General features: G+C 47.3%; 5 protein-coding genes across 7 annotated transcripts; 4 read left to right on the plus strand and 1 right to left on the minus strand.

Moving 5' to 3' along the window:
• Nucleotides 1-11,659: 11,659 nt before the first annotated feature.
• Nucleotides 11,660-17,522, plus strand: LOC308590523 (uncharacterized protein). Its single transcript, XM_081200649.1, has 3 exons — nt 11,660-11,808; nt 14,560-14,707; nt 16,625-17,522. The coding sequence occupies exons 1-3, from the start codon at nt 11,766-11,768 to the stop codon at nt 17,190-17,192; spliced, it is 759 nt and encodes a 252-aa protein (XP_081056775.1). The 5' UTR covers nt 11,660-11,765; the 3' UTR covers nt 17,193-17,522.
• Nucleotides 17,523-20,711: 3,189 nt separating this feature from the next.
• On the plus strand, nt 20,712-26,563 carry LOC308590527 (uncharacterized protein). The gene is made up of 3 exons (XM_081200653.1): nt 20,712-20,842; nt 24,784-24,931; nt 25,964-26,563. Exons 1-3 carry the CDS (start codon nt 20,800-20,802, stop codon nt 26,520-26,522), a joined length of 750 nt encoding a protein of 249 aa, XP_081056779.1. The 5' UTR covers nt 20,712-20,799; the 3' UTR covers nt 26,523-26,563.
• Nucleotides 26,564-31,655: 5,092 nt separating this feature from the next.
• On the plus strand, nt 31,656-39,592 carry LOC308590530 (uncharacterized protein). Its single transcript, XM_081200665.1, has 3 exons — nt 31,656-31,769; nt 37,109-37,256; nt 38,879-39,592. The coding sequence occupies exons 1-3, from the start codon at nt 31,727-31,729 to the stop codon at nt 39,423-39,425; spliced, it is 738 nt and encodes a 245-aa protein (XP_081056791.1). The 5' UTR covers nt 31,656-31,726; the 3' UTR covers nt 39,426-39,592.
• A 4,276-nt stretch (nt 39,593-43,868) lies between these two features.
• On the plus strand, nt 43,869-50,995 carry LOC308590538 (uncharacterized protein). Its single transcript, XM_081200675.1, has 3 exons — nt 43,869-44,022; nt 47,800-47,947; nt 50,082-50,995. Exons 1-3 carry the CDS (start codon nt 43,980-43,982, stop codon nt 50,584-50,586), a joined length of 696 nt encoding a protein of 231 aa, XP_081056801.1. The 5' UTR covers nt 43,869-43,979; the 3' UTR covers nt 50,587-50,995.
• Nucleotides 50,996-52,648: 1,653 nt separating this feature from the next.
• On the minus strand, nt 52,649-60,637 carry LOC308590540 (uncharacterized protein). Of its 3 annotated transcripts, none has more exons than XM_081200679.1 (4): nt 60,553-60,637; nt 58,674-58,739; nt 54,977-55,070; nt 52,649-53,307 (listed from the first exon to the last, which is right to left on the minus strand). In XM_081200679.1, the coding sequence occupies exons 2-4, from the start codon at nt 58,714-58,716 to the stop codon at nt 52,836-52,838; spliced, it is 609 nt and encodes a 202-aa protein (XP_081056805.1). In that variant the 5' UTR covers nt 58,717-58,739; nt 60,553-60,637; the 3' UTR covers nt 52,649-52,835. The 3 variants fall into 3 exon arrangements, with proteins under 3 accessions (XP_081056805.1, XP_081056806.1, XP_081056804.1); XM_081200680.1 differs by having other exon boundaries at nt 60,437-60,583; XM_081200678.1 differs by lacking the exon at nt 60,553-60,637 and having other exon boundaries at nt 58,674-58,816.
• Between the last annotated feature and the right edge of the window lie 2,025 nt (nt 60,638-62,662).

Genomic DNA, 62,662 nt, shown 5'->3' on the forward strand with positions numbered 1-62,662 from the left:
TTTTCTGCCCGAATGTGTCTGCCTAAGGACTTGCAAAACTTTTCGAATGCCAAAAAGAATCAACAAGTCTCCAAATGTGAGGCCTCTTTGAACCTGATCCCCATGTTCCCCGAAATGGCCTTCCTGACCCCCCTGATTGGCCCTGAGTCAACCATAATGGGGGGGGGGGTGTTTGTCACCCATGCCGTGTTGAAAAATCCTATTGCCTCATACTGAGGCTCAGCTGAAAGGGGTGGACTGCGGATGAGGGGGAGTATATTTAAAAGCAGAACTGGAACATTTTAAAAAAATACCCTGGGTTTCCACATTTAGGGCAAAGATCTCTGAAAGTTATAATTGCAGTCATGAACATTTGCCCTTGTGACTCCACCTTCATGAGAAATTCAGTGTCCTTTCCTTAAAGGAATAAATAGAGATATTTACATATTACTATTTCCGTCTCCTGTATGGAATGGTTTTTCTGGGTTTAATTTGACCCTCATTTTATGATCAGGGGAAATGGTTCTTGCTATGCTAGAACTTGCACCACTGTAAAACAATTAGGAGCCTGTTCTCCCTCCTGTTTTTTAAAACTTCAGCAACAGCAGTAGAAAAACAGGCACAGGTTGGTTGGCCAATGGTTCTGGACGATGGGATGCTGCTGCGATTCCACAACAGGTTTTCCACCCTGGTAGGGATGCCAGCTTTTGAATTATGGTGCTGGAGGAGACTCTTGAGAGTCCCATGGACTGCAAGAAGATCAAACCTATCCATTCATAAGGAAATCAGCCCTGAGTGCTCACTGGAAGGACGGATCCTGAAGCTGACACTCCAATACTTTGGCCACCTCATGAGAAGAGAAGACTCCCAGGAAAAGACCCTGATGTTGGGAAAGATGGAGGGCACAAGGAGAAGGGGACAGCAGAGGACGAGATGGTTGGATAGTGTTCTTGAAGCTACCAGCATGAGTTTGACCAAACTGCGGGAGGCAGTGGAAGACAGGAGTGCCTGGCGTGCTCTGGTCCATGGGGTCATGAAGAGTCGGACACGACTAAACGACCAAACAACAACAACAAGGGATGCCAGCAGGATTTCCCTGGCTTGGTGCATCGCATGTGGATCGGGCCCTCTGCGCACACCCTCGCAACCTGCTGCTTGTGTACATTTATTAACTTCGCCTGGGCCACATTCACGCCATACACTGAAAGCACTACGGTACCACTTTAAACAGTCATGGCTTCCCCCAAAGAATTCTGGGAGCTCTAGTTGGCTAAAGGCGCTGAGAGTTGTTAGGAGCAGAGGCATACCATCCTAGAGGGTCCCTTGTGCCCTTGGTGAGGTGCTGTACCAGCAGGCCCCCACCCAAATAAATCACTGTCCTCCAGTGGGCAGGGGTAATACGTGTGTGTGCAAAATCTACAGGTAATACACACCCACCACCATCCCTGGAGACCCCTGCCACCCAGGAGCTGGCCCAGGGGCACCCAGCAACAGCAAGATTATTGCACCCCCGACAAGCCCTTCATGGGGGCCACCTTCACCAACCTCAAGGTATGCCCCTGGTTAGGAGAACCCCTATTCCCCTCCCAGAGCTACAATTTCCAGAGTGGTTTAGCAGTAAGACCCTCTTCACAGATAATTCTAGACATTGTAGCTCTGGGGGGAAGGAATAGGGGGTCTCCTATTCCCCCTCCAAGATCCACAATTCCTGGAGTTCCCTGGGAAGAAGGATTGATATTCCATCTGTTATGTACTGAAGTTCTCACCCTGGGCCAGCAGGGGGATACTGTAGATACTGATCGGCAAGCGATCGGGAGGGAGATAAGGGACTCTAGAGATAAAGGAGTTTTCACTCAGGTCCACATATGCAAATAAGGAATTGAAAGTGACGTTCAGTGATTGGATAGTTACAGAAAGTTGTTACTGTTGTGTTGTAGTGGAGCTGTATATAAGCAGGTTGGCTGAACCCTTCAGTTCAGTTCTGTTCTGGCCTGTGAATAAATAAGAGCTGTTTGAAGAATCGCTGTGTCGTCTGATATGTTCACCCACAACTTAACACCATCCACTCTAGAAATTGTAGCTCAGGGAATCAGCATTTCCTTACGATTTTCAGCACCCCTAACAAACTACAGCTTCTAGAATTCTTTGGGGGAAGCCATGGCTGTTTAAAGCAGAGGTTTGCAACCTTGTTGAGTCCACGGCTCCCTTGACCAACTAAATTTTTTCTGTGGGAACCCCTGTGGGGCTCAGGAGCCTAATTATGTCACCTCTTGCCTGCAGAGCTGGCAGCCCCTCGCCCCTTTTCGAACACCCTCCCTTGTGGAGTGTTCCCTCAGCCTCCTCTCTTCTCTTCTCGCCTCTCCTTGGGAGTCCTCCAGGCAGCCGCAGCTGCTGCCCCTTGTCTCTGAGCTGCCCCCTGCCCCAAAGGGAGGTGTCTCCTCACACTGCCCCACAGGGGCCTGGGAAGCACCCCCCTGGCCAGCCCCAGAGCCACCACTCACCTGAGGAGCTTGTAGTCAGAGCTGCTGCAACAAACAGCTGTGCAAGCCTTGGGGAGGCAGAGACACAAGAGGGCAGCAGAGGAGGGAGGGGAGGGAAGAGGGACAGAGGCCAGGGTTGCCCACAGCACCCCAGACCATCATTCGCGGCACCCCAGGGCTCCCTGGCACATTGGTTGAAAACCACTGGTTTAAAGTCGTATCGTAGCACTTTAAATGTATGGTGCGTGTGGACTGCGGGACAAGGACAACTGTGACTTCAAAGAAGAATGGGAACTTTTTACAAATTACGGTACTTAAAAAGACAACAAAATGAACTGGACTCCTTGGCAGGTTTTGAATAAACGTACACAAATTTATTGGTTGATAACATGATAGATAGATGATAGATAGATAGATAGATAGATAGATAGATAGATAGATAGATAGATAGATATAGATAGATGATAGATAGATAGATGATGATGGTAGGTAGGTAGGTAGATAGATAGATAGATGATAGATAGATAGATAGATAGATAGATGATAGATAGATAGATAGATAGATAGATAGATAGATAGATAGATAGATATAGATAGATATAGATAGATATAGATAGATATAGATAGATAGATATAGATAGATAGATGATAGATAGATGATAGATCTCATTGTGGGAGTTTACTATAGATCCCCAAGCCAAACGGAGGACATAGATGATGCCTTCCTGGAACAGATGGCCAAGCATGCAAAAGGAAGGGAGATAGTAGTAATGGGGGACTTCAATTACCCGGATATTTGTTGGATGTCAAACTCAGCCAAGAGCATAAGGTCAAACAGATTCCTCACTGGCCTTGCAGACAACTTCATTGTCCAGAAAGTGGGAGAAGCAACAAGAGGAACAGCCATTTTAGATCTGGTCCTAACCAATGTTGATGACCTGGTTAGTGGGGTAGAAGTGGAAGGATCATTAGGCGCGAGTGATCATGCTCTTCTGAAGTTTACTATACAGCGGAAAGGAGCAGCCAAGCATACTAGGACTCAATGTCTTGACTTTAAGAAAGCCGACTTCATAAAACTTAGGGAAGTGCTGGGTGAGATCCCATGGACAGTAATACTAAAAGGAAAGGGAGTTCATGATGGCTGGGAATTTGTTAAGAGGGAGATAGTAAAAGCACAACGTCAGGCAATACCAATGAGATGGAAACATGGAAGGTGCTTAAAGAAGCCAGGGTGGCTATCTAAAGAACTTTTAACTGAGTTAAGATTAAAAAAGGATGTGTACAAAAAATGGAAAAGGGGGGAAACCACCAAAGAGGAATTCAAACAAATAGCCAGCACGTGTAGACACAAAGTCAGAAAAGCTAAAGCACAGAATGAACTCAGGCTGGCTAGAGAGGTTAAAAGCAACAAAAAAGGCTTTTATGGGTATGTTCGTAGCAAAAGGAAGAACAAAGAAACAGTGGGGTCACTCAGAGGAGAAGATGGTGAAATGCAAACAGGGGACACAGAAAGGGCTGAACTCCTCAATGCCTTCTTTGCCTCAGTCTTTTCCGATAAAGAAAACAATGCCCGACCTGAAGAATTTGGAGCAAATGATTCAGCAAAGGAACCACAGCCCAGAATAACTAAGGAGATAGTACAAGAATACTTGGCTATTTTAGATGTATTCAAGTCTCCAGGGCCAGATGAACTGCATCCAAGAGTATTAAAAGAACTGGCAGATGTGATCTCAGAACCACTGGCAGTCCTCTTTGAGAATTCCTGGAGAACAGGCGAAGTCCCGGCAGACTGGAGGAGGGCAAATGTTGTCCCTATTTTCAAAAAGGGGAAAAGAGAGGACCCAAATAATTACCACCCAGTCAGTCTGACATCAATACCAGGGAAGATTCTGGAGCAGATCATTAAGCAAACAGTCTGTGAGCACCTAGAAAGGAATGCTGTGATCACCAATAGTCAGCATGGATTTCTGAAAAATAAGTCATGTCAGACTAACCTGATCTTGTTTTTTGACAGAATTACAAGCCTGGTAGATGAAGGGAATGCAGTGGATGTAGCCTACCTTGATTTCAGCAAGGCATTTGACAAGGTACCCCATGATATTCTTGTAAAGAAGCTGGTAAAATGCGGTCTTGACTATGCTAACACTCAGTGGATTTGTAACTGGCTGACTGACCGAACCCAAAGGGTGCTCATCAATGGTTCCTCTTCATCCTGGAGAAGAGTGACTAGTGGGGTGCCACAGGGTTCTGTCTTGGGCCCGGTCTTATTCAACATCTTTATCAATGACTTGGATGATGGACTCAAGGGCATCCTGATCAAATTTGCAGATGACACCAAACTAGGAGGAGTGGCTAACACCCCAGAGGACAGGATCACCCTTCAAAACGACCTTGACAGATTAGAGAACTGGGCCAAAACAAACAAGATGAATTTTAACAGGGAGAAATGTAAAGTATTGCACTTGGGCAAAAAAAATGAGAGGCACAAATACAAGATGGGGGACACCTGGCTTGAGAGCAGTACATGTGAAAAGGATCTAGGAGTCTTGGTTGACCACAAACTTGACATGAGCCAACAGTGTGACGCGGCAGCTAAAAAAGCCAATGCAATTCTGGGCTGCATCAATAGGAGTATAGCATCTAGATCAAGGGAGGTAATAGTGCCACTGTATTCTGCTCTGGTCAGACCTCACCTGGAGTACTGTGTCCAGTTCTGGGCACCACAATTCAAGAAGGACACTGACAAACTGGAACGTGTCCAGAGGAGGGCAACCAAAATGGTCAAAGGCCTGGAAACGATGCCTTATGAGGAACGGCTAAGGGAGCTGGGCATGTTTAGCCTGGAGAAGAGGAGGTTAAGGGGTGATATGATAGCCATGTTCAAATATATAAAAGGATGTCACATAGAGGAGGGAGAAAGGTTGTTTTCTGCTGCTCCAGAGAAGCGGACACGGAGCAATGGATCCAAACTACAAGAAAGAAGATTCCACCTAAACATTAGGAAGAACTTCCTGACAGTAAGAGCTGTTCGACAGTGGAATTTGCTGCCAAGGAGTGTGGTGGAGTCTCCTACTTTGGAGGTCTTTAAGCAGAGGCTTGACAACCATATGTCAGGAGTGCTCTGATGGTGTTTCCTGCTTGGCAGGGGGTTGGACTCGATGGCCCTTGGGGTCTCTTCCAACTCTATGATTCTATGATTCTATGATTCTAGATAGATAGATAGATAGATGATAGATAGATAGATAGATAGATAGATAGATAGATAGAGATAGATGATAGATAGATAGATAGATAGATAGATAGATAGATAGATAGATAGATAGATAGATAGATAGATGATAGATAGATAGATAGATAGATAGATAGATAGATAGATATAAATAGATGATATAGATGATAGATACATAGCTGTCAACTTACAGATTTGAAAATAAGGGACCAGCAGCCAAAATAAGGGACCTGCAGCCTCACCTGTTCCAGGCACTCCAGTCTTCCTGTCCTCCTGCAGTCTGGTCAAACTCATGCTGGTAGCTTCGAGAACACTGTCCAACCAACTTTGTAACCAGAGGTTCAACTGAATAGAATCTGAATCACATGCACCACAAGGCCTATGCAGCCTCAACTTAAGATGGCTCCCCGGCCTGGCTTTGCACTGCAAAGTTTGCAGCAGCCCGTGCAACAAAATGGCATCCAGCATTCAAAACCCCCCTCAGCTTGCATTAACTAGCCACACACAAGGCATGCAAGCTCCACCCCCCCAGTCATTCTTAGACTTCTTATTGGGTGAGCAACACAGCCAAGCAACACAGTTGGAGCCTCCCTCCTCCCTGGCCGGCAGGGAGGGAGGGAGAGGAGCTGCTTCCTTTGAAATTTAAGGGACATAATTTAAGGGACATCATTTAAGGGACATTTAAGGGGCATCTATCAATAAGGGACAGCAGCGGGACATGGCGCTGGAATAAGGGACTGTCCCTTCAAATAAGGAACACTTGACAGCTATGGATAGATAGAAAGATGATAGATAGATATAGATAGATGATAGATAGATAGATGATAGATAGATAGATAGATAGAGATAACGTAAGGATATGTATAATTTTATAACATCCAGAGAATAATATGTGCAGAGAAATCAGAGAGAGGAGCTGAGGGAAGTCCCTGGTTGGGGGGGAAGGGAGGGAAATAATGGATGTGATTATATGGTCTAATAATTTGTTATGTGGAATTTGCTTAATAAAAAAATATTTTTTAAAAAATATGTAGACCCTGGGCCTACCTTGCTAAAAGGGAAGAGAGGATAACACACTCTTTGGTTGAGATTCACAGATAATGAGCTCTTTGGTTATGATTCACAGATCATGTAAAGAAAGCCAGAAAAACAGCCTCCTTGCTTTAATTGCAAGGCACACACTGGGGTGGTTTCAAGAAAAGAGCCGTGCTCTGAGTGACGGACTCATCCTCTCTGAATCACCTGTTCGTGGGGTGCCTTGTCCTTAAGATTGCGCTGTCCCATTTTGATCATTGAGCCAATGGGATCCACAGGATTTGATGCAGCAATCGTTCTGCAGGCTAGATAAATGTTGGAAAACTGCACCACACCATCCAGTCCAGTCTTCAACGCCCTCTAGCGGTGGATTGCTCATTTTGCATTTTATTTAAAAATGGTAATGCAGTGGTGCCTTGGTTCTCAAACACCTTGGTACTCAAACAGCTTGGAACCCAAACACTGCAAACCCGGAAGTAAGTGTTCCAGTTTGCGAACTTTTTTCAGAAGCCGAACGTGCTCCGCTTTGAGTGTTACGCTGACGATTTGAGTGACACACTTCCGATTTGAGTGCTACACTGAGGTCTGTCTGTTTTTGCAATTTACCGTATTTTTTGCTCCATAACACTCACTTTTTTCCTCCTAGAAAGTAAGGGGAAATGTCTGTGCGTGTTATGGAGCGAATGCCTGCGGATGGTGGGGGGATCTGCTGCAGTTGTGAGCAGAGGATCCATGGTTCCCCTTCCTTCCCTCCTCCGTGACTCGTTTTGCTCGCTTTGAAACAGCAAAGCGGGAGAAGAGTCGCTGGGTGGGGAGAAGAGAGGGACAGAGAGCCTGGTTGCAAAGCACGGATCTACATGGATCCTCTGGATTTTTGCACTGGGTCACCCCAAATTCACCATCAGATCACATAGCATGTCCATGGCTACAGCTTGCACCAAAAAAATCACGCACCCACTGTTGCCTGGGGCCGCAGTGGTGCAAAAACGTGGTTACAAAGCACGGATCCACATGGATGCTCAGGATTTTTGCACTGGGCTACCCCAAACTCACCGTCAGATCACATGTCTGTGGCCACAGCATGAACCACAAAAATCATACATCCACTGTTTCATTTAGAATATTTTTTTTTTCTTGTTTTCCTCCTCTAAAAACTATATGCGTGTTATGGTCGGGTGCGTGTTATAGAGCGAAAAATACGGTATTTTGTGTTTTTGTTTCAACAGCTCCTTTTTGTTTTGTGACCGCGTGGAACCCAGTTCAGCTACTGACTGACGGATTGTGTGAGTGCAGTACATTGAATATTGCTTTCATTTTATGGATCAATGGCCTCTTTAAATAGTAAAATCCGTGTTAAATTGCTGTTTAAGAGGTGGTTTTCAAAAGTCTGGAACGGATTAATCCATTTTGCATTACTTTCTGTGGGAAAGCACACCTTGGTTTTGGAACGCTTTGGTTTTGGAACAGACTTCCGGAACGGATTAAGTTTGAGAACCAAGGTACCACTGTAACTTCTTGTTCTTAAGCCTTCGTTTCCCAAGGTATTTTTCCTGCACCCTTGAGAAACATCTGCGTTTCACAATGCTTCCCAAACAAGCACTTAGGATGTGTGGGTTTGGCCTTTACATTTCAGAATGGAGAACTAAAGCTCTTCCACTTTTTTAAGAGGACAGTATTCAGAGGACGCGGGTGGCATTGTGGGCTAAACCACAGAGCCTAGGACTTGCTGATCAGAAGGTTGGTGGTTCAAATCCCTGCAATGGGGTGAGCTCCCATTGCTCGGTCCCAGCTCCTGCCAACCTAGTAGTTCGAAAGCACGTCAAAGTGCAAGTAGATAAATAGGTACCGCTCTGGCGGGAAGGTAAACGACGTTTCTGTGCGCTGCTCTGGTTCGCCAGAAGCGGCTTAGTCATGCTGGCCACATGATCTGGAAGCTGTACGCCGGCTCCCTCGGCCAGTAAAGTGAGATGAGCGCCGCAACCCCAGAGTCGGTCATGACTGGACCTAATGGTCAGGGGTCCCTTTACCTTTATTCAGTGGGGTGTAGCTGTACCCATTTGTTGTAGCGAAAACTACAAACAATCCCAGGGCACCTTCAGGTCTAACAAATGGATAATGGACTCTTCTCAGTCCTCCCCACTCTCACCCCCACAAGGCCACCCCTCTCATCAAGCTTGCTTCACATTCTCCTTGAGAGTTTCTGCTTGTCTGGAATACGTCCTTGAATTCGGATAATGGCTCTTGCTAACCCTGAACATGTGAGCAAGCGCGATGTGTGTGCAGAAACTCGCTCGCTTTACGAAGGTAAAATTTACATTCAGTGCTCTGCCCCGTTTTAACTCTGGCCCTGCCCACCTCTGAATGTGGCCCCCAGAAGCTGGTCTGGAAGAAGACATGGTGCCCCCTCAGAGCTGAAAAAGCTTCCAGGCATCCCCGCCCCCATTTACGCACATTCTACTTGTGCATGGCCACATATGTGCGCAGCGCTGGGAAATAAAAATTGAATAAATAGAATCCCACCAGGAGATGGCAGGAGAGAAAACTATGGATTCACAAAGGATTTATAAAAAATAGAGTTGTGAAAGAGATGCTGAGGGGAAAATCATTACATTAAGGTCCTCAGTGGGGGGGGGGGTTAATTCATTTGCTTATGTAAAATATAAAATGCAGTAATAAAATTGATTTTTTTTAAAAAAGGAAATGGCAGGAGATAGCTGGAGAGTCCTTGTTGCTCACAAGGAGACCCGCCTCTCTGGACATCAGTGAGGGTGGAGGAAGTCCAAAATACAGTCATACCTCATGTTACGTTTGCTTCAGGTTGAGCGTTTTCAGGTTGCGTCCCGCGGCAACCTGGAAGTACCGGAAAGGGCTACTTCCGGGTTTTGCCGCTCACGCCTGCGCGCAAAATGACACCACGCGCATGCGCAGAAGCGGCGAATCACGACCCGCGCACACACAGACGCGCAGGCATGGGTTGTGTTCTGCTCATGTTGTGAACGGGCCTCCAGAATGGATCCCGTTCGCAACCAGAGGTACCACTGTAGACTGGAAGCACAGTGGGATTTTGTTTAGTCTGCTCAGCCTCCCTGCCTAGCAGCTGACATGCGGGATAGTGCAGCCACGACTGCTCTTTCCCGTGACCTCCAGGCTCCCGCTGGCCTCAGAGATTCGACTCTCTTTTACAGAGAGTTATGTGGAGAGACAGTGGGAGAAAGAGGTGCGGATCAGGGGGAAATGGGCATTTGGAGGCTTACGAGAGAGTGCTCCCCACTTTCACATATGTGCAGGATGGGGACCCTGGAACATAACCCCCACATAGCCTGTATATCCACTCTTGTCATAAGCTTTTGTGGACATAGCCAGGAGGGAAAACTGCCCTCCCATCAAGTAAATAAGTATTTTTATTAAGTAGATCATATCTATGCTTCCAGGTGTCATAAGAAAGCTGCAGAGATAGTGCAGAATAGTGTGCACCCCGAAAATTATCTCTTTCAGCTTCTGCCTTCTGGAAGAAGGTACAGTGATGCCTCGCAAGACGAAAAGAATCCGTTCTGTGATTCTCTTCGTCTAGCGGTTTTTTCGTCTTGCGAAGCAAGCCCATTGAAGGATTAGCGGATTAGCGCTATTAGCGGCTTTTAGCGGCTTATCTGCTGATCGGATCAGCTGATAAGCGGCTTAGCAGCTTAGAAAAAGGGGGGAGGGGAAAAAACCAGCAGGAACTCGCAAGACATTGTCGTCTTGCGAAGCAAACCCATAGGAAATTCGTTTTGCGAAGCACCTCCAAAACGGAAAACTCTTTCGTCTAGCGAGTTTTCCATCTTGCGAGGCATTCGTCTTGCGGGGCACCACTGTACTGGGTTATAAAGACTAGGACTAGCCACCTGAAAAACAGTTTCTATTGAAATGCGATTTTGGTTTTAAACGCAGTACAGTGGTACCTCGGGTTACAGACGCTTCAGGTTACAGACACTTCAGGTTACAGACTCCGCTAACCCAGAAATAGTACCTCGGGTTAAGAACTTTGCTTCAGGACGAGAACAGAAATCACGCGGTGGCATCAGGAGGCTTCATTAGCTAAAGTGGTACCTCAGGTTAAGAAAAGTTTCAGGTTAAGAACGGACCTCCAGAACGAATTAAGTTTTTAACCCGAGGTACCACTGTATAAGGTAGTCTCTGTGGGAGTATATTGTATTTAATTATGGGGTATCAGAGTTTTTAGGGTTGTTGGTTTCTGAATGTCTGATGTAGATTTTTTCAATTTTGTTGTTCTGTATGGGACAATGACAATAAAGATTAACATATCGTAGACTAAAAGTAGAAATAATTAGAATCTTTGAAACGGAAAGGCTCTTTGAGGTCACTTGGGTGATGTTGTGGCGTATTCTAGTGACACAACTGTCAACCTGACTGAGCGATAGACAGAGCCAGACGGAGGATGGCGACAGGTGGGTGTCCTGTCCACCACCTCCATAAATCCTGGCTACGCTCACGACTACAGTCTGCTTCATCAGATACATCCGACAATGCCAAGAAGATCCCCCTGTCGCCTTTTGTTAGTGGATACTCATCTCCGGAGTTAAGAGGAACCAAACGTAAGATCATCATCGCTGCTGATGAGTTCATAGATGAGTTCCTCTTCCCCCAAGGGGCCTGGCCCACAGAGGCCATCTCACACAAATCAGGGAAGTTTCTGAGTCAATCAATTCCTGGAGATAAAACCAAGGTTGACAGAGCAATGTCTTCCTTGATAGAGGGGGATATCTTTTGTCCATTGCAGCCATCTCACTTTGCTTATCAAGCCGTCCGATTCAGCCTATTCCAGTCAGTGCACCCCCTTTTTCGTTGTTGTTGCAATGCTTTTTGGAGACTTTGGCAATAACTCGGGGATGAGGAAGACGTCAGGTCAGCGGCCTGCGTTAATAAATGACAGAAGGCAGGGGTGGGCCCGGAAGGAAAGGATCATATATATCTCTCCCCCTGCTCAGAGAGAGACCCTGCCTTCACTTCACTGGTTCTCAGAAGGACCTTCCAACTGAACCACCATGAAGTTCCCCGTCATCACGCTGGCCTTGCTAGCATTTGTAGGTAAGTGAAGGATTTGCCTCAGGCTGGAGGGAATTCCTGAATTCTTTCCAGGGGGCTGGGTGGGCGACCTCTTCGGTTTGCCCCATCCTTGGGGGTCTGAGGCACAATGGTCAAAAGATACATTGTTTACCAGAAGGTTCGTTGTTCGAGTCTGCCCAGGGATGGCTGGCTGGATTCGAACGCAGGGCAGGATTCCTGCATCGCAGGGGATTGGACTGGATGACCCCCGGGGTCCCTTCCAATGCAATGATTCTACGATCATTTGTTTGTTTTTAAATCTGATTGGCCCAACACCTCCTGACAGGCTCTCAATTCAGGTATGACCCAAAATGGTCCACAGCAGGTGTCTACGGACCACCAGTGGTCTGTGAGCATCATTCAGGTGATCTGCGCCTTAGATAGTCATATTGATTTTTAATTGAATTTGTTTCACGTCTTTTATTTCTTGGGAGACCAGCCGCTGTCTCTCAGTGCAACCCACCTCACAGGGTTGTTGTGGGGATAAAATGGGGGGCAAGAGAACCAGGTATGCCACCTGGATCTCCTTGGAGGAAAGGTGAGATATAAATATAATAAATAAATTGGCAGAAATGACTGGCAGAATTCGAGACCTGGGAGAAGAGACAGTGGAAGAGGACTGGAAAAAGTTTAAGGACTATTTACAAAAACATTATAAGCTGTATGAATGTTAAGAAAATGCACGATAGAAAACAACATGGCATCAGCAATTTAGTTGAAAGATATATGAGAATAAGTGATGTTTAAGAAAAAGATGAAATTTGAAGCAATATTATGTTTAAATGAAGCAGTTAAGTATTTGATAAAAATATTTAAAGTCTGAGACATAATATTTGAGAATTACAAAATAAGAACTGAAATAAGGCAATAAATTGCTGCTTATAAGTTTATTATTGAGAACGCAGGAAAAGGGAGATGTGAGGAAGTCCAAAGGTTATGGAAATATGATTCACGGAAAGTTGTTTTCGTTGTGTTTTTTCTATTCTATGTTTATCTTTTTGTTTTTCTCTGTTCTCTTTTGTTTGTTATATTTTGGTGATGGTATTTTATATGTTTGGTGATTTTTTGTTTAAAATTTGCAATAAATATCTTATAAAAAAATAAATATAATAAATAAATAAATAAGAAGAAATAAATAAAAAAAGAAGATAAGAAAAGCCTGCAGGATCAGGCCAATGACCCATCTAGGCCAGTTCTCACAGTTCTCACTAGGTTTGTGCTTCTGCACATGCGCAAAGTGCGATTTAGCGCTTCTGTGCATATGCAAACAGCAAATCTGCAAGTAACCCGTTCCAGTACTTCCGGGTTTGCCGTGGACGTTCGCCAAAATGGACGGTTGAGGGGCGGACGTTTGCGGAGGTATCAATGTAGAGATTTCAAATCCTAATGTAATAAAATACAACATAAGAAATAAAAGAAGCAATTAGAATACAATTAAAAACCATACAGCTCCTACCAGGTAGAAAAATTATTAAGTAGTATGACACAATCCGCAGCAATTTCCAAGCTTTTTGTGGGGGGGGGGGAGTTCTCTGGTCCAGAGGTTATATTTTCTTGTTTTCTAGTTTGTTAATGGTTGCTAGGAGTTGTAACTCTGTGAAGGGTAAACTACAGTGCCCAGAATCCTTCAGTGCGGAGGTGTGTGTGCTTCAAATGTGTTTCAAAGGTAGCGTACACCGCCAGTGTAGCAAGCTTTTGCATTGCACCGAACAATTCCTGCCTCAAGAATTCCATTCAACTATGAACTTTGCCGACATCCATTCCCACAGTACACCAGTAGAAGTAATCAGGCTTGGAAAGGGGTGAGAAGAACACTTATTTGTCCTCTCAAATCCCTTGCTCCAAGAAGCTCATGACACCATACACGAGACAATTCCTTCAGGTTGATTTCCTTTTATCCTCACAACACCTTTGCAAGGTAGTATAGGTCAAGAAATTGCGACTAGGTGAGGGTCAGTCAATGAGCTTCATAGCCAAGTGAGGGATTTGAATCCAGGCCTCTCTAATCCATCCTGCTTTCCAAGTTCAGCCTTTCCCAACCTGGTGCCCTTCAGAGGTTTTAGACTACAATTTACATCGGCCTCCCCATTTCTCCCATTGTTTTGGATATATTGTAATACTCCAATAATTTGGCAAGCCACTCTGTCTTTGTCGGTATAATACCAAATGGGAAGGATCTCAAAAGAGAAGATCGACAGGGACTGGAAGGTGTTTAAAGGATACTTGCAAAACCATATCGAAAAATCAGAACTCCAATTAGAATAAACAAGTTCCGTTTTAAATACTGAAATACTAAATAAGATGGATAACAATGTGTAATAGAAAAAGGAGCATGAAATTAGCTTAAAGGTGTGTGAAAGAAAGTAACATAAGTGGAAAGAAATTGCAAACGAGTAGATTGGAAGTCTAACACAATGGTGGGGTGATGGGTGGTAGATGGTGATGGGAAAAGGAATTATCTGTGGGATTGAGTGTAGGTATGTTTGAACATTTTTAAGGATGTTTGTATGCTTGTATATTCGCAATATGTGTGTATTAATGCTGAATTATTTTAATAATAAAAACTTTTTTTAAAAATTGCATTGGCCTCAGCCCTTGGGGGTGAAACTGTGCCTCCTAAGACATTTGTTTTGCAAAACAATGGTTTGGTTCGCATGCGGTTGTAACACTGTTCCCTCTGAGCTCCACCTCCAGCCACAGATACAGCTGTTCAGATTTGCTTTTGTCTTCCAGGATCCCAGGCGTACGTCCTCCGAGATGAGCCGTATCCTCACCTGGCCCGGTTAAACCTGGAGCTTCAGGAATACCTGAGAAACGTCACCAGGGTAGTTGATGAAAAAATAGAGGTGATCAGAAGGTCGGAGCTTGGACAGTCAGTGATGTAAGCGATTCAAGCCAATATTTTCACACCAAGTGGTTCCCAAACTTATCCCGTCCCCCACCAACCACTTGATGGCCTTTATAGACCATTAATGGTTTTTTTCTGCCTGGTGTAGCATTTGTGCTAGGTGCTGTCTGGTTTTAATTGTATTGTATTGCTTCGTTTATTTCTCAGAATGTGTTTTATTGCAGTTGCAACGGCGCAACAGCACTTTCTCACCCTGGCGCTGTTGGGCCCGCCCTCAATTAAATTTAGTGTGACTACCTCACGGTACACCAATTACACAAATTTTTACAATTTACCACTGATTATCTAGTGGGGGACTTGTGTGAGGGAAAACTTAAAGATTTATAGTCTCAGGCAGGAGTTGATCAAACAAACACGAAAAGTATTCTTAAACAAAGGAAGTTTATGACACAAAGTGGGTCAGAAAACTTGTTCTTTCAGGTAGAAATCAACTTAGTTACTTTAACTAGAAGATGTCTCATGCTTAAACACAATGTTATAGGTACAACTCTTTTTAAACTTCAGTTACTAAACATCGGTTGGCACACTTCAGGTAGATAAATATTCAGGTTACCAGAAGAGATGGTAAAATGTTCAAATCAGTGTCTGTCACTTAGATAATACAGTGGGACCTCAGGTTACAGACTCCGCTAACCCAGAAATCGTACCTCGGGTTAAGAACTTTGCTTCAGGATGAGAACAGTAATCGCGCAGTGGCAGTGGGAGGCCCCATTAGCTAAAGTGGTATCTCAGGTTAAGAATAATTTCAGGTTAAGAACGGACCTCCAGAACGAATTAAATTCTTAACCTGAGGTACCACTGTACAATACTTTCAACACTATACTGCTTCCTTCACAGCTTAATACTTTGGTTCATGAGCAAGGGGCATTTTTCCTCAGTTACCCCCTCTCTTAACAATCCCACACCTGAGGTATTATAAATGGTATTACAGACCCAGGGGATCCCCTCTCCCCTTGTCACTGGGTTGGGAGTCTTCAGTACCTAGAAGAATTCTCCCCTCCTTGTTAGACTGACACCCAGGGCAGTGGCGAAGCTGCATGCTCTGGCTTTGGGGGCGGAGAGCAGGCGGGGGCGTGGCTGGCGTGTGTCCCAGGGGTGTGGCATGCCACCTGCGGGGGCGTGGTATTAGTCCCGGGGGTGTGGCGCACTGGCCACAGGGGCTTGACATGTGTCCTGGGGGCGTGGCACCCAGCGTGGTCAGGGGGTGTGGCATGTGTCCAGGGGCGGCCATGATGGTACCCCCCCCCCCGATGGTGCCAGGGGCGGTGCGCTCCCCTCGCCAGTGGCCCAGGGAGCCTAAATTCCCACAGGATCTGTCTCTCCTGGTTCAGACTCAGCCCTCCCAGCACACTCCTGTTTGGACACCTTCCCCAGACCTTCAGCCTGCTCTCCCTATCCGAGTTGTGAGGCTCTGTCCTCTCCCTATGTGTATCTCCTTTTCCCCTCAGAACCCCTTCACCCTCTCTCCCAATCTGAAACCTGTCTAACCTTTCCAAACCAATCATATCCCTCCCCTGGAACTCTGGCCAATCAGATGTCGTTGCCAGCCAACTGTTTGCTGGCAAACAACAACAACACTTGGTGACCCAAACTGGCCAGCAAACAAACTTTCCCATCACATAGTACAATTTGCATTCCATGGAATCCCATATCCGCTGTCTCTTTTCCCTTATGTCAGCCTGGCGGGCAGCAGATTGGAGGAGGAACATGCAAGTGGTGCTTTGAAGGGAGCGGAGGCCCAGAATGACATGCCCTCCTGCCATTGGCATAACATCAGAGATGGGGAAGGGAACCTGTCCTCACCCCATCTCTCCAGTCCAGGAGCTTCTCACTCAAAGAAGGGAGTTCTGCTTACCTTTTGTGACTCTGTTTTGTTTCCACCCCCTGCAGAGACAAGCTCCATAGCAGCTTTGCAAAAATGAGCAAGCGCTTGAACAACCTGAAGGAGAAGTTACCTGCTGAGGTGGTTCAAGGGTACGACCTGGTGGTTGGGGCGTCGCTGGGCGTGGTGGACAGAAGTCTCAACACCATCCGTGCCTTGCATAGAAAGGTATCGCCTGCCTCAGACGAGCTGGCGGAGGCTCTGTACACCATTGTGGCACCTTACGCAGATTCGGTCCTAGAGAAGGTGGGTCGGTACTCAAATTCCCTGCAGCGTTCCCTCGTGGCCAAGGCCGAAGAGCTGAACCCCAAGCTGAACGAGAAGCTGAAGCAGCAGCTGGAAGACCTGAAAGATCAGCTGGCCCCTTACGCTGAAGTTCTCCAGCAGGAACTGGAAGAATTCCGGTCATCCATAGACCCCTACGTTGACCAGGTCCAGGAGAAGCTTGAGGAAGGAGTGGAGAGAGTCAATCAGATTCTGCAGCCTTATTTTAGCCGTATTTTCAAGGCACTCCAAGAACGCGCTGAGAAGTTTAAGAAGTGGGTTGAAGCCCCTACCTTTCCCCCAAGTCAGTGATGATGGTGGTGATTGTTTTGCACACCATGGAGGATGGAACCTTGGCCAACCCCAAGACAGACAGAAGATGTGGTGGTCTCTTCTGTAGCTCATATCATAAACCAGATGTCCCTGTTGATGTCTACACATTGTTCCGGATACGTGGTTCCAATTTCTCATTACATAGTGGTAGCTTCTGCTGACTGGTTACAAGATGGTGTCCGTGCCATCACACCTAAGTCGAAGTAAATGGCATTTCTGTTTTATTCTTTCCACCATAGTCCTTCTTGTTCACTCTTAGTACTCTGTAAACTTTGATTCCCTTAAAATAAACTCGAGTTAACCTTTTAATTGCCTCCTCTGCCTCAGTGTTGTCCACCTATGCTAATGCTTCTATTAACATTACTAGAGATCATTGTCTTTGGGGAATGCAAAATATTTTGTGTTGGCATATATAGGTGTCTTTAGGCTTGGTTCAGGTAACCCTGGTATTGGCAGTGGTTTGAGGCTTTGATAAGTTCTGGTGGGTCCTAAAAGCTGCATTTTGTTCATGATTAACAGAAGGCACTTTTCTCCATAGAGATGAAGGGAACAAAAACAGGTCCATTCATTTCCTTCCTTTGAAACCCCCACAATTGCCCCTCCTGGCAATAAGGAATGTTGCAATGGGATTATGCAAGTTGAGGGGGGGGGTGTGTGTCAAAATCACTTTCTTCCACAGGGTAGCAAAACAGGGGAGGACATGGATGGAAAGAATCCGTCCTCCCCCGGCTCAGAGATGGGCCCTGCCTTCATCCCAGCTGAATCTCAGGATTCAGAATGTCGGATTCTCAGGCCGCAGTCAGAGGTAACTGGCCACACTCCAGGCATTCGGCTTGAGATCCTTGTTAGAATCATAGAATCATAGAATCATAGAGTTGGAAGAGACCACAAGGGCCATCGAGTCCAACCCCCTGCCAAGCAGGAAACACAACTTGGCGCGCGCGCCCAACCTCTAACCTTCCTCTTGACAGTTATGTTGACCTCCCCGTCTGCGTCTCCCGGCAGGATACAGGCAAGGTCACAAATCGGCGATCCCACTCAGCGTGAGAGGGACACACCTCTCCTCCCTCCTCCCTGCTTCCCTCAGGGAGGGGGAAAGAGACAGACAGAAATCTATTTACATGTTGTCAGGGCTGCCTCAGGTCTCAGCTCACAAAAGACCAACGCCAAGTTCTTCTTATATACAAGGATGTTTATTTCAGTTCATTATTGGTTCCACAACCGAGGCGCGCAGCCCCGCGTCTCTTCCTTAGACATTAGAAGTCCCCTCTGAATCGGTCCCTCCCCTACACCAGTTTAATAAGCTAACGCTGCTCCACCTTTTTCTCTCTTTCCTTTTCCGCAGGGTCTTTCTGCCCGCCGGGGTTCCTCCCCTCCTGCTTTCTCCTGAAGCGGAGTCTCCAGACTGCTCCTGCCCCCTCCTGCGGGCTTTGGGACCTGGCTCCTCCTCCTCCGGGCTCCCTGTTCTTCCGCGCGCCTCCTCATTTGAACTTGGTGCGCGCGCCCAACCTCTAACCTTCCTCTTGACAGTTATGCTACTCCCCTCACTGCCCTCCTCCCCTTCCGGGAGAATGGCTTCCTCTGAGCCCTCCCCTTTCTCTGTCGCCGGAGCTGCTCCCTCTGACACACTGGAACCTCCCCCTCCCTCGCTGCGCTCTGGTGGGGAGGCTGGCCCTGATTCCCAGCTGCCGCTTTGGGGTCCCCTGCTGGCCCCCCGCTCCTGACACTTTCCCCCTGGGGCTCCCCTTGCCCTTACCACAGGCGCCCCCTTCTGGGAATCCTCTGATTCGCTGGAAAGACTCATGGAATCCCCTGCGTCATTGCTATCCTCTTCCTCACTATCCTGGGATTCCTCTCCATCGCTCTCCATCTCCTGCCTTCCCTGTGCCTCTGTCCCTGTACCCCTGACACATGTCTTTATTTCTGTCATTCCAGCAGTACAGAGAAACACGTCTGCACTCTCCAGACTCCAACAGTAGAGAGAGAAACTCCACCCCTGTACTTCCAGTACAGGTCAGATGACACTCTGAGCTAACATCCGGTGCTCAGCAAAGTGAATAGACTGCCCCTTTGTTCCAATAGTACAGTCCCAAACATCAACATCCTGTTTTGCATTCCAGCAACTTGCAGCTCGCTCTTGCATTGCTGCTTTTTCCTGACACCCTCCACTGAACCACTATGAATTTCCTTATTCTCACAATGGCCTTGGTCATCCTGACAATGACCATCAGGCTAGAAGCTGCCTCGCCTTCCCCTTTGTTGGCTACACATTTTAAACATTTTGAGACTGCGGGTTCGTTAATCCGTTTGAATGCCCTGTATTTTCCTTCAGCTAGGCACTTGGTTAAATTGGGAATTTAAAATGTTTGTCCTCTTTGTGTTTCTGCCGGTTTGCCTTATGACAGACAACATTACTGAATTGTTGTTTATTGGACAAGTTTCCAGGGTTTCGTAATTGTTTTTTCCACCCTTTGTTTATCATTACTACTTTGTTCCCCACACTGGGATTGAAAATAAGTACAAATAAAAAAGGTGAAATTGGACTCGCATATTCAGCAGCAGGGACACTTCCAGGAAAGCAAGCAATAAATGTGGGCTTTTGGGGGGAGTTCCTGTTGCCTTCATGCTCTGCATATGGGCTTTTCAGAGGCAATCAGGCTGATCACTGTTGGAAACAGGATGCTGGGGAAATGGCCACCCTCTTTGGGCCCAAGTTGTCCAGCAAGCCTGAGGGAGAAGGCAAGGGAGTGAAACTCTTGCTCCTTCTCTTTCCTCTTTCCTCACCTGCCTGCAGACAAGAGGCAGCAAGGCAGAGGAGCAACAAAATCGAGGAGCTGAAGAAGTTGGCAGTGGGAACCCTGTGGGAGTACAGGCCCTGGCAGGTTCCTCACAATGCAGACTCCCCACACCACTACTAGAATGTGGAATAAGGAGGCTATTAAGTGGACTGGGGAGAACAGAGATAAAATAACTTAAGCCGTGAAGCTCACGGTGTGGTTTTGGGCCTGCCGTTGTCCCTTTGTCATTGCCGAACCTTCCTCACGGGGTTTTTGTGAGGAAAACACAGGGAAATGGAGACCAGAGAGTGCCACCTTGAGCTCATTGGCGGGAAAGGGGGGGGAATATAATTGTGAGAAAGTATAATAAAAATACAGTCATACCTCGGGTTGAATGTGCTTCAGGTTGAGCGCTTTCGGGTTGCGCTCCGCAATGACCCAGAAGTAACGGAGCGCATGACTTCCAGGTTTCGCTGCTCACGCGGACGCTCAAAATGACGTCACACACATGCGCGGAAGCGGCAAAACGCGACCTGCGCATGTGCAAACGTGCTGTCGTGTCTTTCGATAGCCTGTGTTGCCTTCTTTGGTTAAATCAGTTTTTTTTTTAAGGTTAGTCCTCTCTGTGGCAATGACCATGGGAGATAACAAGCGAAGGTTCCCCCACAATGTTAATGAGTGACCCAGAAGGCGAGGGAGGAGGAGGAGGAGGTTGGGAGGAATAAGTAGCCTCCCTCGTGGCTCCCCGGACTCAGAGACAGCCCCTACCTTCATCCCAGCAGGTTCTCAGGACCCTCCGCCAAAGCACCATGAAGTTCTTCGTCCTCACACTGGCCTTGGCCATCCTGACGGGTGAGTGGAAGGTCAACATCAGGCTAGCAAGTTGTCTTGCGTTCCACCTTTTGGGGTGTAAATTTAGCAAGATAGATATCTGTTGGACACTGAGATCCAATGCCGAGGGCCTTCTGGCAGTTCCCTCATTGCGAGAAGTGAGGTTACAGGGAACTAGGCAGAGGGCCTTCTCGGTAATGGCGCCCGCCCCGTGGAACGGCCTCCCACCAGATGTCAAAGAAATAAGCAACAACAGTGGTGCCTCGCAAGACGAAAAGAATCCGTTCTGTGATTCCCTTCGTCTAGCGGTTTTTTCGTCTTGCGAAGCAAGCCCATTGAAGGATTAGCGGATTAGCGCTATTAGCGGCTTTTAGCGGCTTATCTGCTGATCGGATCAGCTGATAAGCAGCTTAGCGGCTTGGAAAAAGGGGGGAAAGGAAAAAAAAACAGCAGGAACTCGCAAGACATTGTTGTCTTGCGAAGCAAGCCCATAGGAAATTCATTTTGCGAAGCACCTCCAAAACGGAAAATTCTTTCGTCTAGCGAGTTTTCCATCTTGCGAGGCATTCGTCTTGCGGGGCACCACTGTATCTGACTTTTAGAAGACATCTGAAGGCAGCCCTGTTTAGGGAAGTTTTTAATATTTAACGCTGTATTGTTTTTAACACTCGATTGGAAGCCGCCCAGAGTGGCTGGGGAAACTCAGCCAGATGCTCGGGGTATAAATAATATATTATTAGTAGTATTAGTATTATTAAAATAATAATATTAGCTAAACTGAAGCTCCACATTCAGTGGCTGGGAGACAAAGAACGGACTGGGCAAAATGGGTCTTTAGTCTGATCAGCCAAGGCTTAAAGCGCTTATTATGACTTCCCCTCCCTCTGCTAACCTGCCCCTGCCTAAGGGTTCCCTTTGACAAAGATGACAACAGAAGCTGCCGGAACTGTCTGCAGTCCAGTGAGCTGTGCGGTTGTCTTCTCAGTCCGGCTGCTAAGCATTGATGGTTAAAGCCAAGAGCCCTGAAGCTCTCTCCCTTCTCAGGGTTCTTTCAACTGAACCTGGACCACACAGCCATTCAGGTATTCTCTGTGAAGTAGGACATACGTTCGCCCTACTGTACTCACAGTGTAGGAAGAGCTCCAAAGATTTCCTAGGGTGCTGCCACTTAGAGGAATCACTTTGGGGAAACTTGCATGCAGAGTGTCATGACAAGGAAGCTCTTACTGCAAACAACCACTGCAAGAAGTTAAGGCTGAAAGGGCGCATACATGTTGGTTGGCATTGGGCCTGCTGCTACTGCCCCTCAGTTGTGCCCCAATATAGGAAGGGCCTTCAGTTCATATGATCAAATCCCGTCCTGTCCACCTTCTTGGTGTCTCACATTTCAAATGTCCTAGACGTGGTTTTGTGGGAGCAAAGTCCGTTCTGCAAATCACTGTTGTAGGGTCAATAGCCAATGACTGGATAAGGCTGATCTCTTTCCTTTGCTGACAGACCAAGTTGTGTGTGGGGTTGTGTGCTTTGTGGGGTCTATTTCCTGAGGATGTGCTAGCAGGCCAAGCTGGGGAGGGTGATCTATAGGGAAACTGTAAATACCCCTGCAGTCTGTACTATTTCCAGAAGAACAAAACTATGTAAGAACTGGCAGGGATCCTATTTAGGTTCTCACAGACCTTGTGTTTTAGAAACCTCATGTCCCCATTTTAGAGAGAGAGTTATAATCCACTATTGGGAACAGTGCCGGATTTACATATAAGCTAAACAAGCTATAGCTTAGGACCCCATTCTCTTGGGGGGCCACAAAAAAAATTAAAGGGGGAAAAACTGGATGTATATTTCCAAAATATAAGATAAAAAAAGAAATAAAATAAAACCTACATACAGCAACATTGTTTTGTGTATGGACCTATTAGGTCCATAAATTACCATATGGCATATATTCAACACAAAAAATGTGACAATTTGTTGTTGACAAAGGACAGCTGGACATATAAAGGGCCCCATTGCCTTCAGTAGCTGAGGGCCTCACCAAACCTAAATCTGGCCCTGGGTGGGAAGCCACTCCATAGATCTAGAAAGTGATTATTCCACAGGGAGTGTTGTTAGCGAGTGGCCCAGAGGCACAAGCCCCAGGTGTTTTGTGCCACACCTGAAACCACCTGTGCCTGGAGTGTCTGCTCCTTTCCCTGGTAACAATACTAGACCATATTTCAGCCTCAGCTCCCGCACAGACAGCATCTGTAATTACACCATTTCCCACATAAAATAAGGGACCTGACTGAGAAATAACATAAACCAGTGTTTCCCAAGCAGGGACCATATGGCCCGTGGGGCCCCCAGGATATTCCTAGGAACAGCTGTCAACGTTTTCCTTTTTAAAAGGGAAATTCCCTTATTCCAAATAGGATTCCTCGTAAGAAAAGGGAAAAGTTGACAGCTATGTTCCGGGGGGTGGGGGTGGCCACAGGTGAAATTGGTGTAAATAAGGGTAGAGGGAAGTGAGAAGTGAAGGGAAACAATTTTTTTAATTTTTATTTTATTTTATTCAGGATTTTCTTGTTTTACAGAAGTGTAGTGCCTCGTTTTTGTGTTTTTGTTTGTTTTTTTCATGTAACATTTTTACAAATCCGTTTCATTTGTTGAGGCATTAGGGGGAGAAGAAAAGAAAAAAGAAAGGGGTGGAGAGAGGGAAGATGGATAGGGTTGGGGTCGGGTGGCGGTGTTTCTATTATGTTTAATGTATGTAGAGTTTGGTGTCAGCGTTGCTTGTGTCGTTCCCTTATGTTCCTTTGGTGGTGAGAGAGTTTGGGGTTGGCCTAAGGTGTGATTGAAAACAAAGATCACCACAGCCAATCACAAGCAAACAATTTTTTTAGAAAAAATCCCCAATTGGATGTCTATCTGCCTCGCCAATCACAAGCGGGTAAGGGGGACCCACCAGGGCCTAGCGCTCCTTTTTGCCACGTGTGTTTTCTTGGAGCACTCCTGGTCTGCTTCAGGCGGGACCAGTAGAGCCCAGGATCCAGACCCCCCCCCCCGGGTCAGGCAAGTGCGGTGGTGGGGTGGCAACGGGTAAGGCTGGGCGCGCTGGATGCTGCTGCCAGTGCTAGGCCCGGTGGTAGCCTGGGCCTGACTCCGCAAGGAGCCGACTTGCATCTAGTACATAACGAAGTCTGCTGGCTTGCATCTAGAAAATAACTAAGTCTCTACTTGGAAGAAAGCTGCACTGAGTTCAGTGGGCCGTACTCCCAGGTAAAGGTGTGTGGGGCTATAGTGTTTCATCTAGGCAGCCAGGGCTACTCCGGATAACAAGATCTTTTTGCAGCAGGTCAGTGAGGACCACTTGCTTTTTAAAATTCTCCCATGTATACAGAACTCCCTGTGCACCTTTTGCCCAATATCTACAGAATACCCTTGGGGTCCCTTCCAGCCCCATGATTCTATGTTTTTCTGCTTCAACAATATTTTATTATCTTCCTATCATTTTATGTAATTTTCTAAAAATTATTAAAATTATAAATGAAACATGTTGTATTGAAAAACAAAACATTTAAATAGCTACTTTTTCACCAGTAGACAAGAGGGGCTATGGGCATAGCCAGGATTTGGGGGGGGGGGTGGAGCATCAGATTTGCATTGATTTTTACTTATTGGGGGGGCAGCTGCCCCCCTGGGCTACATCCATGGGGGGGGGGGTGGCACAGGAAGAAAACAAGGTCGGAAAAGGCCATGGCCAGAAAATGGTTGGGAAATATTGACATAAACTATTTTGTTTCTACCTTTCTCGAGGGGGGAATGAGGCACCAGCCCTAACAAAGACCTTCTAATTTAGACCCTCAAACATTAAAGAAAGGATTCTATATGTGAAGCTTTGAGTTGCAGCTCGGTGTACCAAACAGGCTTGGCGCTTCCTGCAGTGGACGGTGCAATGCAGAATTATTATTTTTTGGGACTTCTAGGGATTTGGGCTTCTGTTCTCCCAGATGAGCCGGATTCCAAGCTGGAGAAGCTAATCCAACAGGGAAGAGAAGATGCCAATAAATTCATCGAAACATTGTTTGGGAAAGTCACCATCGCTGCAAGAAGAGAGGAGGGCCGGGAGATTTCGTAAGCAAATTAGACTCGTTTCCGCTCTGCGCTGCTCTCTTCCCATGTAGAAAAGAGGAGATGTTATTTCTAGAGAATAGATGGATGGAAGTGATGCCGGCATAACATTCTGGGGTTGGGGAAGGTATGGGAGCTGAACTACTGGATTCTGAGCCAGCCCCAGTGCCACCACTTCACCCCATGGCTTGCCCAGCCCCTGGGTCCCTGTACCTTCCCCTCCCACTCTGGGCAGCATGTGTGGCAGGGCTGAGGGTATAACAGGTGACACACCCTGCTACATGAAGCCCCTCAGGCAGCAGACAGGGAATCCTCCTCAGAACAGAGTCTTAAAATCCTGGGTGTTTGAACAGAAATCTTGGATAGCGACAGCTCAAGCCACTTTGACTCAGGATGGTGCCTCCCCTTCGGCAGATGGGCAGATCAAGTGAAGCCTCCCAGGAAGGCTCTCTCCCCACTTAAAGCGAGGAGAAATGGGTGCAGGCAAAGCCATCCTGACAAAAAAGGAAGGCTGCCCCTTAAATCCAGGAGCCTCCCACTCAGTAAAAGAGGCCTACTACTACTGTGACTATGCAGGTCCAAGCAGGTTTTCGTTTGTCCCACCCAGGGGCAGATTTAAGTTCGATGAGGCCCTAAGCTACTGAAGGTAATGGAGCCCCTTATATGTCCACAACAAATTGTCAACAACACATTTTCGCAGTTTTTTGTGATGAATATACAGTCATACCTCGGGTTACAGACGCTTCAGGTTGCGTTTTTTCGGGTTATGGACCGCCAAAACCCGGAAGTACCGGAACGGGTTACTTCCGGGTTTCGGTGGCCGCGCATGCGCAGAAGCGCTGAATCTCAACCCACGTGTGCGCAGATTTAGCTTACCACTAAATCAGAACAAACATCAATCCACAGAAAAACTATTGACACTTGTACCAGTTCAGGGGTAAACAGCAGTGGGACAAGCAGGTGTTTGGACGATCCCAAACCCTCCTTTTTCCTTCTTAAAGCTTTCCAATTCTCTGTTCTTCTTTTCCCCTACAGGAAATTTCTTGAGTATGTCTATATGAATTTCAGCAGGCGCTTGGAAAGCCTGGAGAAAGAGTTACCTGATGAGGTCGTGAAAGCTCTTGATCTGGTTTTGGGGGTGCCATACCAGGTTGCGGAAAAGGCTATCACTGCCCTGTTTGGCCTGGAGAGACATAGAAGGCATAACTTAGAAGAGCTTGGCAAAGTATTGCAATCTGCCCTGGCGGGTTACGTGGACCCCGTCCTGGAGAGGGTGGGTCCGTACGCAGCAACCGTGCGCAGTGCCATCGTCGCCAGAGCTCAGGAGATCAACCGTGAGATAGATGAGAAGCTGCCGCAGCAAGTGCAAGCTCTGAGAACCCAGCTGGATCCAGACATTAAGAAGCTGCGAGAATTGCAGGCAACCCTTCAGCCTTATCTTGACCACATCCAGCAGCTGATCAGAAAAGGAGCGGAGACGATCCACAAGCACTTACTGAAGCCGTACATTGGTCCCATTGTGCAGTTGCACCAAAAGTACAAAAAGGACTTTAGGGCGTGGGCTAGAGCCCCAGTGTTTTCCCCAAATCCATGATTATTTCTCTCACATGTATACAGTGGTGCCTCACAAGACGAACGCCTCGCAAAACGAAAAACTCGCAAGACGAAAGAGTTTTCCGTTTTTGAGTCGTTCCGCAAGACGAATTTCCCTATGGGCTTGCTTCGCAAGAAGGAAGCCCATAGGGAAATCTCCGGGGACCTCTTTTAAAATGCTGGCGGTCGGGAGCAAAGACTTTCGCCCACCGCCGGCCTTCAGAAAAGGTCCTGGACCTCTTCAGAAGGCCGGCGGGGGGCAAAAGTCTTTGTTCCCCCCCGCCTGCCTTCCCGGGACAGCGGAGACTTCTCCGCTGTCCCGGGCGATCTTAAAATGCTGGCGGGCGGCAGCGAAGCCTTCGCTGCCGCCCGCCAGCATTTTAAAATCGCCCCGGGACAGCGGAGGCTTCACTGCCGCCCGCCAGCATTTTAAAATCGCCCCGGGACAGCGGGGGCTTTTAAAATGCTGGCGGTCGGCAGCAAAGCACTCCTGTCCCCGGAGCTTGCGGGGCGGGAGGTGGGGAGAAGGGCTTTTCTTCCCACCGCCAGCCTTCAGAACAGCCTTCTGAAGGCTGGTGGTGGGAAGAAAAGCCCTTGTCCCCCCCCCCCCAGCCTTCAGAAGAGGTCGGGGGACAGACTGTCCCCGGACCTGGTCTGAAGGCGGTTTCCATAGGAACGCATTGATTGATTTTCAATGCATTCCTATGGGAAACCGTGCATCGCAAGACGAAAAACTTGCAAGAAGAAAAAACTTGCGGAACGAATTAATTTCGTCTTGCGAGGCACCACTGTACGAGGAAGGAATTTCCCCCAGCATCTAAAGAGAGATCAGAAGGAAAAAGCTTACATTGGTTTTTGTGTCTTCATGACCTTGGCCGAGAGGTAGGACAGGTGTGCAAGTCTTCTCCAGAAGGGATAATAAAGGAGACGTTCCTAACAACCTCTGTTCGATGCGTGGCCTGTTTCTCTTTAACTCTCCTCCTTCTGTTGGCCGTTGGAAATACATCTTCTTCACACAAGCAAAAGTGAAGCGCTCTCAATACACCTGTAAGCCAACACGTGGGATATGTTGTGCACATAATATATTATAATAATAATTTATTATTTATACCCCGCCCATCTGGCTGGGCTTCCCCAGCCACTCTGGGCAGCTTCCAACAAAATATTAAACTACAGTATTGAATCAAACATTAAAAGCTTCCCTAAACAGGGCTGCCTTCAGGTGTCTTCTAGCATAAGTTGCGTAGGGGGAGCTCAACTTCCTTGGCCCGCGGGGTGGAAATGAGGAGGAGTCCCTTTCACTTTCCCTACCCTGAAGCTGCTCCTTGAGTTTCAGGGGAAGCCTTCATTGGCCCAGGTGAATAGAGGGCTTCCTGGAAACAGCACATTTGGAGACACCTTAGGACTCAGGCAAGGGAGGCGGGGAGAGCCCACCTTTCCTCTTCCCCTCCATTCTCTTGAGGCAGTGCAGGTTTACACACACACACACACACACACACACACACACACACACACACACACCCCACACACCAAATATCAATAGGTAAAGGTAAAGGGACCCCTGACCATTAGGTCCAGTCGTGACCGACTCTGGGGTTGTGGCGCTCATCTCACATACTGGCCGAGGGAGCCGGCGTTTGTCCGCAGACAGCTTCTGGGTCATGTGGCCAGCATGACTAAGCCACTTCTGGTGAACCAGAGCAGCGCATGGAAACACTGTTTATCTTCCCGCCGGAGCGGTACCTATTTATCTACTTGCACTTTGTGCTTTCAAACTGCTAGGTTGGCAGGAGACGCGGGTGGCGCTGTGGGTTAAACCAAAGAGCCTAGGACTTGCCGATCAGACGGTTGATGGTTCAAATCCCTGCGACGGGGTGAGCTCCCGTTGTTCGGTCCCAGCTCCTGCCAACTATCAATGGGCAACACCAATTGCATCCTGCTGTAGCAGATGAAGGAAGGGATGCAGGTGTGAGGAGAATTTATCACCCACACACAAGGCACGTTTTCTGCTGCTGCAATACTCTGCTAAAAGCCAGGAAGAAAGCTTAAGGCTTAAATCGGCACAGGGTGAAGCGTGCCAGGCGCCATTACATTCCAGCAGCAGGGCCACTCCATGTACCCAGTTGAGAGTCCAGTCGCTTTCAGCTCCTCCTTTCCCAGAACAGTTTCTATCCAGCTGGTCATTGGAAGTACTTGCACCCCAAAACCAGTACCTCCTTTGGCTTATTTCCTCCTTCATCCCAAGCCATTTTATTTCTGTGCTATGTCTTTTTTAAAAAAGAAATTCGTGTCCAAGGACAGGGACTGATAGATGGGGTGCCTGTTTCCCCTCAACTGTCTTCTTGCTGTTGCTGTTGCAAACCCATCTTCTTCTCAGAAGCAAAAGTGAAGGGCTCCAATACACCCGTAATCCAATACAGTGGTACCCCGCAAGACGAACGCCTCGCGAGACGAAAAACTCGCAAAACGAAAGGTTTTTTCGTTTTCGAGTTGCCTCGCAAGACGAATTTCCCTATGGGCTTGCTTCGCAAAACGAAGCTTGCCCCGGGGACAGCGGGTCTTCTCTTTTGAAGCAAGGGGCTGGGGGGAGATAGCGATCTCCCTGCAGCCCCTTGCTGCAAAAGACGTCCGGGGGAAGCGGGGAAGCGGGGGTCTCCTGGAAACAGCACCTTGTTTCGTGTTTTCTGGTTGCTAACCTTCTCTGGAATACCAGGAGATACATTATATGTTCTTTGGTGCTTTCTTCCCTAAAAGATCCTGACAAACTAGCAACGTATCAGGGAACTGAGACACTCCCCCACCCCACCCCAAACAGTCTTGCCATGGAGATAGAGCTGGGTCTATGAATTCCCATGTGTCAATAGATACTTCTTCTTTGGCGATCACTCATAGCCGAATAAGATTGCCTTCCATAAACACGGTTTTAACAATGAGTCTGTAAGTGACTGTGGAGGCCAATTCGGGATCCACACGTCCTTCCACAGTGGGGACATAGGTTTCTGGGCGGGAGTTGATCACAGTGTGGGTTTGCCAAACGTGCCTTCCTCCTAGCATGTTTCTCCCTTTCGTCCTGAGTTTGAACATCTTCAAAGCCCATGACACCTTAGGTAAAGGCTATTCTCCAACTGGAGCGCTCGCAGGCAAGTGTTTCCCAATTGCTGGTGTTTATACTACATTTTTTAAAAAAATTGCCTTGAGATAATCTTTAAACCTCTTTTGTTGACCACCGGCATTATGCTTTCCATTTTTAAGTTCGGAATAGAGTAGTTGTTTGGGAAGACAATAATCAGGCATCTGCACAACATGACCAGCCCTATGAAGTTGATGTTGAAGAATCACTGGGGATCTTTGCTTCTCCCAGTACACTTGAATTAGTTTGCCTGTCTTCCCAAGTGATGCGTATAATTTTTTGGAGACACCGTTGATGGAATCTTTCAAGGAGTTGGAGATGGCCTTTATAAGTGGTCCATGTTGCACAAGCATACAGTAAGGTTGGTAGTGCAATAGCTTTGTAAACAAGTCTATAGACACCCTATGCCAGTGCCCTATGTTAACAAATGACATCCTCTTCAGGGATAGTTTGCTCCAATCAGAGTGATCAGAATGAGCTCAGGCTATAGAACCTAAGAATATCAGGATGATAGAGAGGGTATTTTAACATTAGATGATCTGAACTGACGGTGACTGACCAGGAACGAGACCTTGAAGTCATAGTGCAAAGCTTGATGAAGATATTGACCCAGGGTGTGGCAACCTTGAAAAAGACCAATTCAGGGCTAGGGATCATTAGGAAAGGAATTCAAAACTTAAGATACCATAATGACATTATACAAATCTATGGTGTGACCATATTTGGAACACAGTGGTACCTCGGGTTACATACGCTTCAGGTTACAGACTCCGCTAACCCAGAAATATTACCTCAGGTTAAGAACTTTGCTTCAGGATGAGAACCGAAATCGTGCTCCGGCGGCGCAGCAGCAGCAGGAGGCCCCATTAGCTGAAGTGGTGCTTCAGGTTAAGAACAGTTTCAGGTTAAGAATGGACCTCCAGAACTTTTTAAGTACTTAACCCAAGGTACCACTGTACTGTGTACAGTTCTGGTTGCCTCACCTTAAAAATGATTTTGAAGTGTTGGAAAAGGTTCTGGAAAGGACATTAAAAAAACATATGGTCACCGTCTCTTAGCTTAGCCTCCCTTACAGGGTTGTTGTGACTATAAAATGGTCCAGTCATGCCCCCCTGAGCTCCTTGGAGGAAAGGCATTTATAAGTTTCTATGGCATTTTGGCAGGAAGGAGTGTCAAAAATCAATTTCTTCTATAGGGGGTCAAAACAGCCTGGCCTCACCCTGATTGTTCGGCTATCTAAAAGAACAGCCGGGGAGAAGAAAGTCTCAGAACATCAGGATTAAAAAGCAAGTGCATAGATAATCACCAGAGTTGAAGCTGAAACTCTGCCGTCACCACGTGCTCATTAAGCCTCCATCTTCGGGGTTCTTTTCTCCGAAGAGACCTGGAAGATAAAGGCTGTCCCAAACAGGTATCTATGAACACTGTCTTCCACGAGGCCTCGGGGTATTTGTGTGTGCATTGTAACACTCTTGCTTTGATGGAATTCAGTTACCACCAATCGCTACCCCCTCGTCTTTGTGCCAAAGGATTTAGACACTGGGGCAAGGAGATGCCAAGAGAAGCTGTGCCACACTGAGAGGCATTTGATCCCCAGTGCCCTTCTGTGTTAATAAATGACAATGGAATAAGGGGTGGACGTGGATGGAACAGATCCATTCTTCCCTGGCTCAGAGACAGCCCCTGCCTTCTGAACCACCATATGGTTCCTTCTTCTCACACTGGCCTGACAAGCACATGGAAGGTCAACATCAGGCTATGAGCTGTCCAGCATTCCCCTTTGTTGGATACACATTTGAAACGTTTTGAGATGGTTGGTTAATCTGTTTGGATAGCCTGTGTTGCCTTCTTTGGTTAAATCAGATTTTTTTTAAGGTTAGTCCTCTCTGTAGCAATGACCATGGGAGATAACAAGCGAAGGTTCCCCCACAATGTTAATGAGTGACCCAGGAGGCGAGGGAGGAGGAGGAGGAGGAGGGTGGGAGGAATAAGTAGCCTCCCCCGTGGCTCCCCGGACTCAGAGACAGCCCCTACCTTCATCCCAGCAGGTTCTCAGGATCCTCCGCCAAAGCACCATGAAGTTCTTCGTCCTCACACTGGCCTTGGCCATCCTGACGGGTGAGTGGAAGGTCAACATCAGGCTAGCAAGCTGTCTTGCGTTCCACCTTTTGGGGTGTAAATTTAGCAAGATAGATATCTGTTGGACACTGAGATCCAACGCTGAGGGATTTCTGGCAGTTCCCTCATTGCGAGAAGTTAGGTTACAGGGAACCAGGCAGAGGGCCTTCTTGGTAGTGGCGCCCGCCCCGTGGAATGCCCTCCCTTCAGATGTGAAGGAAATAAGCAACTATCTTATCTTTAAAAGACATCTGAAGGCAGCCCTGTTTAGGGAAGTTTTTAATATTTACCGTACTTTTCGCACCATAACACTCAGTTTCCCCCCCCTAAAAGGTAAAGGAAAATGTGTCTGCACGTTATGGAGTGAATACAGGCAGGAGGAGCCACTCTTGCTGGCTGTTCGGCAGCCTCTCTTCCTCCGCTTGGCTTGCTGAGAAGCCGGCAACAGCTGAGCAGTAGCTGAATGTCGGGAGACAGCCTCTCTTCCTCCTGTCTGCCTGCTCTATGGCTTTTTGGCGAGGTGGGAGAAGGGAGGCAGCTCGGAAGCCGGCAAGAGCTGCACGCAGCGTGTGAAAGCCAAGGTGGGGAAAGGGAGACAGCCTCTCTTTCTCAGTGTCTGCCTGCTCTATAGCTCTCCCTTACACAAATGTAAGCGGCCCTTACTCTGCTTTCGTTACAATGAGCTGGAAGGAGGAACAAAGAGGGCATCCCCTTCCGTCCCTCCTCCAGCACCTCACCGGTAAATTCAAACAAAGCGGCTTACAAGGCTCGTGTCCCTGAGTCTCCTCCGCCTCTTTTTGCTCCGGTTCGAGGCAAGGCAGCTGCACAAATGTGAGTTCCCCCTCTCTCTTCCTTCCCTCCCTCCCTCCCTCTTCCAACTTCAAAAAATATTGGGGGGACAGCCAGGTAAGCCCCACTCACATACCACAATGGGGGGTGGGGGATGACTCCCTCAAATATTTAATGGGGGGGTGAAGGCACCTAGGCCTATAGGAGTTGGCTGCTTTGCCTAGGACAAGTGTGAGCTCCCCCCCTCTTCATTCATCACTGTATTGGAGATACCATACATTACTGACAGTTCCTTCATTCACATGGTTACAAAGCATGGATCCACATGGATCCTCAGGATTTTTGCACTGGGTCACCCCAAATTCACCATCAGATCACATAGCATGTCCATGGCTACAGCTTGCACCCAAAAAATCACGCACCCACTGTTGCCTGGGGCCGCAGTGGTGCAAAAACGTGGTTACAAAGCACGGATCCACATAGATCCTCAGGATTTTTGCATTGGGCTACCCCAAACTCACCGTCAGATCACATGTCTGTGGCCACAGCATGAACCACAAAAATCATACATCCACTGTTTCATTTAGATTTTTTTTTCTTGTTTTCCTCCTCTAAAAACTATGTGCGTGTTATGGTTGGGAGCATGTTATAGAGCGAAAAATACGGTAATGCTGTATTGTTTTTAACACTCGATTGGAAGCTGCCCAGAGTGGCTGGGGAAACTCAGCCAGATGGGTGGGGTATAAATAATATATTATTAGTAGTATTAGTATAATAATAATAATAATAATAATAATAATAATAATAATAATAATATTAGCTAAACTGAAGCTCCACGTTCAGTGGCTGGGAGACAAAGAACGGACTGGGCAAAATGGGTCTTTAGTCTGATCAGCCAAGGCTTAAAGCACTTATTATGACTTCCCTTCCCTCTGCTAACCTGCCCCTGCCTAAGGGTGCCCCTTGACTCACTTTTTCCCTCCTAAAAACTTAGTGGAAATGTGTGTGCGTCTTATGGAGTGAATATAGGCTGCACAGCTATCCCAGAAGCCAAAACAGCAAGAGGGATTGCTGCTTTCACTGCGCAGCGACCCATCTTACTGTTCTGGCTTCTGAGATTCAGAATATTTCTTGTTTCTTGTTTTCCTCCTCCAAAAACTAGGTGCGTCTTGTGGTCTGGTGCGTCTTATAGAGCGAAAAAGACGGTATTTCCTGAGGATGTGCTAGCAGGCCAAACTGGGGAGGGTGATCTATAGAGGAACTGTAAATACCCCTTCAGTCTGTACTATTTCCAGAAGAACAAAACTATGTAAGAACTGGCTGGGATCCTATTTAGGTTCTCTGACACGCGGCTGGGACCACAGACCTTGTGTTTTAGAAACCTCATGTCCCCATTTTAGAGAGAGAGTTATAATCCAGTGTTGGGAACGGTGCCGGATTTATGTATAAGCTAAACAAGCTATAGCTTAGGGCCCCATTCTCTTGGGGGGCCCCCAAAAAATTTAAAGGGGAAAAAACTGGATGTATATTTCCAAAATATAAGATAAAAAAAGAAATAAAATAAAACCTACATACAGCAACATTGTTTTGTGTATGGACCTATTAGGTCCATAAATTACCATATAGCATATATTCAACACAAAAAATGTGACAATTTGTTGTTGACAAAGGACAGCTGGACATATGACACCAAATTGGGAGGGGTGGCTAACACCCCAGAGGACAGGATCACACTTCAAAACGACCTTGACAGATTAGAGAACTGGGCCAAAACAAACAAGATGAATTTTAACAGGGAGAAATGTAAAGTATTGCACTTGGGCAAAAAAAATGAGAGGCACAAATACAAGATGGGTGACACCTGGCTTGAGAGCAGTACATGTGAAAAGGATCTAGGAGTCTTGGTTGACCACAAACTTGACATGAGCCAACAGTGTGACGCGGCAGCTAAAAAAGCCAATGCAATTCTGGGCTGCATCAATAGGAGTATAGCATCTAGATCAAGGGAAGTAATAGTGCCACTGTATTCTGCTCTGGTCAGACCTCACCTGGAGTACTGTGTCCAGTTCTGGGCACCACAATTCAAGAAGGACACTGACAAACTGGAACGTGTCCAGAGGAGGACAACCAAAATGGTCAAAGGCCTGGAAACGATGCCTTATGAGGAACGGCTAAGGGAGCTGGGCATGTTTAGCCTGGAGAAGAGGAGGTTAAGGGGCGATATGATAGCCATTTTCAAATATATAAAAGGATGTCACATAGAGGAGGGAGAAAGGTTGTTTTCTGCTGCTCCAGAGAAGCGGACACGGAGCAATGGATCCAAACTACAAGAAAGAAGATTCCACCTAAACATTAGGAAGAACTTCCTGACAGTAAGAGCTGTTCGACAGTGGAATTTGCTGCCAAGGAGTGTGGTGGAGTCTCCTACTTTGGAGGTCTTTAAGCAGAGCCTTGACAACCATATGTCAGGAGTGCTCTGATGGTGTTTCCTGCTTGGCAGGGGGTTGGACTCGATGGCCCTTGGGGTCTCTTCCAACTCTATGATTCTATGATTCTATGATATAAAGGGCCCCATTGCCTTCAATAGCTGAGGGCCTCACCAAACCTAAATCTGGCCCTGGGTGGGAAGCCACTCCATAGATCTAGAAAGTGATTATTCCACAGGGAGTGTTGTTAGCGAGTGGCCCAGAGGCACAAGCCCCAGGTGTTTTGTGCCACACCTGAAACCACCTGTGCCTGGAGTGTCTGCTCCTTTCCCTGGTATCAATACTAGACCATATTTCTGTTGGGATACTGCCAGGGAGACAAAGTCCATCATGGCCCCAAGCCGTCTGCCGGACGATCCATCGATCTCCCGTAGGCACGCAGTATCAGCAATTAGCGACATGAGTTTCCTGAAATAGCTTGCCACATTCCAGAGCTCATGCACACTCTATCACCAGATAATGCACAGCAAAAGTCGCACGCAGGAGAGCATTATTTACAAGTTTTATTCTGCGTTGATCAGAACAAAGAAAACCATGACTGCCTGCTTCAGTGTCTACGACACAGAGAGAAAACGAAAGCAACAGAAAACATAAACATCCTGTGAACAGGAAATACGCAGACTCTGTGACTCTCAAAGCCTGCCCCCTTTTAAGGTGGAACGGAAATATCCTAACAATTTCAGCCTCATCTCCCGCACAGACAGCATCTGTAATTACACCATTTCCCACATAAAATAAGGGACCTGACTGAGAAATAACATAAACCAGTGTTTCCCAAGCAGGGACCATATGGCCCGTGGGGCCCCCAGGATATTCCTAGGAATAGCTGTCAACGTTTCCCTTTTTTAAAGGAAATTCCCTTATTCCAAATAGGATTCCTCGTAAGAAAAGGGAAAAGTTGACAGCTATGTTCCGGGGGGTGGGGGTGGCCACAGGTGAAATTGGTGTAAATAAGGCTAGAGGGAAGTGAGAAGTGAAGGGAAACAATTTTTTTTTAGAAAAAATCCCTGATTGGATGTCTATCTGCCTCGCCAATCACAAGCAGGTAAGGGGGACCCACCAGGGCCTAGCGCTCCTTTTTGCCACGTGTGTTTTCTTGGAGCAGTCCGGGTTTGCTGCAGGCGGGACCAGTAGAGCCCAGGATCCAGAACCCCCTGGGTCAGGCAAGTGCGGTGGTGGGGTGGCAACGGGTAAGGCTGGGCGCGCTGGATGCTGCTGCCAGTGCTAGGCCCGGTGGTAGCCTGGGCCTGACTCCGCAAGGAGCCGACTTGCATCTAGTACATAACTAAGTCTGCTGGCTTGCATCTAGAAAATAACGAAGTCTCTACTTGGAAGAAAGCTGCACTGAGTTCTGTGGGCCGTACTCCCAGGTAAAGGTGTGGGGGGCTATAGTGTTTCATCTAGGCAGCCAGGGCTACTCCGGATAACAAGATCTTTTTGCAGCAGGTCAGTGAGGACCAATTGCTTTTTAAAATTCTCCCATGTATACAGAACTCTCTGTGCACCTTTTGCCCAATATCTACAGAATACCCTTGGGGTCCCTTCCAGCCCCATGATTCTATGTTTTTCTGCTTCAACAATATTTTATTATCTTCCTATCATTTTATGTAATTTTCTAAAAATTATTAAACATGTTGTATTGAAAAACAAAACACTTAAATAGCTACTTTTTCACCAGTAGACAAGAGGGGCTATGGGCATAGCCAGGATTTGGGGGGGGTGGAGCATCAGATTTGCATTGATTTTTACTTATTGGGGGGGAAGCTGCCCCCCTGGGCTACATCCATGGGGGGGGGGGTGCTGCCACAGGAAGAAAACAAGGTCGGAAAAGGCCATGGCCAGAAAACGGTTGGGAAATATTGACATAAACTATTTTGTTTCTACCTTTCTTGAGGGGGCAATGAGGCACCAGCCCTAACAAAGACCTTCTAATTTAGACCCTCAAACATTAAAGAAAGGATTCTATATGTGAAGCTTTGAGTTGCAGCTTGGTGTACCAAACAGGCTTGGCGCTTCCTGCAGTGGACGGTGCAATGCAGAATTATTATTTTTTGGGACTTCTAGGGATTTGGGCTTCTGTTCTCCCAGATGAGCCGGATTCCAAGCTGGAGAAGCTAATCCAACAGGGAAGAGAAGATGCCAATAAATTCATCGAAACATTGATTGGGAAAGTCACCATCGCTGAAAGAAGAGAGGAGGGCCGGGAGATTTCGTAAGCAAATTAGTCTCGTTTCTGCTCTGCGCTGCTCTCTTCCCATGTAGAAAAGAGGAGATGTTATTTCTAGAGAATAGATGGATGGAAGTGATGCCGGCATAATATTCTGGGGTTGGGGAGGGTATGGGAGCTGAACTACTGGATTCTGTGCCAGCCCCACTGCCACCACTTCACCCCATGGCTTGGCCAGCCCCTGGGTCCCTGTACCTTCCCCTCCCACTCTGGGCAGCATGTGTGGCAGGGCTGAGGGTATAACAGGTGACACACCCTGCTACATGAAGCCCCTCAGGCAGCAGACAGGGAATCCTCCTCAGAACAGAGTCTTAAAATCCTGGGTGTTTGAACAGAAATCTTGGATAGCGACAGCTCAAGCCACTTCGACTCAGGATGGTGCCTCCCCTTCGGCAGATGGGCAGATCAAGTGAAGCCTCCCAGGAAGGCTCTCTCCCCACTTAAAGCGAGGAGAAATGGGTGCAGGCAAAGCCATCCTGACAAGAAAGGAAGGCTGCCCCTTAAATCCAGGAGCTTCCCACCCAGTGAAAGAGGCCTGCCTACTGTGACTATGCAGGTCCAAGCAGGCTTTCGTTTGTCCCACCCAGGGCCAGATTTAAGTTCGATGAGGCCCTAAGCTACTGAAGGCAATGGAGCCCCTTATATGTCCACAACAAATTGTCAACAACACATTTTCGCAGTTTTTTGTCATGACTATACAGTCATACCTCGGGTTACAGACGCTTCAGGTTGCGTTTTTTCGGGTTATGGACTGCCAAAACCCGGAAGTACCGGAACGGGTTACTTCCGGGTTTCGGTGGCCGCGCATGCGCAGAAGCGTCAAATCGCAACCCACGTGTGTGCAGACGCGCCGCTGCAGGTTGCGAACGTGCATCCCACACGGATCACGTTCGCAACCCAAGCGTCCACTGTATGCTATATTGTAATTTATAGAACTAATAGGTCCGTACAGAACACAAAACACTGTATGTAGGTTTTATTTTATTTTATTTTTCTCTTATATTTTGGAAATGTACATCCAGTTTATTTTCCCTTTAAATTTTTGGGAGGCCCCCAAGAGAGCGGGGCCCTAAGCTGTAGCTTGTTTAGCTTATATGTAGATATGGCACTGTCGCTTTCCCTAGAAAAACCGACTGCTTACCACTAAATCAGAACAAACATCAATCCGCAGAAAAACTATTGACACTTGTACAGTGGTGCCTCGCAAGACGAAATTAATCCGTTCCGCGAGTCTCTTCGTCTTGCGGTTTTTTCGTCTTGTGAAGCATGGCTATTAGCGGCTTAGCAGCTTAATGGCTATTAGCGGCTTAGCGGCTATTAACGGCTTAGCGGCTTTAAGAAAAAGGAAACAAACTCGCAAGAACTCGCAAGACGTTTCGTCTTGCGAAGCAAGCCCATAGGGAAATTCGTCTTGCGGAACGACTCAAAAAACGGAAACCTCTTTCGTCTTGCGCGTTTTTCGTCTTGCGAGGCATTCGTCTTGCGAGGTACCACTGTACCAGTTCAGGGGTAAACAGCAGTGGGACAAGCAGGTGTTTGGACGATCCCAAACCCTCCTTTTTCCTTCTTAAAGCTTTCCAATTCTCTGTTCTTTTTTTCCCCTACAGGAAATTTCTTGAGTATGTCTATATGAATATCAGCAGGCGCTTGGAAAGCCTGGGGAAAGAGTTACCTGATGAGGTCGTGAAAGCTGTTGATCTGGTTTTGGGGGTGCCATACCAGGTTGCGGAAAAGGCTATCACTGCCCTGTTTGACTTGCAGAGACATAGAAGGCATAACTTAGAAGCATTGCAATCTGCCCTGGCGGGTTACGTGGACCCCGTCCTGGAGAGGGTGGGTCCGTACGCAGCAACCGTGCGCAGTGCCATCATCGCCAGAGCTCAGGAGATCAACCGTGAGATAGATGAGAAGCTGCCGCAGCAAATGCAAGCTCTGAGAACCCAGCTGGATCCAGACATTAAGAAGCTGCGAGAATTGCAGGCAACCCTTCAGCCTTATCTTGACCACATCCAGCAGCTGGTCAGAAAAGGAGCGGAGACGATCCACAAGCACTTACTGAAGCCATACATTGGTCCCATTGTGCAGTTGCACCAAAAGTACAAAAAGGACTTTAGGGCGTGGGCTAGAGCCCCAGTGTTTTTCCCAAATCCATGATTATTTCTCTCACATGTATACGAGGAAGGAATCTCCCCCAGCATCTAAAGAGAGATCAGAAGGAAAAAGCTTACATTGGTTTTTGTGTCTTCATGACCTTGGCTGGGAGGTAGGACAGGTGTGCAAGTCTTCTCCAGAAGGGATAATAAAGGAGACGTTCCTAACAACCTCTGTTCGATGCGTGGCCTGTTTCTCTTTAACTCTCCTCCTTCTGTTGGCCATTGAAAATATATCTTCTTCACGCAAGCAAAAGTGAAGCACTCTCAATACACCTGTAACACAACACGTGGGATATGTTGTGTGCATAATATATTAACAATTTATTATTTATACCCCGCCCATTTGGCTGGTCTTCCCCAGCCACTCTGGGCAGCTTCCAACAAAATATTAAACTACAGTAATGCATCAAACATTAAAAGCTTCCCTAAACAGGGCTGCCTTCAGATGTCTTCTAGCATAACAGTTGCGTAGGGGGAGCTCAACTTCCTTGGCCCGCGGGGTGGAAATGAGGAGGAGTCCCTTTCACTTTCCCTAGCTTGAAGCTGCTCCTTGAGTTTCAGAGGAAGCCTTCATCGGCCCAAGTGAATAGAGGGCTTCCTGGAAACAGCACATTTGGAGACACCTTAGGACTCAGGCAAGGGAGGCGGGGAGAGCCCACCTTTCATCTTCCCCTCCATTCTCTTGAGGCAGTGCAGGTTTACACACACACACACCAACTATCAATGGGCAACACCAATTGCATCCTGCTGTAACAGATGAAGGAAGGGATGCATGTACGCAGTTGAGAGTCCAGCTGGTCACTGGAAGAACCTGCACCCCAAAACCAGTACCTGCTTTGGCTTATTTCCTCCTTCATCCCAAGCCATTTTATTTCTGTGCTATGTCATTTTTTAAAAAAAATTGTGTCCAAGGACAGGGACTGTCTTGTTTTTATTGATCAGTAACCTCTGGTAGGACGCGGGTGGCGCTGTGGGTTAAACCACAGAGCCTAGGACTTGCCAATCGAAAGGTCGGTGGTTCCAATCCCCGCGACGGGGTGAGCTCCCGTTGCTCGGTCCCTGCTCCTGCCCACCTAGCAGTTCGAAAGCACATCAAAGTGCAAGTAGATAAATAGGTACCACTCCGGCAGGAAGGTAACGGCGTTTCCGTGCTCTGCTCTGGTTCGACAGAAGCAGCTTAGTCATGCTGGCCACGTAACCTGAAGCCAGCTCCCTCGGCCAATAAAGCGAGATGAGCGCTGCAACCCCAGAGTTGGCCACGACTGGACCTAATGGTCAAGGGTCCCTTTACCTTTACCTTTAACCTTCTCTGGAATCAATTTTTGGCTGAATGCCAGGTGATACATTACAATAATAATAATGATTTATTATTTAGACCTCGCCCAGCCGGCTGAATTTCCCCAGCCACTCTGGGCAGCTCCCAACAGATTAAAAACAGAATAAAACATCAAACATTAAAAACTTCCCTAAACGGGGCTGCCTTCAGATATCTTCTAAAAGTCAGGTAGTTGTTTATTTCCTTGACATCTGATGGGAGGGTGTTCCACAGGGCAGGCGCCACCACCAAGAAGGCCGTCTGCCTGGTTCCCTGTGGCCTCACTTCTCACAGTGAGGGCATCTCCAGAAGGCGCTCAGAGCTGGACCTCAGTGTCTAGGCAGAACGATGGGGGTGGCGATGCTCCTTCAGGTGTACTGGGCCGAGACCATTTATATGTTTTTTTGTTCTTCCCTAAAAGATCCTGGCCACTACAATCTTCCAACAGATCAAGAAACTGAGAGACACCCCCCCAAAAAAACAATCTCCCTATGGAGATAAAGCAGGGTCTATCGATGATGCAAAACAGCTTGGTTTCTTCCTATCACCCCCAAGGGGTTTGGGACACGGTGTCAACGACCTCAGGGTGGTATACGTAGTAAATTCCTATATGTCTGTAGATCCCCTATGCCGGTGTGATATGTTAACAAATGACTTTCTTTTGAAGGAGAGTTTGCTCCATGTGGAGTGATCCGAGTAAGCTCTGGCCATAGAACCAGAATAGATGTTACCTAAGAATATCAGGATGATGGAGAGGGTATTTTAACATTAGATGATCTAAACTGACTGACCAGGAACAAGACCTTGAAATTGTGGTGGAAATCTTGATGAATATGTTGACCCAGGGGTGTGGCAGCCATAGAATACAGTGTACAGTTTTGGCCACTTCACCTCACAAAGGGTATTGAAAAATTGACAAAGTTTCTGAAAAGGGCAACCAAAATTATTGAGGGGGTGGCGCAACTCCACTATGGGGGAAGCTTCCAGAATTTGGGACTGCTTAAAGGTAAAGGTACCCCTGACCGTTAGGTCCAGTTGTGGACGACACTGGGGTTGCGGCGCTCATCTCTCTCTAGAGGCCGAGGAGCCTGCATTTGTCCGCAGACAGCTTTCTGGGTCATGTGGCCAACATAACTAAGCCGCTTCTGGCGAACCAGAGCAGCGCACGGAAACGCCGTTTACCTTCCCGTCGGAGTGATACCTATTTATGCACTTTGATGTGTTTTTGAACTGCTAGGTTGGCAGGAGCAGGGACTGAGCAACGGGAGCTTACCCCGTCACGGGGATTCGAACCGCGACCTTTCGATCGGCAAGCCCAAGCGGCACAGTGGTTTAACCTACAGCGCCACCTGCGTCCCATTTGGGACTACTTAGTTGAGAGGAAAGGCAAGAAAGAGATGAGATGACAGAGGTTTATACGATTGTGCATGGCATGCAAAAAGGTGAATAGATACCCCTTGGTATCCACCCATGCCAAGTAGTGCAACAACACTGTCAGTACTTTCTTCATTACAGGGTCTTGACTCATAAAAGTCACTCCAAACTTCCCCAAAAGCAGGGTAGAAAGAAACCCTCTAAACAATATCTAGGCAGGGATAAAGCAGGGGTCTGTGGACATTGCCCGGAGGTTCAGAGATGCTGTCTGTGGATAGTCCAGATGCAACACTGAATGAGAGATGGTGTGGCCTAGTGGTTAGTGTGTTGGACTAGGACCTGGCAGACTAGACTCCAGCAGTTCACTGGGTGGCCTTGAACCAGACACAGCCTCTTAGCCTAGCCTATCTCACAGGGGCATAAAGGATCAGTACCACTAATGGCTTTTAAATCAGTACTGGACATTCAGACAGTGGGTCACCCCAGTCTCTCTCTCTTAGCTCTATAGGTAAAGGTAAAGGGACCCCTGACCATTAGGTCCAGTCGTGGACGACTCTGGGGTTGCAGCGCTCTTCTCACTTTATTGGCCGAGCGAGCCGGCGTACAGCTTCCGGGTCATGTGGCCAGCATGACTAAGCCGCTTCTGGTGAACCAGAGCAGCGCACGGAAATGCCATTTACCTTCCCGCCGGAGCAGTACCTATTTATCTACTTGCACTTTGACGTGCTTTCTAACTGCTATGTTGGCAGGAGCAGGGACCGAGCAACGGAAGCTCACCCTGTCATGTGGATTTGAACTGCCGTGAGAATAAAATGGGTTTAAGCAGGAAAACCAGTTGTGCCACCTTGAGCTCCATGCAGGAAAGGTGTAATATAAATGTAATAACAAATAGCTGGTGTGGAAAGTTTTACAGTCAAAACACAACTGCATGCTTGCTAGTTGGTATATGAAGGGGTTAAGGACCACAGAGTTTGAATTGATGGAGTAGGCTCAGCCGGGTAGGGAGGAAGCAATGTGAGCCACGGAGGGAGGACATTCCTCACTATAAGCTCCCAACTTCAGACTCATGTCAGAAACTACATTTCTGTATTTCTACCCAATAATATTTTTGACTGCATTTTCTAGTGTTGCTCATAGGACAATGCATGATTGATAATCTTGCATGGGGGGGGGGTTGGACTAGATGACCCCCTTCCAGCTGTACAATTTCTATGAGACCTTAAATCTGCAAGTAAATCATTTTTAAACATACTTCAGTGTGTGGTCTATTCATGCAGAAGGGGTAGAAGGAACCTGACACAGGATAAAGAAAGGCTGACTAGCCTATTCCTATGCCTCACAAAGCTGCCTGATGATGAGAATTAAATTCTGCTGGGGCGCAGAGAGTCTGCTAAGCTCCATGCTTTGAATACAGGCTTGCAGCCATATTCCTTTGCTCATTGTTCCACACACATGGGCCTATAGAGGAGGAACTATAATTAATATATCTTCTTTCCAACTCCCATCAGTTGGGCCTATGAGTTACAAGATCAGACGGGCCTTTGGTCTGATCTCACAGAACCCTTCCAAAGTTTGCGTGTGGTTTTTAAATTCCTTCGTTTTGTTTTAGCAACCCACCTGCTGTCCTTGGCAAACTGAAGTTCAAGCTCTTTCAAATGTTACCTCTTCCTTTTCGTGCCAGTTGGACGTGGGGGCAATGACTCGAGGTGATGGAACAGGAAGCTCACCCAGCGCCCTGTGTTAATGAATTACAGAAGCCGAGGATGGAAGCAATAATTTATTCCCCTCAGAGCACCCCCTGCTCAGATAGTGAGCCCTTGCCTTCACCCTAGCAAGAGGAGACTCAGGACCTTCCGCCGAGCCACTATGAAGTTAATTGTCATCACACTGGTCTTGTACCTCTTCACAGGTGAGTGGGTGGTTACCTCAGTCTAGAGGGAAACTCTTAAGTCTCTCTTTTTTTGAGTGGGTGAGCTCCCTGCTTTCTCACGGACTTGGAACATGGAGGTATTATGATTTGGAAGAGCTAAAAGGAGTTGTGTCATGTTTTGGAACAATTTTGCTTAGCCCAAAGTTGCCTGGTTGGTTCTTCAAAGACTTTGGGCACATTCCAAATTGGTCCAGAGGTTACCTATCTCTTCTCGGATCAATAATATTGGCAGAAGTATCAGGCTTTTGGGTTGCACAGGCTCTCTGAAGAACATGGTCCAACTCTGAAACCTGCCACAAACAAACAATATACTGAAAAACCAATGAGATAGGACTCTGGAGTTAGCTTTAGAAAGCTTGAGTGGGTTATCAGTTTGCATCCCCTTACTCAAAGGCAACCAGGAGAATACCAAATAAACCTTTATAGGATTATTCCATTTTATCTTTCCAATAAGGTAGGTTAGGCTGAGAAACTGTGACGTGGCTAAGACCATTCCATGAACTTCATAGCTGAGAGAGGGGTTTGAAGTCCAATATATTACCCACTATAGCATGGGTGGGTGGTGCTGTGGTCTAAACCACAGAGCCTAGGGCTTGCCGATCAGAAGGTGACAGGGTGAGCTCCCATTGTTTGGTCCCAGCTCCTGCCCGCCCAGCAGTTCGAAAGCACGTCAAAGTGCAAGTAGATAAATAGGTACCGCTCCGGCAGGAAGGTAAACGGCATTTCCGTGCGCTGCTCTGGTTCGCCAGAAGCAGCTTAGTCATGCTGGCCACATGACCCAGAAGCTGTCTGTGGACAAACACCAGCTCCCTCGGCCTATAGAGCAAGATGAGTGCGCAACCCCAGAGTCATCCGCGACCGGACCTTACAGTCAGGGGTCCCTTTACCTTTATAGCATGGGCAAATATAGACATAATCTCCACACTCATGCCAGCACCATACCCAGTAGAAGCCACAGTGATCTATTTCCACTTTTCATTATTAGATATCTATTTCACGTGCAAAGGGTTCAAACAGCTACAGCGTAAGCAAGCCAGCCATTATGATCTCACTCCCTCATGTACCTGTGTTCAAATGAACATATGAAATGTGCTGAAATCTTCTTTTAACCTTAAGACTGGAGATACAGATCCAATCTGATCTGGACCAAGGTGCAGAATAAGGTTATAGCGTTTTCAAGCATATCCCTTGTAATGTGTCGTTTGGCCTTGAGAGCAACTCAGAGTTCCTGGAAGGGAGGCAGAGGCACCAAGATAACAAAATGAGGAAACAATGCCAGCTTTGAAACACCACAACGTTGTATGCAGAACCCACAAGCTGATTAAAATAAATACTATTTACGGTTGTCAACAGCTTTGTCTCATGCACCACATAACAAATCATTATTTTTTTAATAAGATATTTATTAAAGTTTCACAAATTATATAAACAAACACAACAATACAAACAAACACAAACAAGAAAAAACAAGTATAATTTCAAATCCTTATTTTCTTAAAACTTACTTCACCGACCTCCTCATACCTCCCCTTTCTGCATTCCAATTTCAAATATTTAGTTCAGCAAATCCTCACCCTTAATTTTATCTAATTATTAACCTTTCTTTTCTTTTAACTTAATCTTTACAGCTGTAATCCACTTACTTTCTAAAGCCGCATCATTTTAACACTCATTAATTTTACAATGTTTCTTAAGATAGTTCTTAAATTTCTTCCAATCTTCTTCCGCCGTCTCACATAACAAATCATTAAGCTGCTGGTCTAAGTCTGCATATATAGATGTTTAAAAACACAGGAATGTGGTGTGCATTCAAAATCTGAAACATTACCAAGAGAGATACAAAGATCCACTTCTCAGCATCAAGCAACAAATAATGCAGGAGATCCATAAGTCCTGACTTTTTATAGAAGGCTAAAAAGTAGCTGAGAAGGGGGTTTGGTGAACTGGATCAGGGCCATGGCACTGGAAAGAAGGTGGGGTTAACAACAACAACAACAACCCCCACAACATATTAGCCCGGGGGGAGGGGGCTGAGGAGAGGCAGGCACAATATTTTAATTATGTTTTCTCAAATTAGGTAAAGGTAAAGGGTAAAGGGACCCCGGACAATTAAGTCCAGTCACGAACGACTCTGGAGTTGTGGTGCTCATCTCGCTTTACTGGCCGAGGGAGCCGGCGTACAGCTTCCGGGTCATGTGGCCAGCATGACTAAGCCGCTTCTGGCGAAACCAGAGCAGCGCATGGAAATGCCATTTACCTTCCCACCAGAGCGGTACCTATTTATCTACTTGCACTGGTGTGCTTTCGAACTGCTACGTTGGCAGCAGCTGGGACCAAACAACGGGAGCTCACCCCGTCGCAGGGATTTGAACCGCCGACTTTCGATCGGCAAGCCTAAGCGACACAGTGGTTTAACCCACAGCATAAACTGGGCCCCAAGCTCACAACCTGAGGCTAGGTCTCCAACTCACCTCATGATCAAGCCAGGATTGTCCAATTCCTTCTTGCTGCTCCAGGCTAGAAAATTCCTAGAGTTGGGTTTGCTGAAGCAGAGTCCAAATCACGTTGTGTTTTTTTTAGGGTCAATAGCCTGGGCCTGTGTAGGCCTAATCTCTTCCTTTGATGCACTGGCAGCACAACTGTGTGGGAATGGCTGGTGGGGAAATAATCATGACGTCTTTGGTAGTAGTTATCTTTGTAACCTAAAGTACCCTTTCAGCTTAAATTTCTCTTAAGAGGAGCAGATCCCCACAGGCCTGGATTCCTGTATGAATTCTGCAGCACACAGCAGGAACCACAGGCAAAATCTTCAGAAAAAGCACAGGAACCTTTTTTTGATGTGACCTATGCCAAAAGTCAAGGGATGCGGGTGGCGCTGTGGGTTAAACCACAGAGCCTAGGACTTGCCAATCAGAAGGTCGGCGGTTTGAATCCCCGCGACGGGGTGAGCTCCCGTTGTTCGGTCCCAGCTCCTGCCAACCTAGCAGTTCGAAAGCACATCAAAGTGCAAGTAGATAAATAGGTACCACTCCGGCGGGAAGGTAAACGGCGTTTCCGTGCACTGCTCTGGTTTCTCCAGAAGCAGCTTAGTCGTGCTGGCCACATGACCCAGAAGCTGTACACCGGCTCCCTCGGCCAGTAATGCGAGATGAGCGCCGCAACCCCAGAGTTGGTCACGGCTGGACCTAATGGTCAGGGGTCCCTTTACCTTATGCCAAAAGTCAAGTTACCGAGCCATTCCCACCCCCCACCCCCTGCAATGGGACTAGGAATTTGATTTGAAATAGTACCGTGTTAAAATAATCTCACCATATGAGTTCTGGCTAACAGCTTGTATGCTTCTTTGAATCAGGCAATGAGAAGGCATATGATTGGAGGAAATTGTAATGCTTTGTGTAAGAAACCTATAAAGAACCCCTCTTCCAGGGCGTTTGGGTGGGGTTCAGCCTTTGTAGAGCGATCCTGCTGGAACTCTTTACTGCAGTAAGCAAATTTTCGGGATTCTTTCTTCAACCCAACTCACTAGCAGTTAATGGTGCAAGTTGTGGCAGCAGATTTGCCTTGCCACATTTTGGCGACCACGGCAGGACAGAGGGGCCCGGGCAGCTACCTCCTTGGCCCACGAGGGCCGCGATCAGCCAAACGGCCGATCTCTCGGATAGCCCAGGCCGCACCATAGTTTACCAGAACCAAGGCTGCCCCACCTTACTTCCTGCGCAACAAGACATGATGCAGATGTTCTGTTTCTTTCCCCAGGCCATCCGACTTTTGCCCAAACGGATAAACGGGTCTCCAAGTTGGAGCAGTTAAAGCACGACCTCACTAAACTCCTGGGAAAGGTCAGCGAGAAAGCGTGGGATAAATTGAACTTTGTCAGAAGATCGAGGCTCGGACAAGAACTGAGGTAAGCAGATCCGCCTCCTTCCCCCCAATTTAGGGGATTGGGGACATTAACTAGGGACTTCACGGACTGCAGCTTTGAGAAGGCTGACAGGATTTCTTCTTTGCTAGATTTTCCTTTGCAAGGATGTGACGCCTGGGGCTAACTGTGGCCCTCCATACCTCTCTATCTGGCCCTTGGGGCACACTCTCTAGGTCACGTGTCTGCCCCAGTTACACCCTTTCCCCACAGGCCATACACTTCACCAACTTTGCATTGCTTCCTCCTGGTTGGAGAGCTTTTGCATGGCTGGAATAAGTTTCCCTGACTCTGCTAATGCCTCTTGCTTGCATTGCTGGGATATAGACCGCAAAGTCTGAGTGTGTGTAGAAATGGTAGCCTACTGCACAAAAGTGAAATTTTACATTCGTAGTTGGCACAAACATTTGCCTCTGCCTCTGGCCACCACTGACAGGTGGTCCCAGAAAATTTGCCCAGAATGAAGCATATAGCTTTTGGGGCTGAAAAGGTTACCCCCACCCCACCCCCCGCTCTTACTTCCTCTTCTACTTTGTTAATTTTTTCATTCTAGGAATTTATGAAATGTGCTTAAAAGTGTAACATGAAGGCTGGCTCCCCAATTCTGGAATATCTCGCCCAGTGAGGGAAGTTTGCCTCCTTTGTTTGTTTGTTTATTATGCCACCTTTCCTCTGAAGTGCAACTTCATGTGTGTAACTTTAATCCCACAACAATCTTGCGAGGTAGATTGGGTCCTTGTCTGGCCCAAGATCACCCAGTGAGCTTCATGGCTGACTGGGGGTCTGACTCCTTGTGGAATAAATGAATGAAAATGAGTTTTATTCTTAGAGAAGGAATGGCGAGGATGACCATGCCTGTCTTAAGTCCGATTCTGTGAACAAAGAGGTTCAAAAACAGCCCAAAGGAAAGGGCCCTTTGAAGAACTGTTTTATCTGCACATTTTACATTGCTGGAGACACTACAAATGAGACAAAGCAAATGTTTGACATGCTAGAATCCTAAGAGGATTCTTTCTGCTAGAAGGTACAATTAAGTAAGGAATGTATTAGAAGCAGCAAGCCTATGCCAGGGATGCCTAAACATTTTTCAAAGGGGGCCAGATTTGATGAAGAGAACATGTATGAGGGCCGACCAAAGAAGTTGTTGACCTTTTTTTAGGGTTTTACCTCAGGAAATGAACTGCCACATGGGCCGGATTGAACCAACCGGCAGGCCGAATTAGGCCCCCAAAACGGACTTTGGACATACCTGCCTCCTGATTTATGAGGGCTGGATGACTTGAAAACACACCCCTGTTGACGAAACTGCTAATTTAGATGGGCGTGGGATGTATGCAAAGGAGGGGGGACATATTAGGGTAATATTAGGGAGTAGGCATGAAATGGGTGTTTAGGGAAACCTGTAAACTACAATTTCTTAACCAATACGGATATTCGAAGGGTTTTAGGGTATAAATTGTCTGTGATGAGAACTGGAATGCGCAATCCCCTCTTTACAGCATGAGCTGGGGGCGGGGGGGGGGGGTTGTTGCCCACAGTACTGTGTCGACCAGCTTATGCCTGATTGTGGTGTAGACTCCTTCTTTCAAAGAGAAATTTGAATCCATCTGGGAAAGGTCCCTGGGACAGATTTGTCCAACACTCCCCCCTCCCCGATCCTAATCCAGTATTCTAAACCAGGGGTCCCCAAACTAAGGCCTGCGGGACAGATAAGGCCCAAGGGACTCGTTTATCTGGCCCATGGCGACCCCCGCTGCCGCCGCCCACTCTTACTGGCACTGCGCGGCTGCCCACTTCTGGGTTGGAGGAGCACCGGAAATAGCTTGTGAGCATGTGTGTTATTTGCGCATGTGCAAGCATTATTTCCAACGCACATCCAGGTTGGAGGAAGCCCGTGCACATGCGCACAAGCTATTTCTGGTGCTCCTTCGACCCGGAAGTGCGCCGGAAATAGCATGTGTGCACGCGTATGGGCACGCGCTCCTCCGGCCTGCCACGCGATCAGTGCTGGAGACACAGGCCCAAGGCGCGGTAAGTTTGCTGACCCCTGTTATAAACACTCTACCACACTGGCTCTGTATCCCACTGACAACGCTCTATGCCTTCTGAACCCCCACAGAATCTTGTTTCGTGATGATGTTGCAAAACTGCGCAAGTACATCCAGGACCTGCAGGCTGACCTGCCCCCCGAAATCACACAGGCCTACCACGCGGCAGTTCAGTTGTCTGGGCACGCTCTGGTGGGCGCCAGCTGTAACCTAGCCGTATTACGGTCTGCCACAGAAGAGCTCTATGAGGGGCTGGAATCTCTAGTGACTTTCTACGCCAGCCCCGTCGCGGAGAAGTTGAGACCACACACGCAGGTCCTGAGAAATATGGTCGTCCCCAAGGTGCAGGAGCTGGAGGAGAAGCTGAAGCAGCAAGTGGAAGAAAAGGGGCCTGAGCTGATCCCTTACGCGCGGAAGCTTCACCGCCAGTTGCACGAATACCAGAGGTCCCTAGAGCCTTATGCCAACCAGGCCCAGGAGAAGATCAAGCTGGGCATAGAGACATTCAGCCAGACCATGCAGCGCTACGTCACCCCACTTATGGAGGCAATCAAAAAACGCATCGCAGACTCTTAAGAGGTGGGGCTGACATACCCCCAGTGCTTTCCCCAGATCTCTGAAGCTTCTCATAAGCAATGGAGGGTGGAACCTTGGCCAAACTCTTTGAAACAGAAAGGGTCAAAAAAAGGGAAGCGACTGGATTGAGTGTTCTCAGCAATTTGGGGTGGGGAGCAGAGGCTGTTGGTGATATCTTCCCTGCCCCAAACCATGTAATAAAGGAGTTGTCCCTAAAGATGCTGGTTTAGGGCTGTGTTTATGTCTTAATGTTTTCTGAAAATAATCTTATTGCATTTGTATATAATAATATAAATGGAGAAAATGTTGTTACTTGTTATAATATAAAATCATATTATAATATAATCAGGCTCAGCGATGCATGTAAAGTTCAATAAAATGGTCTTAATCCAGACTACTTAGCCCTAAGTATGTCTTGGTGGGCTATGGCTATTTTGTTCTTAAGAGGCAAAGGTAATGAAGATGCACTGTGTATCTTGAAATTTGTCCAATCCAGACCCTTTCCTCAGGATTCTCAAGTTTATGCATTAACTTTTCCTTTAGTGTTGTGTTCCGGACCTCTTGAAAAAGGTAAGTTGAAGACTATTTCCAATTTTTGGCAATCGCAAAGGCATGCTACAACAAGAAGGAAAGCCACAGGCTATTTGTGTAATACATTTCTTGGTTGTTCATCACAGATTAAGTGAGAAGATGAATAGTGGAGTAAGGATTAAAGCCTGGGAAGTGATTTTACAAATCTCTTGAAAAACTGACATCCCACCCCCCACAATGATGTAATATCTGGGCACAACCACCACACATGGACTAAAGTACTCCACAATCTTTTTTTAACATAACGGTGGCAGCATGTGCTTTATTCTATGGAGGGTGCAGGGCATGAAAAATTATTTTAATAGCATTCTCTCTTTTTCTGGCAGAAGCAGATCAAAATGGTGCTTACTCCACAGAGCATTGCAGGATATGTGACAATGGTTGAACTACATGTTCTGTTAGCTACCCAGCTGTGCCTTTTAAGTGTAGAGTTTTCTTCTGCTTTTCCACAAAATTGCAAAAGCAGGGGGTGGCTGATTGGTTCAGGAACCAAGAATGGCAAGGCAAGTGGTGGTTTAACTCTTCTCCCCTCCCATAATCCTGAATTTCTGTTTGCTGCCTTGAGAGATTCAGCAGAAAGATGCCCTAGAAAACTTTAAATGATGCTATTCAGTCTATTGTGTATAAAGTACAGCCATACCTTGGGTACAGACGCTTCGGGTTGTGTGTTTTCGGGTTGTGCACCACGCCGAACCCGGAAGTATCGGAAAAGGTTACCGTATTTTTCGCTCCATAAGACGCACCTGACCATAAGACGCACCTGGTTTTTAGAGGGGGAATGCAAGAAAAAAATATTCTTTAAAGGGAGTGCTGAGCAGAGCCTGTATGCATCCCAGGCGCTGCTCAGCGTTCCCTTTCACGCTCTGCGTGGCTCTTGCGGGCTTTTCTGGGAGGTGGGGGATGGGACAGAGCGCGGCTAAGCCAGAAGCTAGAACAGCAAGAGGGAGCGCAGTGATCCCTCTCGCTGTTCTGGCTTCTGGGATAGCTGCACAGCCTCTTCAGGGCAGCGGGATGAAGGCTCCCCGCTGCCCTGCGGAGGCTTTGCGCAGCTAAGCCAGAAGCTAGAACAGCGAGAGGGAGCACTGCGCAGCAATCCCTCTCGCTGTTCTGGCTTCTGGCTTAGCTACGAGAAGCCTGCATTCGCTCCATAAGACGTACACACATCTCCCCTTATTTTTTAGGAGGGAAAAAGTGTGTCTTATAGAGCGAAAAATACGGTACTTTTGGATTTTGGCGCTTGTGCATGTGCAGAAGCACTGAACTGCAACCCGCATGTGTGCAGACGCAGCACTGCGGGTTGCGAACGCTGCGGGTTGCGAATGTGCCTCCCGCACGGATCACGTTCGCAACCCGAGCATCCACTGTAGTGCAGAAATTCAGATATCCCTACCTCAGTTTAATGTCCATACTCCTTCCCTGCCTCTCCAACACACACACACAATCCCCATGAAATTCACAAAGACAACAAGGGTAATTGAAGGCTAGGTCTTTTATTGCTCCATTAAGGGGATGTTTACAGGCATAAGGAGTCGTGTCAGGGAGAGTGTGGCTCTTCGGCAGCTTCATCCTTTGCTAGACGTCTGAGAATTTCCAGCACAAAAGCCAGACTCCATCCATCCTTATCCTGCTGCTCACCCCTTGGTTACTAGACCGGGTTCTCACTGGGGCGGCAGCATAAACTTGGCCAGGCAACCCGGGAAGTCTTCAGCGCAGTCTTGCAAGCTTTTGTAGGTCTGCCTGAGATTGCCGTGAAGTCGCTGGATGACGGGGCGGAGCTCCTGGGTCTGCTGTTGGATTTTGGTCTGCATGTCCTTCACAAGAGGCTCCAGCTGGGATCGAATAACCTCCACGTTCTGTGTCAGCTTCTCTCTGCCGGAGGCCAGGGTCTGCTGCAAGGTCTCCATCCGTTGCTCTGCCTGCTCCTGCAGCTTCTCGGTGTAAGGGGCTACGCGCTCCTGCACTTTGGTGATGCCACTCCGCAACTTCTCGTCCAGAGCTTCTGCGAAAGGTTGCACCTTCCGGTTCAGCTCCTGCAGGTCCTCCGTCACCTTTTGGAGGGCCGGAAGAATCTGTTCCTTCAGTTCCGCCAGGTGGCTTTGGACTCTGTTGAATTTGTCAGCGGCCTGGGTGCTGCAGAGGAGAAATAGTTTTTATATATATATATATATATATATATATATATATATATATATATATATATTAGTTTTTTAACGTATCATTTTCAACAGTAATTAAACATACTTTTACATCTTATTCAATATTTTTTTTTACCTCCATCAGTCCTGTCTGAAAATTTTCCAATCTAATCTCTTAGTATGCATTTCTTATTTTCCGTATTACATTTCAAACTCATAACCAGTATCTCTATCTTTTTCTACTTTGTAACGCTTCGTATCTTTCTCCTTACAAAACTTATTGTAGTCCTACTAGCGTAATTTGTTGATTACAGTTGCTCTTCAAATAATTCATGTGCTTCTTCCAACCTTCTGTAAATCTCTGGTCTCGCAGGTTTCGAACCCTTCCTGTCATTTTGTCCAATTCTACATAGTCCATTAATTTCGTCTGCCATTCTTCTTTTGTCGGAAGCAGAGGAGAAATAGTTTAGCCTGGGAGAAACCTACAGGCCAGTTGTCCTTCAAGGAGCATGTCGTACTGAGGCCAGTTATTCAAGCTGGCTTCTCTTTCTCCTTCTCAGGAGGAAAAGGCAAAAACAAGCACTTCTTCACACAACACACAGGTGAAACCTACCGCAAGCTGCACTGATGCCTACCAACTAAGATAGCTTCAAAAGGGACTAGGCAAATTCATGGAATACGAGGGTAATTTATTTATTTGCTTAACAACATTTATGCCCTGTTTAATTGTAATAAAACCTCAAAGGGGTTTACAAAAATACAACTATTCTCAGTTAAAAGCAACTGAGAACGAGCAATTAAAGCCTTTTAAATATAGTTAAAATCAGCAGTAATCTTTTTTTAAAAAATGTAAACACATTTGACATGTCTGGACAGGCTTGCGAAAACAAAAATGTTTTAAGCAGGTGCCAAAAAAGAACACGCCTGCCTGCGGTCAATAGGCAAAGATTGCCACCGTGTAGATGCTGTTACAATAATTATATGTGAAAATAGATGTTGTATGTGTCAGCTGTAACAGTTCCAGTGCCAGAAATCAAAGTGATCAAGTGGGCACTTGTGGGGTAAGGCAATCCCCACACGTAAAGTATTCCCATGCTGTTAAGGGCTTTATATACTTTTGCTATAAACTTGTTCTGAACATTTACTGGCAATTGTAATGTATATTATATATATATACTTTTGTAAACCACATAGAGGCTTCATGGACAGTTAAGCAGCATACAAACGTTGATCAATAAATAGCAGGAGGGGAAATCCAGCAGGGCTCTTGCACTGACCATGTGCGTCTTTGCTTTGCTCTGCCACTGGTGTTCTGGCCTCCTTTGGGAGATAAATGTCACACCCCAAAGGAACCCTAAGTACATTTTAAGCCTGCAGTTCCAAGGAAAGAGATGTACCTATGTCCCAGGATGCCCATTCTAAATTCCAGCTTCTTAGATGATGTTGAAAGACCCTCGTCTCTGTGAAGCCCCTTTGAGTGAACCACGTTTGTATCTGCTGCATCGTAAGTCTAGTCACAGGGTAGAGATTTCAAATCACCCATTGAGATTTCTCTTATCAAATTCAACGTGGCATCCCGTGATGTCAGCCCTTGTCTGGGTCAGTACAACCTGTGCTTGGGAGGATGATGTGGTTTGTGTGTTTATATAAAGATATTGTGTCACCTGATCTCCTCGGGTAGCTTGAAACTTTCAAAGGGGCTGAGGATCTGCTTCCAAGTCAGGACGGTGCTGACAGGTTCATCGCTTGAAGCAGAACCTGTGGGAAGGAAGGAAGGAAGGAAGGAAGGAAGGAAGGAAGGAAGGAAGGAAGGAAGGAAGGAAGGAAGGAAGGAAGGAAGGAAGGAAGGAAGGAAGGAAGGCACATATTATAGGGTTGCCATCAAAAAGTGAAAATACAGACACAAAAGTTGTTGAGCGTCTCCCTCCCCATTTTTTTTGCAAAATCTCCAAAACAGGTAAAGTTTTTTAAAGCTATTTTATTGGGATAAAATAGCCTATAATTAAACATTTTTGATACGGGCAGCATTTTGGACTTGCAGCTGTTTATCAGCTCCATCTGGTATGCAGGATGAGACCCTATCTGCTTGCGGACTGCCTCTCCAGAGTGGTGCATGCTCTGGTTATCTCCCGCATGGACTACTGCAATGTGCTCTACGTGGGGCTACCTTTGAAGGTGACCCGGAAACTACAACTAATCCAGAATGTGGCAGCTAGACTGGTGACTGGGAGCGGCCGCCGGGACCACATAACACCGGTCTTAAAAGACCTACATTGGCTCCCAGTACTTTTCCGGGCACAATTCAAAGTGTTGGTGCTGACCTTTAAAGCCGTAAACGGCCTCGGTCCTGTATACCTGAAGGAGTGTCTCCACCCCCATCGTTCTACCCGGACACTGAGGTCCAGCGCCGAGGGCCTTCTGGTGGTTCCCTTGCTACGAGAAGCCAAGTTACAGGGAACCAGGCAGAGGGCCTTCTCAGTAGTGGCGCCCGCCCTGTGGAACGCCCTCCCACCAGATGTCAAAGAGAACAACAACTACCAGACTTTTAGAAGACATCTGAAGGCAGCCCTGTTCAGGGAAGCTTTTAATGTTTGATGTATTAGAGTATTTTAATATATTTTTTTGGAAGCCGGCCAGAGTGGCTGGGGAAGCCCAGCCAGATGGGCGGGGTACAAATAATAAATTATTATTATTATTATTATTATTATTATTATTATTATTATTATTATTATTATTATTATTATTATATGCCCGGCTTTTCCCAGCCATTATAACCGATTTCTGAAAATTCCACCTGGACACCATTTTTGGATGGATGGATCCCGGACACATGGCAGCCCTAACTTTATAAGAATGCATCCTCACTATGGAACTGGCCTTGAGGCTCTCCTGCCTTGACACAAGTGTGAATTCTTTTACCTCAGAAAAACAGAGCGTGCCCACATTCACAGCACATTTCTGCAGCACCGCTTTAAATCCTCCCAAAGAATCCTGGGAGCTGTAGTTTGTTAAGGGTGCAGGGCGTTGTGAGGAGACCCCTATTCTCCTTGCAGAGCTACAGTTCCCAGAGTTTGCTGGAAATAAAGACTGGCCATTAAAGCTTTCAGGGAGAGGAATACCGGGGGGGGGGGAGCCTCCTAACAGCTCTCAGCGCCCTTAGCAAACTACAGCTCCCAGAATTCTTTTTTTTTATAACCTTTTTATTCAAAATTAAAACAAAACGTATTATCCAGAAACATATCATCCTTATTTCCCCCCATTTTTCCTCCCTCCCCCTACAGAACCCACCCACCCCCACCCCCAACTTCCCTCAGTTCCAGTCTTTGATTTCTCTAAAAATGCTGTTTTCTGCATGTTACACAGTTGTATAGATCCTCAAACTATTTAGCTGATTATTATCAATAAAAAGTTTGTGAGTGTTTATTCAAAGCCAGCCTAGGAGTCCAGTTCGCTTTGTTGCCTCTTCAGATACTTTGTAAAGGGTTCCCATTCATCTTTAAAGTCACAGTTATCCTTGTCCCATAGCTTGTATGTCAGTTTTGCCAGAGCTCCCAGAATTCTTTGGGGGGAAGCCACAACTATTTGACGTGGCCTGTTTGGGCATCTCTGCGGTCTTTTGATTTTGGCAGGTCTCAAAGGATCACGAGGATCAGTGACCTTTGTGCCTGGTTATCATGAACATCTTCAGGGGTATGCCTTCTGAGGGAAAGAGGGTCCCAGCCAGAAAAAGGTATTTTCAGTGGTTACCGCCCTGCCTATGGAACCGCAAGTCTCTCCTCACCCCAGAGAGGTTTGCCCAACGCCAAGTCCTTTATTATTTCCGTGCCAGGCAAGGGGTCTTTTTATTTTTCCACGCCTTCGCATTTTCCATCCTTTTACCTTCGCTCTTAGATCTATTAATGCTGGGGACCTCCCCCGTTCCCCTTTTTACAGGCTTGCTGTTTTTAGTTATTGTTAGTCTATTGTAATTTTTAATATTTCATAGTATTGTGGTTAGGTGCCCTGGGTGCCCTAGTTGAACTGAAGGGGCAAATTTCATGAAATTGGGGAGGAAAGAGAGTTAAGCCACCATGTGATGGATGAAGACCACCCAGGGACAACTGCAGGCACGATTCCTGCACTGCAGGGGGTTGAACTAGATGACCCTCAGGATCCCTTTCCAACTCTATAATTCTGTGATCTGGTGAAGATTCACATCAGTAATAATAAAATAATAATAACATTTTTATTTATATCCCGCCCTCCCCAGCCAAAGCCGGGCTCAGAGCAGCTAACAACAGTAAAAGTAACACAGTTTGCATAAAATCACAATCGATTACCGTATTTTTCGCTCTATAAGACGCACCAGACCACAAGACGCACCTAGTTTTTGGAGGAGGAAAGCAAGGAAAAAAAATATTCTGAATCTCAGAAGCCGGAACAGCAAGAGGGATCGCTATGCAGTGAAAGCAGCAATCCCTCTTGCTGTTCTGGCTTCTGGGATAGCTGCGCAGCCTGCATTCGCTCCATAAGACGCACACACATTTCCCCTTACTTTTTAGGAGAGAAAAAGTGAGTCTTATAGAGCAAAAAATCCGGTAATTCAAATGCATTCTAAAATCAACTCATTCTAAAATCAATTCATAATCAAATTAATCAAATTAATGGCAACCGTTGGGATGGAGTTCTATCAAGAGCTCCAGAAGACAAATGCTGAGGATAATTTTTACCAGAGACTTGTTTCTAGTCTCTGTGAAACAGAACAGGGTGGGATATACCTTTACTACAGGCAGATGGGACTCACTCGCCTTTTCTGCCTTTGGAATTGCCCAAACTGACATCAGCATTACACAGGCTTGCAAATCAAACTGCTGCTGTTATTATTGGGTGGAATTCAATGCAGCGCTAAGGAGATAGTTCTGTCAACACAAGAATTTCTGCTTGCCCTGCGGAACAGCCTACCCTCTGCCCAGGTGCTGTTCTGGGGAGTTCACCTGAGCCTCCGGAGATTTGGGGGAGGCATGGGGGTCCATAGGGGGAGAAAGCCCATTGTACCAGCTTCTGCCAGTGGGGTGGGTTAGCTGAATCCAGCCTGCCACTATTCACCTCCTGACTGAAGCGTTGCATCTTTCATTAATACACGACGGGTCAAAATACAACAGATAACATCTCACCCACTTTCTATGTGCCAGGAAGAGCCGCACCTGTGGGATTTCTGCTCCCAACGCAGCTGTTAAAAACCACAGGTCCTGTGTAGCGTCAGGGTAGGTATTTTTCCCAACTCACTGCATTGAAAGGTTTTTTAGATCCTGACTGTGTTTGCCAGTGCTGTAAGAGGGAAATCAGGCAGGTGAGAGCCTAACTGGAGGGACCCCTACTTACCTATGATGGCGGCCAAGCTGAGGAAAACAGTAAGAAGCTTCATGGTGCAATGGGCCCAGGGAGGCACTGGAAAGGCAGAATAATGGGGAATGTCAGAAAAGAGATGAAAGGCATCCATTTATGGGGTGGCAGGGCAGGCTGACCACTCTGACCCTGTCACTCATTAACCCGGGGCTCCAAAGCGGTTTGGCAAGAGAAGGGCCCGCTGGCCTCTCTCCCTCTCGCTACCCATCACCCTGCCCTCAAAAACACGGGGGGTGGGCAATGGCCCAGGAGAGGGTATTCTCTGGGGCAGCCCCTAAGTTGTGGAACCCCCCTTCCCACAGAGGTGTGCCTTGCGCCTTTGTCAGACAGCTTTCTGCGAACGAGGAGGAGGCACCTCTTTAACTTTGGACCCCTTCTGTTTCAGTGGTTGCAAGCTCCCCTGGTTCCTCAGGGTGAAGGGTGAGAATGTCATTGTAGAAAAGGATTTGACTCCAGAACCAAAAGGTGGATGGGGGAATATTAGTAGTATTTTCCAGGGGGGTTCGGGCCTTAAGTTTAGGAATTCATTGCACAAAGTTAAAAGGTCATCAAGTTCCTACAGGGTTGCCCGTTTTTTCACTAGCTTTTGCTCCTGCACCTCAGGAAGCAACTTGATCCACAGACATTGCCAGGCAGTAATGATGCAGATGGGACGCGGGTGGCACTGTGGGTTAAACCACAGAGCCTAGGACTTGCCAGTCAGAAGGTTGGCGGTTCGAATCCCCGCGACGGGGTGAGCTCCCACTGCTCAGTCCCTGCTCCTGCCAACTTAGCAGTTCAAAAGCACGTCAAAGTGCAAGTAGATAAATAGGTACCACTCCAGCGGGAAGGTAAATGGGGTTTCCATGCGCTGCTCTGGTTCGCCAGAAGTGGCTTAGTCATGCTGGCCACATGACCCAGAAGCTGTACACCGGCTCCCTCGGCCAATAAAGCAAGATGAGCGCCGCAACCCCAGAGTCAGTCACGACTGGACCTAATGGCCAGGGGTCCCTTTACCTTTATGATGCAGATCCTCGCCTGCATTTTTCTTTTTAAGCTGATTTCTGCAGATCAGCTGTTGCTAGAGGCATGGGGCAGCTATCCATAACCTGGTGCCCTCCTGATTCTATGGGAATCCAACACTCATCAGCTCCCAGCCAGCATGGTCAATGGTTAGCTGCCCATCCCTGACCGAAACTTTACAGCTTGATCCTATCACCAGCCAACCCCCACCTGCCTGCCTTCTTGCTTACAACCAGGGGGTGGCGCTGCCAGTCAGCTTCCTCCTTATTAGTCTCAGTGCTGCCCCTGAAGCAGGGATTAGGGCAGGGGCAAAACTAGAAAACATTGGCTCTGCCAGTCGTCGGCTCTGGCACCACCTACTGTTGGCCTCCAGCCCTACATGCCTCAGTGGGCGCCAGGCCCTACTGGCAACAGTGATTTAACAGCCTGTGTGCCCCTAGGTCCTCTGTTCATGTGGCTTCAGTATTCCACTGCATTATTTGCCTGTGTGGGATTAGGGCAAAACTGCCATCCCCTCTAGAAATCTGCTTGTGTTAGTCTGAAATCCGCCACCTGACTTGAGGCAAGATCATCAACTCACTTCTTCAAACATTTGCACCTAAGAAACTGTTTACGAAGTTTGGTTACAAGTGACTTAAAACTTCTGAAACAATTCTAAGTATATGGATTATCTCTCCTCCCCCCGCCCCATTTGTCACTATAAATTGAAATGGCTATACACACACACATATATTTACCTCAGATGGCAGAGAAATCAGCAACCAGAGGAAATTTGAATTCTATCTGAGCAAACTCTGCTTCTATCCAGTTCCACACTGGTCTCAAACCCCACCCAAGCGGCTGCTCTCCTTACCTAGCTCTGCAGGCTATTGGCTCCTCTTGAGTAGGCCAGCTTCTCTGCCTGTGTCTATATTTATAGTTGGATCAGCAGGAGATAAGGATTTGGGAATCGCATCTGCAGACCTGGTGGCATGACTGCCACCCCACCAGGCCCCTCCCAGAGCCAGGGCACTGTCCCTGAATTACCTCCAGGGTGCTCAGTGAGCTAGGAAGGGTAGAGGTCATAGAATTAAAGCACGGTGGAATTGCAAGGGACACCGAAGGGTCATCTAGCCCAACCCTCTGGGGTTGAATGTTCGTGGACTTGGGAACCATGAACAGGAGCAAAAGGACAGCACAGGGTCCGAATGGTTGTTAGTTTCACAACCAGGCTGCCTCTTTTGATTCATTCCTCATGGCACAACAGCCATGACTCTGTGGTAGAACATGGGCTTTGTGTGCAGGTCACAGGTTCGATTCCTGAGTCTCTGGGCAGAGCTGGGAGAGTCCCTTGCCTGAACCTGCCCCCCCCCCCCCCGGAGAGCTGCCGGCAGTCGGTGCGGACAGTGCCGAACCAGGTGAATGGGATCGGTAGAAGGTAGTTTGCCACGTTCATGTTGTGACCAAATTGAGCATGCAGAGTTTTACCAGAGCAGAAGTAGGCCTAGTCTGGACTCTCTGGCGGTCCTTGTCTTCCCACCTTCATACACTGCCTTGCAGGTTTCAAATTTGCAAGATGACACAAGGGAAGGCATTAGGATGGAACATCACTCCATCAATCTCAGTGTGGCCTCACCTGGTTAAAAAGTAAAGAGACCCCTGACCATTAGGTCCAGTCATGGCCCACTCTGGGGTTGCAGCGCTCGTCTCGCTTTATTGGCCGAGGGAGCCGGCGTACAGCTTCCGGGTCATGTGGCCAGCATGACTAAGCCGCTTCTGGCGAACCAGAGCAGCACACGGAACGCCGTTTACCTTCCTGCTGGAGCGGTACCTATTTATCTACGTGCACTTTGACGTGCTTTCGAACTGCTAGGTTGGCAGGAGCAGGGACTGAGCAACGGGAGCTCACCCCGTCACGGGGATTCGAACCGCCGACCTTCTGATCGGCAAATCCTAGGCTCTGTGGTTTAACCCACAGCACCACCCGCATCCCTGGTTACCTCCCTACATAAGCACCAGCCCAGGGCCTGTCGAATTCCTCCTCCTCCATCTCCTTGTTGCCCTTCCTTAGGGAAAAAGGAATTCCAGAAAACACGATTATTCCTTTAACATTTTATCACTGCCACCTTCTCTGAGGCTTCAAAGTATCATGTGCTCTAGCACTTGGCTTGCATCTCATGGTTCATCAGGGTGTTTTTTTTAAATATAAAAATGTGATCAGCTGTCAGCCCAGATTTAGACTGCACCCCTCTTACCAAACTCTCCACCTGGAGTGGCCTCTGCCAGGAGTACACAAGGTCAGCTGCCTGGCCCACTTTTAACCATCCACGGTTGGCCACCTTTGAGCGGATCAATTCTTGCGTCAGGTGGGAAAGGAGGGCTCAGGCAACTCTGCCGAGCCAGCGGGGAGATGAGTGAGCAAAGGAGAGGGCCCCCAGCAGCCCATATTTTCAGGTGAGGTGGTGAAAGGCAGGAGGGCTGTCTAGACAGAGAGGTCTAGACTCTCCACAACCAGCCGTTTGGCTGCATCCCTCTTCCAACAGCTACTCCTCTTGCAAATCAGTCTTCATGTGCAAGGAGCGCAAAAGTCACGCTTACTCTCAGCCCGAGACGGGTCACCCTGAGTGACTGGCTAGCCCAATTACTTTGGAAATGGAGCTTGCCTTTTTAAAAGCTCGTCCCCCACCAAATCGCTGGGGAATCTGCATGTGAGCCATACCAATGCAGCGTGCAGGAACCTCAGCGTTCCAATGAAACCTCCATTATTTGACAGATTTTACAGTTGGGGAGTGTAGGGGTACTTCTATTGGTCATCGAGGTTGCCCCAAATGCCCAGAGTGGCTGGGGCAACCCAGTCAGACGGGTGTGGTAGAAATAATAAAATTACCATTACTGTATTATGGAAAAACCCAGCACAGTCCTTTGACCCTCCCAAATTCTGAACAATGCATTTTTTGCTGCTTGGGAAGCAGCCTTGCCGAATC

Source organism: Podarcis bocagei (assembly GCF_964188305.1).
Source record: "Podarcis bocagei genome assembly, chromosome: 7".
In the NCBI taxonomy this organism is placed as follows: Eukaryota; Metazoa; Chordata; class Lepidosauria; order Squamata; family Lacertidae; genus Podarcis; species Podarcis bocagei.

What these genes read in the sequence shown, in the direction of transcription:
- LOC308590523 (XM_081200649.1), top strand. Translation starts at nt 11,766, where the DNA reads ATGAAGTTCCCCGTCATCACGCTGGCCTTGCTAGCATTTGTAG. An exon ending in GGCCTTGCTAGCATTTGTAG is followed by an intron (nt 11,809 to 14,559) that starts GTAAGTGAAGGA and finishes TTTGTCTTCCAG; the next exon opens with GATCCCAGGCGTACGTCCTC. An exon ending in GAGCTTGGACAGTCAGTGAT is followed by an intron (nt 14,708 to 16,624) that starts GTAAGCGATTCA and finishes CACCCCCTGCAG; the next exon opens with AGACAAGCTCCATAGCAGCT.
- LOC308590530 (XM_081200665.1), top strand. Translation starts at nt 31,727, where the DNA reads ATGAAGTTCTTCGTCCTCACACTGGCCTTGGCCATCCTGACGG. An exon ending in GGCCTTGGCCATCCTGACGG is followed by an intron (nt 31,770 to 37,108) that starts GTGAGTGGAAGG and finishes TGGGACTTCTAG; the next exon opens with GGATTTGGGCTTCTGTTCTC. An exon ending in GAGGAGGGCCGGGAGATTTC is followed by an intron (nt 37,257 to 38,878) that starts GTAAGCAAATTA and finishes TTTCCCCTACAG; the next exon opens with GAAATTTCTTGAGTATGTCT.
- LOC308590538 (XM_081200675.1), top strand. Translation starts at nt 43,980, where the DNA reads ATGAAGTTAATTGTCATCACACTGGTCTTGTACCTCTTCACAG. An exon ending in GGTCTTGTACCTCTTCACAG is followed by an intron (nt 44,023 to 47,799) that starts GTGAGTGGGTGG and finishes TTCTTTCCCCAG; the next exon opens with GCCATCCGACTTTTGCCCAA. An exon ending in AGGCTCGGACAAGAACTGAG is followed by an intron (nt 47,948 to 50,081) that starts GTAAGCAGATCC and finishes GAACCCCCACAG; the next exon opens with AATCTTGTTTCGTGATGATG.
- LOC308590527 (XM_081200653.1), top strand. Translation starts at nt 20,800, where the DNA reads ATGAAGTTCTTCGTCCTCACACTGGCCTTGGCCATCCTGACGG. An exon ending in GGCCTTGGCCATCCTGACGG is followed by an intron (nt 20,843 to 24,783) that starts GTGAGTGGAAGG and finishes TGGGACTTCTAG; the next exon opens with GGATTTGGGCTTCTGTTCTC. An exon ending in GAGGAGGGCCGGGAGATTTC is followed by an intron (nt 24,932 to 25,963) that starts GTAAGCAAATTA and finishes TTTCCCCTACAG; the next exon opens with GAAATTTCTTGAGTATGTCT.
- LOC308590540 (XM_081200678.1), bottom strand. Translation starts at nt 58,791, where the DNA reads ATGGATGCCTTTCATCTCTTTTCTGACATTCCCCATTATTCTGCCTTT. An exon ending in CAGCTTGGCCGCCATCATAG is followed by an intron (nt 55,071 to 58,673) that starts GTAAGTAGGGGT and finishes TCCTTCCCACAG; the next exon opens with GTTCTGCTTCAAGCGATGAA. An exon ending in AAGCTACCCGAGGAGATCAG is followed by an intron (nt 53,308 to 54,976) that starts GTGACACAATAT and finishes TCTCCTCTGCAG; the next exon opens with CACCCAGGCCGCTGACAAAT.